Raw genomic sequence first — 60,948 nt, forward strand, 5'->3', positions numbered from 1 at the left:
GTCCGTCCGTCTGTCCGTCTGTCTGTGGAAATAACGCTAACTTCCGAACGAAACAAGCTATCGACTTGAAACTTGGCACAAGTAGTTGTTATTGATGTAGGTCGGATGGTATTGAAAATCGGCCATATCGGACCACGTTTACGTATAGCCCCCATATAAACCGATCCCCAAATTTGGCTTGGGGAGCCTCCCGGAGCAGCAAAATTCATCCGATCCGGTTGAAATTTGGTACCTGATGTTAGTATACGGCCTCTAACAACCATGCAAAAATTGGTCCATATCGGTCCATAATTATATATAGCTCCCATATAAACCGATCCCCAGATTTGACCTCCGGAGCCTCTTGGAGGAGCAAAATTCATCCGATCCGGTTGAAATTTAGTACGTGGTCTTAGTATACGGTCTCTAACACCCATGCAAAAATTGGTCCATGTCGGTTCATAATTATATATAGCCCCCATATAAACCGATCCCCAGATTTGACCTCCGGAGCCTCTTGGAGGGGAAAAATTCATCCGATCCGGTTGAAATGTGGTACCTGATGTTAGTATACGGTCTCTAACAACCATGCAAAAATTGGTCCATATCGGTCCATAATTATATATAGCCCCCATATAAACCGATCCCCAGATTTGACCTCCGGAGCCTCTTGGAGGGGCAAAATTCATCCGATCCTGTTGAAATTTGGTACCTGATGTTAGTATACGGCCTCTAACAACCATGCAAAAATTGGTCCATATCGGTTCATAATTATATATAGCTCCCATATAAACCGATCCCCAGATTTGAACTCCGGAGCCTCTTGGAGGAGCAAAATTCATCCGATCCAATTGAAATTTAGTACGTGGTGTTAGTATATAGTCTCTAACAACCATGGAAATATCGGTTCATAATTATATATAGCTCCCATATAAACCGATCCCCAGATTTGACCTCAGGAGCCTCTTGGAGGAGCGAAATTCATCCGATCCAGTTGAAATTTGGTACATGGTGTTTGGTATATGATATCTAACAACCATGCAAAAATTGGTCCATATCGGTCCATAATTATATATAGCAAAAGTCATCCGATGCGGTTGAAATTTGGTACATTTTGTCAATATATGGCCTCTAACAGCCATGTAAAAATTGGTCAATATCGGTCTTTAGTTATATATAGCCGATGACTTTTTACACAAAAATTGGTCCATATCGCCAAAAATAATCTACCAAAACTTTATTTCCATAGAAAATTTTGTCAAATTTTATTACTATAGAAAGTTGTGTCAAAATTTCATTTCTATAGAAAGTTTTGTCAAACGTTTATTTCAATAGAAAATTTTGTCAAGTTTTTATTTCTATAGAAAATTTTGTCAAAAAATTTTTTTTTTGTCAAACTATATTATATACGTATTTAATCGGCCTTTTTTTGTTTAATATATACCCCGTATGGGCTAACTTACAATTTAGAAGACAGTGTTAAAAAGTTTTACGATAATTTGCCATCGGCAAGTGTTATCGCAACCCAAGTAATTCGATTGTGGATGACAGCCTTTAGTAGAAGTTCCTACGCAATCCATGGTGGAGGGTACATAAGATTCGGCCTGGCCGAACTTACGGCCGTATATACTTGTTCAATTTTTAATTTTTTTTTTTTTTTGGAACAATAACAAAAATTATTTTAGTAATTTATTTACAAATATAGTGCTCTCTTAATTGGAAAGAATTTGGTGGCGTTGCCCTCCCCAGTCGACAAATGTTTTCGTCCATCTAATGCCTGTTTTAGTTTTAAAACAAAGAAAGTTATCACGGGGACAAATCTGGAAGATACGGTGGAAGTGGTACAAGTTCGCTCTCCAATTCAATCAATTTGTTGGCACTCTGTGAAAAGAGCAGCTTTCACTACGACCATCCCTCTTTCCACACACGCGACACTTTCTCATTTTATTTTACTTATTTTCACAAAACAAAATATTTAATTGAAATCATGGCAGAATAAATATGCCTTGATTGAAATTTTAATTTTAACTGTCACTGTTGTCAGTTAAAATAAACACATTGTTTTGTTTGTAAACACACTTGGTAAACACAATAGTAAATCTAAGTTCTGCTCAAATGAAAAAATTGTAATCACCTGATAGCTTGAAAATACCTTCCTAATTCTGCCATGGACGTATGCTTCGAAATATGAGGAAATATGTTACGCTTCGCAAGAATAATTGAAGTAATTCATAAATACCATCAATTATGAAGTCCATTTATTTCGATACTTTTAAATTTAAAATAAATTCAATATTTTAAAATTGTTGATATAACATAATTTTATTTTGAGTTTCTATTTGTCACAATTTTCAATTAAACATTGGAGAAGCTAGCAACATTTTCGTAAGGGGCAAAAGCTACACTGTGTGCTAATTGTGAAGATACCTAAAAAAGAGAAGAAATAAATTCTTGTAGATGGAAAGAAACTAGAATATTTAATTCAATGATATATAACATAATCATAGTTTGAAGAAATACTGCATGGTATTTGATAGGGGGAGATGACAAACCCATAAATCCTCTTTAGCTACGCCTATGCTATTAAGAAAATACCGGCAATCAAATTTCTGCTCAAACGAAAAAATTTAAATCATCTGATAGTAAGAAACTACTTTCCTAAATATGAGTTTAGGTTTCCGTTTTTAAAAAAACAAATTTTTCCAAAAATGTTTACGTTTGATATAAAATCATCGCAGCCATCTTGGGAGATAGTTTCCGAGGCTCCAACATATTTAAGAATGTCAAAGTCTGCAGACAATAACGACTACGCCATGGCGTTTATGCAAATTTAACACGTGATAAAATATGGGCAACTATTTTGGAAAAATGTGACTGTTTTGGCTGGATTTCTGCAACCACCATCTGGCAAAATTACGTTTTTGATTTGACAGAAATTAATTTACATTTCGTTTTTACTAACTTTGTCAGTGATATCTGACGTCTTGATTTTGTCAAAATGTTATTTCTATAGAAAATTTTATCAAAATTTTATTTCTATAGAAAATTTTGTCAACATTTTATCTTTATAGAAAATTTTGTCAAAATTGAGATATTAAAGTTCGTTACAATACATATTAGCCACATTGTAGTTCCGATGGAGTATGTAAGGTAATTTTCCGTTTTGCTAATTCATCCGCATTGTTGTTTCCTGATTTGTTCGTGTAGCAAGGATCCATAGCAGGTGAATATTGTACTGCCCAGCCATCTCGTTGACAGATTTACTGCAATCTATGACCATTTTCGATTTAACTGAGTATATTTTATTATGGCACTATCTGTTGAAACAGTACTTCATAGAGAGTGGAAAAAAATCGAATAAATTATATTTAAAAATTAATTTTTTTTTTTACAAAAAATACAAAAAGAAATTTACTAGACCATAATATTATACCCTGCCGACTATATTATACCCTGCACCACTTTGAAGATCTAAATTTTCGATACCATATCACATCCGTCAAATGTGTTGGGTGCTATATACAAAGGTTTGTCCCAAATATATACATTTAAATATCACTCGATTTGGACAGAATTTGATAGACTTTTAGTGTGGGGTTTAAGTTTAGATGGCGTGGTGACGCCTTCTCACGCAACATGAACTTGAAATATGTAAGGAAGATCCTGGCTTTGCTAACCCATCCGCGTCGCAGTTCTCTGGTATGTTATTTAGCCAGGTACCCATATTAACTGAATATTGTTCTCCTCTGACATCTCGTTGAGAGATTTACGGCAGTCTATGGACGTTTTCGAGTTATATTTTATGGTTATGTTATTGGAATACATCTAAACCAATGTTCTATCTCTCGTACTGCTAATATTTCAACCTGAAAAAACACTACAGTGATTATGTAATATTTTTGCGACTTCATGTTCCAGGCCCTTTTGATAAACTCCAAAACTAACTTGTCCATCCAATTTTGAGCCATCGGTATAGAAATCTATATAAACTTTATTCCGTGGGATCTGTGTGCACCACGTTGGGAAGTACTCTTTCAAATTACTTCTTCTTGCTTTTTACATGTCCTTCGCTCCAAATGACACGCTATGTAAAGAGAGTACATATGTTGGCTTTATGTCTTTAGGAAGCATTACACGACTTATGTATGCCCTTTTGCGCTACTGGGAGGATTATCTAAATCACAGCTAAATCTATGAATGTGTGTGAGGCTATTTATATATTCAAACCTATTGCTGAGCTTAGCAATATTACGCCATTCTTTAAAACTGACCAAGGACACATAAATCCTTTTGCTGTGTACTATTACATTTATAGAGATGTTCTCATTATTATACCCTCCATCATAGGATGGGGGTATATTAACTTTGTCATTCCGTTTGTAACACATCGAAACATTGCTCTAAGACCCCATAAAGTATATAAATTCTGGGTCGTGGTGAAATTCTGAGTCGATCTAAGCATGTCCGTCCGTCCGTCCGTCCGTCTGTTGAAATCACGCTAACTTCCGAACGAAACAAGCTATCGACTTGAAACTTGGCACAAGTTGTTGTTATCGATGTAGGTCGGATGGTATTGAAAATGGGCCATATCGGTCCACTTTTACGTATAGCCCCCATATAAAGGGACCCTCAGATTTGGTTTGTGGAGCCTCTAACAGAAACATATTTCATCCGATCCGCCTGAAATTTGGTACATGGTGTTGGTATATGGTCTCTAACAACCATGCAAAAATTGGTCCACATCGGTCCATAATTATATATAGCCCCCATATAAACCGATCCCCAGCTTTGGCTTGCGGAGCCTAAAAGAGAAGCAAATTTCATCCGATCCGGCTGAAATTTGGTACATGATGTTGGTATATGGTCTCTAACAACCATGCAAAAATTGGTCCATATCGGTCCTTAATTATATATAGCCCCTATATAAACCGATTCCCAGATTTGGCTTACGGAGCCTCTAAGAGAAGCATATTTCATCCGATCCGGCTGAAATTTGGTACATGGTGATGGTATATAGTCTCTAACAATCATGCAAAAATTGGTCCACATCGGTCTATAATTATATATAGCCCCCATATAAACCGATCCCCAGATTTGGCTTGCGGAGCCTCAAATAGAAGCAAATTTCATCCGATCCGCCTGAAATTTGGTACATGATATTGTTATATGGTCTCTAATAACCATGCAAAAATTGGTCCACATCGGTTCATAATTACAATTATATATAGCCCGCATATAAAACGTTCTCCAGATTTGACCTCCGGAGCCTCTTGGAGGAGCAAAATTCATCCGATCCGGTTCAAATTAGGAACGTGGTGTTAGTATATGGTCGCTAACAACCATACCAAAATTGGTCCAATCACACACAAATTAGTCCATATCGGTTCATAATCTACCAAAATTTTATTTATATAGAAAATTTTGTCAAAATTTTATTTCTATAGAAAATTTTGTCAAAATTTTATTTCTAGAGAAAATTTTGTTAAAATTTTATTCGGCTCATAATAAAATTTTCATCATTGTCAAAATTTTATTTCTATAGAAAATTTTGTCAAAATTTTATTTCTATAGAAAATTTTGTTCAAATTTTATTTCTGTAGAAATTTTTCTCAAAATTTTCTTTCTATAGAAAATTTTGTCAAAATTTTTATTTCTATAGAAAATTTTGTGAAAATTTTATTTCTATAGAAAATTTTGTTAAAATTTTATTTCTGTAGAAAATTTTGTCAAAATTTTATGTCTACATTGTCAAACTGAATTATATACGTATTGGATCGATCTTTTTTGATTTAATATATACCACGTATGGACTTACATACAATTTAGAAGATGGTGTTAGGGGGTTTTAAGATACCTTGCCATCGGCAAGCGTTACCGCAACTTAAGTAATTCGATTGTGGATGGCAGTGTTTAGAAGAAGTTTCTACGCAATACATAAGCTTCGGCCTGGCCGAACTTACGGTCGTATATACTTGTTTTTTACTTAACCTGGAGTATGTTGAAGGATTTTCACAATTACTATTACAATTTTATTATATGTCAATATTCATGTTTTATACTTTTCTCTTTTTCAATGAAATTGAGGTAAATTTATTGTTCACAAATTCCACAGCCAATACAAAGCGAAAATGGACAAGTACGAGTATATGGCGAATATTGCCTTCCATTTTGGGTCATCTTGATATCCATAAAATTCAGAATGCAAAGTAATCCATTACAATGGAATACATTTGATATTACATGCGTCTTGGATGATGCCATAATATAAAGATTTTTGCGAAAATTATTACTTTCTTTTATATGCTACAAATTGTACAAAAATAAGAATTCTCTGAATGTATTTTGTAACGTTGTTTTTTTGCTTGGCTAAGGGATTTCAGGAATCCTTCATCATTTGTCTGAAATTTCGTTAACAATATGTACAATATTGTTTCTTTTTTATGTACATAGTTGTTCGTTGTTTAAAAATATGGCTTTGTACAAAAGCTTACGAGTATTTTTCTAACAAATTTACTCACATATTAAATGTACCAGACGAATGGCAGATGATGAACTTTTGCCACATTTAAAAAGATTTCGTGAATGGAGATGAGAAAATTTTCTTTTATGTAAAGATAGATATTGTTAGGTTGAATCGCTTAACTATACTCGTAAGAACAAAATGCCTTCAATAGAAAGTTTAGAGATTCTAGTGTTTTGATTAAAATACAAATGACACGGTTCGGAAATTTTATCTATATGGGGCCTATACATGAACCTTCACATTCACATATTTGTTAACCTACACTGAAAAAACAGTGAACCCTTTTCGATTGCAAAATGAACTAAACTGTAGTAATATTGACCATGATTTAGCCCTTAAGATTTTTTTTCAACTTGTCTAGTTTATAATTCTCTTAAATTTTAGTTCAACTATAACATTGTATTTTAGTTCATTCTTACAACACCATAAGATTTATATACCCCTACCAAGATAAAAAGTCAGTATTTTTTTGGTTTACTTGCTTATTTTGTGGGAAACCCGATAATAAAAATTGGTTAACAGTCTCTTTAAAATGTCGACGACTAAACTATTTTTAAATCAGTCATTCCACAGTACAGAAAAATTAAATAATTAAAGGAACAATAAACCGTTTTACTATTATGAAAATTTTCATACATTAAAATTAAACTGTCTTTAAGCAAAAGTACTTTATTATAAAAACTTATGATGAAAGTTCTTAATACAATGTTTTTTTGTGAATAAAAATTATTATGACCACGTGGAACAGAGAGTAGTTCATTTGAACTCGCTTTTTGGACATTTTGACTTATCCTTTTTTTATTCATCGTAGGTATTTTTTTAACATATCTTGCTGGAAAAAAATGGAAGCGATAATGAAAATTGTTAAAAATTAACACCATGCAATGAAATATAATTTTTTTAGTTGAAAGAAAGCCAAAGTTTTAATATAAAACTTACCAATTGTCTATTAAATTGTACGCTGAGGGGAATTAAAAAAGTTGTCCAAATTTACTCTGAAATTAAATATTTACTTTTCACATTAAATAAAATTATTAAATAGGTTTCCAAAAAATCTAATGAAAAAAATAATAATATGCATAAAAAACCAAATATTCTGGTAAACCCTAGACAGTCATCATTTGTCAAAATGACGACACGTAATTTCATTTTCGATTTAAAATGCAATTTAGTCTATTGGGGAAAAGGTACATTTAAGTTATACTAATTCGACCTTTTTATGAATTTTTGTTTTATACTAATTAAAACCAAATTAAATAAGAAAATAAATTCAAGTTTGGTTCACTTTTTCGCTCACGATGACAATTATAACATCTTCAAATGCCCACGCCAACGCCAACTATACAACTGAAGCATGCCAAACAAAACCAAGCAAAGCCAAAACATTCCTACAACAACAAAAACACATGTGCCTTTATTGAAAACAACACCTCATCCCAGTGTTGCCAGGTAATTTTTGATTCTTCCCCCCCAAATCGTAAGAAAAAAGCCCCTAAATTGGTCTATACTTTTTTCAAAAACCCCCAAAAATTTTAAGTATGTAAATAGTATAAAAAGAGACCCAAAATTTCGTTAAAAATCCTGTTGTGATACACTTTAAAAATTAAATTTAACACAAATATATAAATGAAAGAAGATTTTTTCTGAGGAACACAATTATAGACAAAATAAGTTTTTTTATGCTAAAAATTTTCTTTTGAAGTAAATAAAAATTATTAGATAAAGTAATTACACCACTTGTCACAAATTCGGGTTCGATTCCTGCTTCGACCGAACACCAAAAAAATTTCAGCGGTGGATTATCCCACCTCAGTAATGCTGGTGACATTTCTGAGTGTTTCAAAGCTTCTCTGTTTAAGTGGTTTCACTGCAATGTGGAACGCCGTTCGGACTCGGCTATAAAAAGGAGGTACCCGTGCATTGAGCTTAACATGGAATCGGGCAGTGATAAGAGAGAAGTTAACCAATGTGGTATCACAACGGACTGAATAGTCTATGTGAGCCTGATACATCGGGCTGCCACCTATCCTAACCTTGTTTTTAATTGTATCAAATATTAAAAATGCCCCTTCAACAGATGCGTTTAAAAAAGAATGTCATTGCATACTTGCTTGTATTTAGGAACATGGGTTGACTTACCTTATTTTTTGTTCTCAAAATTCATGCCAGAATTGTTCCAAATCTTGTTGAGAATTGCTCCACTTTATAAGATCTAAGATATTTTTTTACCCCCAAAAATCCCCCCAAATAAATGTTACCCCCAAAAATCCCCCTAAACGTGTAAAAAAACCCCTAAATTTGGGGGAAACCCCCAACCTGGTAACACTGCCTCATCCAGCCAAATAAACCATCCGCGAATAACAAACACACACACAAACCACTAAATGAACAAAATAAAAACAACCCCACGCTCATGTATACACAACAAAACTCAAGTAACTTCATCTTTATCACATTCCACTATGCCGATAAAGATCTCTGTACTACGCATCAGGGATGGAAGATGCAGTACTTTGGTACTTTTTTCAATACTTTTTCACACCGGTCAGTACCGTAGTACCCCCAAGAATGATTTAATACCTTTTGTGCAGATATTTTCAAGCCGATATCAGATTTATGGTACAATAGTTTTGACAAAATATTTTAATATTTTGAAAAAATCTTTAACAAACTTATTTGCTAATAGTCTTTTGCAAATTTGGCAAAACAGACAAGTTCATTCGGGTAGAAAATCTCGAATTTCAAGAATGTTGTCATGTGTTTCTATATTTCGCTTGCACACGAACACTTTCTACATAAGAAGTTATGGATCGCGTACTAAAATAATGCGTACCATTACAGTCACGATCGAAACTTGAGATAAAAATAATGTACCAATGTTTGGAGAAAATCTTACCAAAAAAATATTATTTTGCAAAAATTTATTTCTTCAGAAAGTTTTTGAGAAAATTTTTTGTTAACATTTTATTTCTATACAAAATTTTTTCAATATTTTATTTCTATAGAAAAATTTTTATAGAGAATGTCAAAATTTATATTGCTAGAAAATTTTGTCAAAATTTTATTTCGGTAGAAAAATTTTATTTCTATAGAATATTTTGTCAAACTTTTATTTCTATAGAAAATTTTGTCAAAATTTTATTTCTATAGAAAATGTTGTCAAATTTTTATTTCCATTGAAAATTTTGTCTAAATTTTATTTCTATAGAAAAGTTTGCCAAAAATGCATTTTTATTTATCAACAGAAAATTTAGGAGGTACCATGAAGTACAACTGTGGCTACATTGATTACAATACTACTGCCATCTTTGGAATACGTAGTCTAAAGGATCTGTTGACAATATCTTCCAATGGAATTTTTGTTGAAATTTAGTGAAAAGTACTTTTTCGCTCAAAAAATACCTTTCTTGTACTTTCTTAAAAATTGTCTTTTCCATCCCTGCTATGCATTAGTTCATTGCATCTGCTGACAATTTACTCTAAGAATAATATTCGTAAAGGCACACCAGTTTATGAACGATAAAACGTTTAACTTAAAATTTGCAAAATTTTCAAGAAATGTTATCTACCATTTTTGACGAAAATGTCTATAAATTTAATTACATGTGAACTAAAAATATTTCATTGGGTAATTTTCTACCAACAATTATTAACTATAGGAATTATCAGTAAGAAATTGCTATGCACTTTCAAGTTTATTTTTCGTAAAAAAAATATTTTCTCATACAAAAAAATCTTATAGTAAATTGCACTTATGATTTAGAAAGTACTTTACTTTTCACAAGTAGTTTTATAGCATGACAAACGAATTTTTAAGAAATTTTTTAAAGAAATTTCCATTGCCAAACGATTGCTACTTAGAATTTATAAAATTTCCTTTCGAGTAGTTAATTTTCGTTGAAGATACGAAAACTGAACTAAAATTCTGGAAAATTCTTGTAATAAATTATTGTAAAAATCTTCTTAATTTTACGAGACACTTTTTTTCTGTGTAAAATACGTTTAGATTTCGAATTTGAATTAAATCGGATAAGAATTGTGGCGTCTAGGTGCTCAATAATCAAATCTGGGGGGTCGGTTCATATCAGGGATGGAAAATGCAGTACTATAGTATTTTTTCAATATTTTTTCTAGCACTGTAGTACCCCCGCAAATGATTTAGTAACATTTAAGTATACAGTTTAGAACCGATATCAGTTTTCATGGTACACTTATTTTAAAAAATATTTTAAAATTTTGAGAAAACCTTTGACAAACTTATTTGCTAAAGATCTTTTGCACATCCTTACATGATTCTATGGAAATCATTCTATGTTACGCTTCCACACGAACACTTTCTAAAAAAGAAGTTATCGATCGCGTACTAGAATAATCAGTTACAATTCTGCGGCAATCTAACAAAGACTCTATATGAACTAACTTACTATTTAGAAGTCAATATGCAATCAATATCTAGAATTCAATACGCATTCAATAACATTTGGCCTGACGGAACTTTTGGACGTATATACTTGTTTTATGTAGACTCTATACGAACAATTTAGAGGTTAAAAAGTTTTAAGATATCTTGCCATCTGCAGCAGTTACCACAACACAAATAGTTGGATTGTGGGTGACTATCATTAGTAGAACTTTGCACGCAATTCAAAATGGAGAATACATAAAATTCGGTTTAAAAAGTTTAACTTTCGGCCATATAAAGCTATTTATTTTTATCTTTCGAAGATATTGAATAATATTTCATTTAATTTAAAGAGGAAATCCTAAGTTAAATGAGAATTATTTTTTAAATAAAGGTACATAACCTTCTTTCAATTGATTATCTTCATTTCAAAGAAATTTCTGTATATTGCATAACCTTTTATATTATGTCAATATATGCTTCAGCACATTGAAATGACACATGGATCTTTTGTTTTTTATCTTAGGACTAAATAACAATTCATCACTCATCAATACAAGAAGAGACTTGTTATTTTTGGGGTTACTAGACACCATGAAAGACTAAAGGCAATCATAAATATTTATTGATAATAGATGCTTTCCTATTTTGGTATTGCATGGGCCAATCATGAACCAAGCCACAATAAAGTGCCCTAGTTCATAACACATTTATCATCTAAATATGAAAACGAATCAAGAGCATATGTTTAACTAAACTGAAAGGATAATATTATCCTTATTCTCACGGCCATGTTTAGTTTATAGACAATACATTTTTGAATTTCACTTTAAGCAAAAACCGAGGAAGCCAACACGTTTCAGTCATTTTGTTATCTTTTGCAAAAAAAAAAAACGTTACCGACCTTTTTCTGATATTTTCCAACAAAATACAGATACATATCTAAATGTATTTAAAGTGGAAACAAATTTCCTCGAGTCATGTATTCTACATCAAAAACAATAGAAAACATTTATACACCATGAAAATTCACCATCACAGATTACGTACGCTGGAAAAAAGCTGTCGTTAACAGAAAGGCTTCAGGTCCTTAAAATACTAATGTCGTTTTTCCGTAGCATAGAGAGTTAGGTGACTTGATTTTAAAATGGGCATCTTTACATGAATTGAGAAAAATTCTTAAAAATCAATGAAATCTCGTTTTTATCTTGAATACAAACCCAATAAACAACAAGTATATACAGCAGTATGTTCGGCCGGGCCGAATCTTAAATACCCACCACCATGAATCAAATATAATATTTTCCTTTGAAAAATCTTCGTCGTAACGAGTTACTTGATAATATATTGAATTTCTGGGGGGTTTGATGATAGATATTCTTCTATGCAGATCAGTTCAACCAGTACGTTTCCCGAAGATAAATTTAAAGATTCTACCTATGAAGACTAGACCAGATTCTGGATTCAAAAGAACCAATTTTGTTTCAGTTTTAGAGGAATCATAGACATCTCGCGTAATTGTGCAAAAAAATATTAAGCAAAAACGCCTTGATTTGAAATCTAAAATCTCATTATTCAAATGATTAGAAGAAGTAAAATCTGGAAATTTTACTTTCAGTTTAAAGCAATTTATATAAGTCGAAGGAGTTAAATTTGAGAAATCAATCAATCTTGACCCAAATCGGAGGGGTTTATAAGGGGGATATATCAAAATCAGTACCGATACACAATATATTCGTAACACCTATTGATGGTCCTAAAAACTTCTAGATTTCAACTATCAGGTAAATTGGATAAAAAATACGTTTTCTAGAAGCCCAAGAATAAACTCGGATGATCGGTCTATATGGGGCCTATACCAAAACATGGACCGATACTCACTATTTTTGGCACACCTCTTTATGGTCCTAAAATATCTCTAGATTTCCAATTTGATGCAAATTGCATAAAACTATGGTTTTTATAAGCCCAAGGTTGGGGGACTATATAAAAATCTGGACCGATATAGCCCACCTTCGAACTTGACCTGCCTGCAGATTGTGCAAAATTTCAGCACGATTGCTTCATTATTGAAGTCTGCAGCGTGAGTACAACAGACAGACGGTTATACCTTAGAATTTCTCCCTGATCAAAAAAATATATATATATATATATATATATATATATATATATATATATATATATATATATATATATATATATATATATATATATATATATATATATATATATATATATATATATATATATATATATATATATATATATATATATATATATATATATATATATATATATATATATATATATATATATATATATATATATATATATATATATATATATATATATACTTTATATAAAGGGTGATGGGGTCAAAATTTGGTCAATATAAACTTGACGTATTTCTTTCAATTTTGCATTTAAAAAACCTGAACACCCCTCATTTTAAAGGTGTGTGTGTGTAGAATGTTGCTCCTATTTTGATTTTGGAATTCACTTCAGTTGTCAAAATGCCGTCCAAGCAAGAAGAGCAGCGTATCAAAATTTTGCTCGCGCATCGCGAAAATTCGAGCTACTCGCACGCAAAGCTGGCAAAATCGCTAAAAGTTGCCAAATCAACCATTACAAATGTAATTAAAGTGTTTGGGGAACGTTTGTCGACAGCCAGGAAGTCTGGATCGGGGGGAAATCGAAAACCGGAAGCCGCTGAGACGACAAAGAGAGTTGCCGGTAGTTTCAAGCGAAACCCTAACCTCTCTCTCCGAGATGCCGCAAATAAGCTGGGTGAATCGTCTACAACCGTGCATCGAGCCAAAAAACGAGCCGGACTATCGACTTACTAGAAGGTAGTGACTCCAAATCGCGATTATAAACAAAATACGACGGCCAAAGCGCGATCCCGGAGGCTGTACACGACGATGCTGACGAAGTTTGACTGCGTGGTAATGGACGACGAAACCTACGTCAAAGCCAACTACAAGCAGCTTCCGGAACAGGAGTTTTATACGGCAAAACGAAGGGGAAAGGTAGCAGATATTTTCAAGCACATAAAACTGTCAAAGTTCGCAAAGAAATATCTGGTTTGGCAAGCCATCTGTACCTGTGGCTTGAAAAGCAGCATTTTCATAGCTTCCGGGACTGTCAGCCAAGAAATTTACGTGAAAAAGTGTTTGAATAAACGTCTGCTGTCTTTCCTGAAGAAACACGGTTGTTCCGTACTGTTTTGGCCGGATTTGGCATCTTGCCATTACGGTAAAAAGGCCATGGAGTGGTACGCCGCCAACAACGTGCAGGTGGTTCCCAAGGACAAGAACCCTCCCAACACGCCAGAGCTCCGCCCAATTGAGAAATACTGGGCTATTGTCAAGCGGAACCTAAAGAAGACCAAAAAACTGCTAAGGACGAGCAGCAGTTCAAGGCAAACTAGCTTTCTGCGGCGAAGAAGGTGGACAAGGTGGCTGTACAAAATCTGATGGCAGGTGTCAAGCGTGAGGCCCAGCAAATCGGATTTGGAAAAGCGAAAGCCTAACTGAATATTTTTCCTGAATTTTATATTAATTGAACTTGAAAAAGAAATTTAATTTGATTTTTTAAATAAACGATTTCACCGATTTACATGCGTTTTCCCTTGACCAAATTTTGACCGTATCACCCTTTAGTCGGAAATCGATATTTCGATGTGTTACACACGGAATGACAAACTTATTATATGGTGGTGGGTATAAAAATATTGGAAATATTTAAATAAATTTAAATAAAATTTCGCAAATCTGCATTTATGATTTATAGGTCGATATATACGAATTGGAGTATAGGATTTTACAAGGAACATGTGGGTATTTTTGGCCATATTTGCTAAAATCGGAAGAACATATATATGGGGACTTTGTCTAATTCTGATCCGATTTTGATAAAATTTGGCACACATTGCTAAAATTTTAATTGAACTCTCAGTGCAAAACTTAAATGATTTTGACCAAATTTGGCATGTGTATGATGTTAATTTTACTGTCTGTGTAACACTTTAAGTAGACCGGAGTGAAATTTTAACCTCTGGGGCCATATAAGTGTGTATATCGGACGAAAAATATATTTGGCATCTAAATACATTTAAATCTGAATCAATTTCAACTAAATTTGGCATGCATAGTACAAATGTTATTTCCATTCCCTGTGCACAATTTTAAGTAAACCGGAAGGAAATTTTTATGTAAGGTGGTTATATGTCGGATGACAGATATATATGACAGCTATATATAAATCAAAAACGATTTCATTCAAATTCTTTGGCCTCTGGGGCCTAGGAGTGCAAAACGAGCGAAAGCTATATATGGGAGCTATAGCTAAATCTGAACCGATTTCAACGAAATTCGGTGTGAATATTTATAATGTTAATTCTACTCCCTGTACAAAATTTCACGTAAATCGGAACAAAATATTGGCCTCTGGGGCCATAGGAGTGTAAATTCGGCGAAAGCTATATATGGGAGCTATTACTGAATTTGAACCGATTTGACTGATATTCTGCAAAATGTACGAGACTCACAAAATATTCGATTATATATGGTAGCTAAATCTGAACCGATTTTTTTTTCGAAAATCAATAGGGATCGTCTTTGGGCCGAAAAAGGACCCTATGCCAAATTTGAGGACGATCGGACTTAAACTGCGAGCTGGACTTTGCACACGAAAATACATCAACAGACAGACAGACGGACATTACTAAATCGACTCAGAATTTAATTCTAAGCCGATCGGCATACTAAAAGGTGGGTTTATGACTACTCTTTCTCGGCGTTACATACAAATGCACAAACTTATTATACAAATGCACAAACTTATTATTATTATTAACTTTGTCATTCAGTTTGTAACACATCGAAATATTGCTCTAAGACCCCATAAAGTATATAAGTTTGGCTGATAAGTCCCCGGTCTGACACACAGATGGCGTCGCTAGTATTAAATTCATATTACTTTTGTATAGTACCAACCTTCAAATGATTCGTGTCAAAATTTGACGTCTGTGAGTCAATTAGTTTGTGAGATAGAGCGTCTTTTGTGAAGCAACTTTTGTTATTGTGAAAAAAATGGAAAAAAGGAATTTCGTGTTTTGATAAAATACTGTTTTCTGAAGGGTAAAATACGGTGGAAGCAAAAACTTGGCTTGATAATGAGTTTCCGGACTCTGCCCCAGGGAAATCAACAATAATTGATTGGTATGCAAAATTCAAGCGTGGTGAAATGAGCACGGAGGACGGTGGACGCCCGAAAGAGGTGGTTACCGACGAAAACATCAAATAATCAACAAAATGATTTAGAATGACCTTAAAATGAAGTTGATTGAGATAGCAGAGGCCTTAAAGATATCAAAGGAACGTGTTGGTCATATCATTCATCAATATTTGGATATGCGGAAGCTCTGTGCAAAATGGGTGCCGCGCGAGCTCACATTTGACAAAAAGCAACAACGTGTTAATGATTCTGAGCGGTGTTTGCAGCTGTTAACTCGTAATACACCCGAGTTTTTCCATCGATATGTGACAATAGATGAAACATGGCTCCATCACTACACTCCTGAGTCAAATCGACAGTCGGCTGACTGGACAGCGACTGGTGAACCGTCTCCGAAGCGTGGAAAGACTCAAAAGTCCGCTGGCAAAATAATGGCCTCTGTTTTTGGATGAGCATTGAATAATTTTTATCGATTATCTTAAGAAGGGAAAAACCATCAACAGTGACTATAATATGGCGTTATTGGAGCGTTTGAAGGTCGAAATCGCGGCAAAACGGTCTCATATGAAGAAGAAAAAAGTGTTGTTCCCCCAAGACAACGCACCGTGCCACAAGTCATTGAGAATGATGGCAAAAATTGAATTGAGCTTCGAATTGCTTCCCCACCCACCCTATTCTCCAGATCTGGCCCCAGCGACTTTTTCTTGTTCTCAGACCTCAAAAGGATGCTCGCAGGGAAAAATTTGGCTGCAATGAAGAAGTGATCGCCGAAACTGAGGCCTATTTTAAGGCAAAACCGAAGTAGTACTACCAAAATGGTATCACAAAATTGGAAGGTCGTTATAATCGTTGTATCGCTCTTGAAGGGAACTATGTTGAATAATAAAAATGAATTTTGACAACAAAAAATGTGTTTTTCTTTGTTAGACCGGGGACTTATCAGCCAACCTGTTATACTCTTGATCAGGGACAATTTCTATATAACGATGTCCTTCTCTCTGTCTATTGTAATCGTCCCTGCATTCACAGCATATGCAACTCTGCTTTTTTAAGATAATCGCAGTACTCCCGTTTATCGACAGTGCTAGAAATGCTCTCAATTTGCCACTATACGTAGCATAGTTTTCACTACAGAAATCGAAACCTTTTTGAACTGCTGCGTTTTTTTATACCCGCCACCATAGAATGGTGACGGGGGTATAATAAGTTTGCCATTCCGTTTGTAACACATCGAAATATCGATTTCCGAGTATATATATTCTTGATAAATTCTTGTGAAAATTTGCTTTGGGCTTTTCCCCATCGAGTTATAATAAAATTTGCAGCAAATACGTATAATTTCATGCATATTTCTTACTGATTTAGTTTTCACTTTAGCGATTTTAGCGGCTAAACTCGAACTTAATACTCACCTTAAGGGAGAAATTCTAAGACGATATAACCATGTCCGTCTGCCTGTCTGTTGTAATCACGCTACAGCTTTCAATAATGGAGTGTAGTCTTGCAATTTGGCACAAATGTTTGTTTTGTTTGCAGGCAGGTCAAGTTCGAGGGTGGACTATATCGATCCAGGTTTTGATATAGCCCCCCTATAAACCGACCCCCCGATTTGAGGTCTTGGACTTCAAAAAACCGTATTTTCAATCCGATTTGCCCGAAATTGGGTATCTGGAGGTATTTGAGGACCACAAATAAGTGTGCCGAAAATGGTGTCTATCGGTCCATGTTTTGGTATAGCGCCCATATAGACCGATCTCCCGATTTTACTTCTTGGAATTTTAGAAACCGTATTTTCAATTCGATTTGCCTGAAATTGGAAATCTAGGGGTATTTTATGACCAAAAATAGGTTTGCTGAAAATAGGGTCTATCGATCCATGTTTTGGTATAGCCCCCATATAGACCGATCTCCCGATTTTCCTTCTTGGGCTCATAGAAACCATAGTTTTTATCCAATTTGCCTGAAATTTGAAATCTAGAGGGTTTTTAGGGCCATAAATAGGTGTTACGAATATCGGTAGGGATTTTAATATATCCCCCTTATAAACCCGCCCTCCGATTTGGGACCTAGATTCTGTATGGTTTAGGTTTGTATCCGTGCATGTTTGTGGCATAGCACCCATAAAGACTGATCTCCCGACAGTAGTTGTTATCAAATTTGCGAGAAATTTTGACGGGTTTAGTTTTTATGGGTCCATTTGATAAGGCCTCCATATAGACCGATGCCACTATTTGAGGTATTGGAGGTGCATCATGAAAATTGCATGAAACTGAAAGCACAATTTCCAGATTTATTTCTTGTAATCATTTGAATAATGCGGGTAAAAATATACAGATTTTGAATTTCAAATCAAGACGTTAGTTCATCATTTTCTGGCACACCCACACGAGGTGTTTGTGGTTCGTCTAAAACTCATACAAAAATGGTTGTTCTAAATCCAGAATCTGATCTAGTCTTCCGAGGTAGAATCTTTAAATTTATCTTCGGGAAGCGTACTGGTTGAACTAGACTGCTTAGGAGAATATTTGGCATCAAACCCCCTGAAATTCTACATAGAAGCAAATTTCATCCGATCCGGATGAAATTTGGTACATGGTGTTGGTATATGGTCTCTAACAACCATGCAAAAATTGGTCCACATCGGTCAATAATTATATATAGCCCCCATATAGACCGATCCCCCGATTTGGCTTGCAGAACCTCTAAGAGAAGCAAATTTCATCCGATCCGACTGAAATTTGGTACATGGTATTGGTATATGGTCTCTAACAACCATGCAAAAATTGGTCCACATCGGTCAATAATTATATATAGCCCCCATATAGACCGCTCCCCCGATTTGGCTTGCAGAGCCTCTAAGAGAAGCAAATTTCGTCCGATCTGGCTGAAATTTGGTACATGGTGTTGGTATATGGTGTCTAACAACTATGCAAAAATTGGTCTATATCGGTCAATAATTATATATAGCCCCCATATAGACTGATCCCCCGATTTGGCTTGCGGAGCGTCTAAGAGAAGCAAATTTCATCCGATCCGCTGAAATTTGGTACATGGTGTTCATATATGGCCTCAAACACCCATGCAGAAATTTGTCGAAATCGGTCCATAATTATATATAGCCCCCATATAAACCGATCCCCAGATTTGACCTCCGGTGCCTTTTCGAGAAGCAAAATTCATCCGATCTGGGTGAAATTTGGTACGTGGTGGTAGTATATGATATTTAACAACCATGCCAAAAGTGGTCCATATCAGTCCATAATCACATATAAACCGATCCCGAATTTGGTTTTGGAGCCTCTGGGTGGAGCAAATTTCATCCGAGTCAGTTGAAATTTGGTACATTGTGCTAGTATATGGCCGTTAATAACCATGCCTAACTAGGTCCATATCGGTCTATAGTTATATATAGCCCTCAGTTAAATCGATCCCCAATCACACAAAAATTGGTCCATATCAAGTTCATAATTGTATATAGCCCCCATATAAGCGACCCCCATATTTCAATTCTGGCTCTCTACCACGTATGGACTAAGTCACAATTTAGAAAACGATCTTAAGAAGTTTTAAGATACCACAACCCACTTAATTCGATTGTGGATGACTGTCTTTCGTAGAAGTTTCTACGCAATCCATGGTGGAGGGTACATAAGATTCGGCCTGGCCGAACTTACGGCCGTATACACTTGTTTTTTTTTGATTTATAACTTGATGCCAACAATATTTATTGGAATTTTCCATTTATTTTTTTAATTTTCACACTCGTAAATTTAAATTTTATGTACCATATACCACAAAACATACATTCAGGCATAAGATCCATTTAATTACAATAACATTGAAAATGATAGGGAAATGATGGGGAAATGCATTTAAAAACTAGCGTATTACATTTTTTTATAGGTTTATTGTATTAAGTTTTATTTGTTTTAGCACCTAAAAGTATGCTCTAATGGTAAAATATAATCTTTGAGGATTTCTTTTTTGCAAAACAAACCACGAACTCTTAAGTCTAACCTGAATCCATGTTAATTAAAGCTAAACATATTTTACCAAATGACAAGAGTGACATCTAAAAGAGAAATATAATCCAGGATATTGCTTTTGTTTGAAAGTGCTATGTTATTTGCTCTGTGTCCTTTTAATATCCGATTAGAATTTTATGGTGTTCTCTTTTTGCTTAATCTATGTAGCGAATTTGCTACTCTCACTCATAGCTGTGGCAGAAATTCCTTCATGAGCACAAATCATCAACAGAATCGGCTTGAAGTAACACTCGATGCTCTCCTTTTTTCTTTGATGACTGCTTTGTTTTGCCTCCCCTATTGACCACTCCATTCTCTTCATCCATCATACGCAGTATGGTAGTCTGAAAAACAAGAACGAAACATGAAACAAGGACACAGCATAATAATAATGTGCATTTAGTTCTTAGTCACTTTCGGGAAAGTAAATAATCAATATTTATGATGGCAATGGACAAAATGAAATAACTGGTAACATTAGCTTTGGAAAACTTAATGTGGTATTTTTCAAAATATATTTAGCAGCAGTTAGAGAGAACATAAAATATCATAATTACGAATTAAGTTATGTGTATAGCATGGAATTACAATTAGTCAGAGTTTTGAATTTTTTAAATATCGTTGTTGCAATTTCCAAGATTAACAATTAACCGAAGGAGACAAAAATCACCAAAACCTGTACCAATTATCTCAAGTGACAAATTTCCATTTGGGTATAGATTTAGGTTAGGTTAGGTTAGGTGGCAGCCCGATGTATCAGGCTCACTTAGACTATTCAGTCCATTGTGATACCACATTGGTGAACTTCTCTCTTATCACTGAGTGCTGCCCGATTCCATGACAAGGGACCTCTTTTTTATAGCCACATTGCATTTAGAGAGGTTTTGAAACCCTCAGAAATGTCACCAGCATTACTGAGGTGGCATAATCCACCGCTGAAAAGCTTTTTGATGTTCGGTCGAAGCAGGAATCGAACCCACGACCTTGTGTATGCAAGTCGGGCATGCTAACCATTGCACCACGGTGGCTCCCGTGGTGCAATGGTAAATAAATAACTTGATGAAAAACTGCAATATTAAGAAATTCGAGAGATCGGTGTATATGGGGGACATACCATAACATGGACCGATACACACCACGCTCAGCACATCTATTTGTAGAGCTAAAATGCCAAATTCGAAAGATCGGTGTATATGGGGGACATACCATAACATGGACCGATACACACCACGTTCAGCACATCTATTTGTAGAGCTAAAATGCCAAATACCATAACATGGACGGATACACATAGAGTGATCAAAACCGGTGGACTGGTTTATCTTCACACACTGATTGCCATTTTCGGTGGACCGGTAGAACCGGAGTTCTCAAGCCTGAACAAATGGTTTTTGTTTTTTATATTTTCACAGTAAAATTGCCAAATTTAGACAAACACATACAGGGCATTTTAATACACAGCAATAAAAACGCTTCCAAATAGATTCAACGTAAATTTGAATCTATTGTATCCAACTTTTAAAAAATTCTCGAACTATTCTTTTCGTTGATTTCTTGTGACTATAAAATTAGATTTTTATTTTTTTATGAAAACCCGTTGAACCGGCTGTGCCGATTATTTGTTTCAAAAATACAGTTTACCGGTTTTGGAAAAATAGTCCGGTTTTTTAAAATCGACTTTAAAACTTCCGCGTTTTTGATCAATCTATATATACACCACGTTCAGCACACCTATTTGTGGTGTCAAAATTGCCTAGATTTCCAATTTTAAACAAATTGCATAAAGCCAATAAAGAAGCCCAAGAAGTGAAATCAGTAATCAGCCTATATGGGTGTTATATCAAAACAGAGACCGATAGATTTCCAATATCCGGTTTGCCACTCAATACAAAAATATTCTACCAAAATTTGAAAAATTATACCAAAAATTACCAAATTGTACCATATCTTATTTTGCAGTTTTGGTCAAATTTTTTTATACCCTCCACCATAGGATGGGGGTATATTAACTTTGTCATTCCGTTTGTAATACATCGAAATATTGCTCTAAGACCCCATAAAGTATATATATTCTGGGTCGTGGTGAAATTCTGAGTCGATCTGAGCATGTCCGTCGGTCCGTCCGTCTGTTGAAATCACGCTAACTTCCGAACGAAACAAGCTATCGACTTGAAACTTGGCACAAGTAGTTGTTATCGATGTAGGTCGGATGGTATTGAAAATGGGCCATATCGGTCCACTTTTACGTATAGCCCCCATATAAACGGACCCCCAAATTTGGCTTGCGGGGACTCTAAGAGGAGCAAATTTCGTCCGATCCGGCTGAAATTTGGTACGTGGTGTAAGTATATGGTCTCTAACAACTATGCAAACTTGGTCCACATCGGTCAATAATTATATATAGACCCCATATAAACGCACCCCCAAATTTGGCTTGCGGGGACTCTAAGAGAAGCAAATTTCATCCGATCCGGCTGAAATTTGGTAAGCGGTGTTAGTTTATGGTCTCTAACAACCATGCAGGAATTGGTCCACAACGGTCCATAATTATATGTAGCCCCCATATAAACCGATCACCAGATTTGAATTCCGGGGCCTCTTGGAAGACCAAAATTCATCTGATTCAGTTGAAATTTGGTACGTGGTGTTAATATATGGCCTCAAACACCCATGCAAAAATTGGTCGAAATCGGTCCATAATTATATATAGCCCCCATATAAACCGATCCCCAGATTTGACCTCCTGTGCTTTTTGGAGAAGCAAAATTCATCCGATCTGGTTGAAATTTGGTACGTGGTGGTAGTGTATGATATTTAACAGCCATGCCAAAAGTGGTCCATATCAGTCCCGAGATTTGGTTTTGGAAGAGCAAATTTCATCCGAGTCAGTTGAAATTTGGTACATTGTGCTATTATATGGCTATATAGTTATATATAGCCCTATAGTTATATATAGCTGAGGGACCCTCAGATTTGGCTTGTGGAGCCTCTAACGGAAGCATATTTCATCCGATCCGGCTGAAATTTGATACATGGTATTGGTATATGGTCTCTAACAACCGTGCAAAAATTGGTCCACATCGGTCCATAATTATATATAGCGCCCATATAAACCGATCCCCAGATTTGGGTTGCGGAGCCTCAAAGAGAAGCAAATTTCATCCAATCCGGTTGTAATTATATATAGGCCCCATATAAAACGTTCTCCAGATTTGACCTCCGAAGCCTCTTGGAGGAGCAAAATTCATCCGATCCGGTTCAAATTAGGAACGTGGTGTTAGTATATGGTCGCTAAGGACCATACCAAAATTGGTCCAATCACACAAAAATTGGTCCATATGGGTTCATAATCATGGTTGCCACTAGAGCCAAAAATAATCTACCAAAATTTTATTTCTATAGAAAATTTTGTAAAAATTTTATTTCTATAGAAAATTTTGTTCAAATTTTATTCGGTTCATAATCATGGTTGCCACTCGAGCCAAAAATAATCTACCAAGATTTTATTTCTATAGAAAATTTTGTCAAAAGTTTATTTCTATAGAAAATTTTGTTAAAATTTTATTTCTGTAAAAATTTTTGTCAAAATTTTCTTTCTATAGAAAATTTTGTCAAAATTATTATTTCTATAGAAAATTTTGTGAAAATTTTATTTCTATAGAAAATTTTATTAAAATTTTATTTCTGTAGAAAATTTTGTCAAACTGTCAAACTGAATTATATACGTATTGGATCGATCTGTTTTGATTTAATATATACAACGTATGGACTTACATACAATTTAGAAGATGGTGTTAGGAGGTTTTAAGATACCTTGCCATCGGCAAACGTTACCGCAACTTAAGTAATTCGATTGTGGAATGCAGTGTTTAGAAGAAGTTTCTACGCAATTCATGATGGAGGATACATAAGCTTCAGCCTGGCCGAACTTACGGCCGTATATACTTGTTTTTTTTTTTGGTTTTTGATAGGATTTTCAATTTCTTGGCGTAATCACGATTTAACCTGCTTTTCGATCTATAACCTGATTTCTTTGTACTGAAATTCTTGACAAATTTTATACATAGGTTTTATAGAAGAGTTATTGAAGTACTTCTTAGATGGAGGGGACAATTTTGCAATATCTACCAAAACACCAAGAATTCTACCAATCTACCAAAGTGTAAAAAAATCTACCACGTTTGGTAGAATTCTATAAACTGTGGCAACCGTGGTTGTGGATAAAAATTTTGATCCTAAAAATTCGATTTCATAATCTTATAACATATATATTTTCTTAATTATAGCGTATCATAGAATATATGGCTAATTTAACGTCTTTATTTCTTTCTCATTTGTTTTCGTATAGAATTCAAATTTAAATATTAATGAATAAATACCAAAAATAGCCATCATACTTTTATGAACTGTGAACACAAATACATACCTACATATATACACACATAGATATATAATTGAGATAGACATACAAGCACAGATTCCTTTTTATTTACATACCTGGTCTGAGCAATCCATGGGAGCCACTGAAATATCACGCACAGCACGAAATTTTCCACAATTGTTTATGTGTTCATTCTCCAGTCGAAAATAATTCCAAATGAAACGCCGGAACACTTCCAATGGACTAAGCAATGTTACCATGACATCTCCCTCCATGTATCCGGCCTCAATTAAGCTCATTGACACCGTCCAAGCGAACCGCAATATTAAATCTTCAATTATGCCAAAGTAATAGAACCACTGGTTGGTTGTTTGGTGGAACAGGCAATTTACCACAACGGCACGACAGCAGGACATTTTGAGAGCGAAAGAAAGAAATTAAATATATTTATTTTTTTTTGTTTTTTAGTGGCAGACGTGTTTTTGCCGAGACCAAAACAAGAAGATGATGGCAATAAAAAGGACAATGCTTCACCATATTAGAAAAGCAAAAAAATGTTTTCCATTAGAGACATTTTGTTAATGCATGGATTTGAGAGACACTCCAGCTTTACTTGGGTCTGGTTGGGGAAAATAGCATTTAAGTTTTATTGCTTCTTTAAGACAAATAAATTAATTTTATGTAATTTAAATGATTTTGTCATATAATCCCAAGGAAGTAGAATGATTTCAAAAGCTTACAAATTAAAATCAGGGAAAAGTTTTCAAAACAAATAGAAACATAGCCTAAAGTGTTTGTAGCACATCGAAATATTGGTCTTAGACCTCAAAATGTCTATAACATATATTCTTAACACACCCAGAAAAAAGTACCTTCGGAAATAATGGAAAAAATCACCAATTTAGTTTTTATACCCACCACCATAGGATGGGGGGTATATTAACTTTGTCATTCCGTTTGTAATACATCGAAATATTGCTCTAAGACCCCATAAAGTATATATATTCTGGGTCGTGGTCAAATTCTGAGTCGATCTGAGCATGTCCGTCCGTCCGTCCGTCTGTTGAAATCACGCTAACTTCCGAACGAAACAAGCTATCAACTTGAAACTTGGCACAAGTAGTTGCTATTGATATAGGTCGGATGGTATTGCAAATGGGCCATATCGGTCCACTTTTACGTATAGCCCCCATATAAACGGACCCCAAAATTTGGCTTGCGAGGCCTCTAAGAGAAGCAAATTTCATCCGATCCGGCTGAAATTTGGTACATGGTGTTAGTATATGGTCTCTAACAACCATGCAAAAATTGGTCCACATCGGTGCATAATTATATATAGCCCCCATATAAAACGATCCCCCGATTTGGCTTGCGAGGCCCCTAAGAGAAGCAAATTGCATCCGATCCGGCTGAAATTTGGTACATGGTGTCAATATATGGTCTCTAACAACCATGCAAAAATTGGTCCACATCGCTCCATAATTATATATAGCCCCCATATAAACCGATCCCCCGATTTGGCTTGCGAGGCCTCTAAGATCCGATCCGGCTGAAATTTGGTACATGGTGTTAGTATATGATCTCTAACAACCATGCAAAAATTGGTCCACATCGGTCCATAATTGTATATAGCCCCCATATAAACCGATCCCCCGATTTGGCTTGCGAGGCCGCTAAGAGAAGCAAATTTCATCCGATCCGGCTGAAATTTTGTACGTGATGTTAGTATATGGTCTATAACAACCATGCAAATATTGGTCCACATCGGTTTATAATTATATATAGCCCCCATATAAACCGATCACCAGATTTGACCTCCGGAACCTCTTGGAAGACCAAAATTCATCTGATTCAGTTGAAATTTGGTACGTGGTGTTATTATATGGCCTCAAACTCCCATGCAAAAATTGGTCGATATCGGTCCATAATTATATATAGGCCCCATATAAACCGATCCCCAGATTTGACCTCCAGAGCCCCTTGGAAGAGCAAAATTCTTGCCATTCGGTTGAAATTTGGTACGTGATGTTAGTATATGGTATCCAACAACCATGTAGGAATTGGTTCCTATCAGTCCATAATTATAGCTCCCATATAAACCGATCCCCAGATTTGACCTCCGGTGCCTTTTGGAGAAGCAAAATTCATCCGATCTGCTTGAAATTTGGTACGTGGTGGTAGTATATGATATTTAACAACCATGCCAAAAGTGGTCCATATCAGTCCATAATCGTACATAGCCCCATATAAACCGATCCCGAGATTTGGTTTTGGAACCTCTTGGAGGAGCAAATTTCATCCGAGTGAGTTGAAATTTGGTACATTGTGCTAGTATATGGTCGTTAACAACCATGCCTAACTAGGTCCATATCGGTCTATAGTTATATATGGCCCTCAGATAAATCGATCCCCAATCACACAAAGATTGGTCCATATCAAGTTCATAATTGTATATAGCCCCCATATAAGCGACCCCCATATTTCAATTCTGGCTCTCAACGTACAAAAAGTCCATATCGATTCGTAATTATTTGTAGACTTAACTATACATAACTTTTTTGTCTAATATATACCATGTATGGACTAAATCACAGTCTTTCGTAGAAGTTTCTACGCAATCCATGGTGGTGGGTACATAAGATTCGGCCTGGCCGAACTTGCGGCCATATGTACTTGTTTTCATTTCATTTAAGTTACACTGAAAAAAATATTGTCGTGAGGCCAAGGTTAGGTTAGGTTAAAGTGGCAGCCCGATTAAGATTCAGGCTCACTTAGACTATTCAGTCCATTGTGAGGCCAAAGATTTCATGTCCTTAAAATACGAATGCAAATTTTGCTTAGCATAGAAGACCCATTTCTCTAATATAAAGTTTATTTCCTCGTCCAGAAGTCGATAAACTTTTCAGTGAAGTCGTATTGTCCTTATAATTAAGTAATTTTACTTCAAAATGGTTATCATAACATGAAAGAAAATTTTTAGCTTTTCTTTCAAGTTTAATAATTCAGAAAAATTCTTTAATATTCATGAAATTGTCTTTCAATTTGTTGTCTTTTTGCATCTTGACTACAAAGCAAAAAATCATTCAAAAATAGGACATGTTGTTCAACACTTTATTTTAAAGACGTTTTTACTTGAAACAACAGCATAAATTCTACCTGAAGTCTAGTCTGAGTTTGGAAAATAAAGTTGTCGTTAACACGTTTTTAAGGGAAAAAAACGAAAAAATAAAATTTTCTTCCTAGAAGAAAGTACACAAAACCCAAATTTAAAAGAGAATTGGGTCTTAAAAGTATCCTTACTTGTATTCTCCGCTTATTAGGCTCGGAATCAATACCAAAATTGTTAAAGTAAAGACAAAATCTTTGGAACCGGTCATCCATTTTTTTCAGTGTAAGTTTTGGTTTAAAATAAAAAAATTTACTTGATTCCCTAAAACTGGAAATACCCTACGGGAAATTACTAGAGGACTGGTAACGATGCTCCAGTTTATCGCAATTTTTAAATTTTCATATCATTTATTAATTTTTCTACTCTATTGAGGCTCCGCGAGCCCCAAAGAAATATGGCACCAAAATGGAAAAGAAATATTGCCCAAAGTTTTGAGGTTTTGTTTCATATAAAGCCTCGTTTTGAGTATGCAATGAAACACCCCTTCGGCAAATTGGATGTAAATTGCCAGTTGCGGACCTATTACAGGACTGGTACCATTGTTTCAGTTAGTACCCTACGGGAAATGGATAAACCACAGGACCGGTACAGGACTAGTCCCTGGTGTGCATGGACCAGTCCTAGTTCTGGTCAAGACGTATGGAAGGGACCGGTCCCTTTAACATGGGTTTGTCATTGACGGGGTAAATTTGCACTTTAGGACACGTCTTGGACTCGTTCCTTAGGACACGTCCTGGGACATTTTAGTAGTAGCACTCCATAGACCGGTCCTTATGAACCAGTCTCTAACAAACTCTTAGGAATCTGTTTCAGTTTGGTTATCCGAATCGCACCAGAAATGAAAAACCTTTGAAATAAATTGAACAATAGATTATTCTGATAATTCTACTTCACTAAATGTGTAGATCCAATAAGATTTTTATATCAAGCGAGTATGAAAATCATTAAATTATGACTATTTAAAAACTTCGACAAACTGGTTCACCGGTACCAGTCCTGTGATAGGTCCATCAGTAGCAATTTCCACCAATTTCCCATAGGGTCGCAATTTTTAAAATGTCATATAATTTATTTATATTTATATTGGATCTTCACATTTATTCAAATACAATTATTAAACTAATCTATTGTTCGACATATTCCAAAAGTTCTTCCTTTCTGGTGCCAGAGTTCCGCAGAGTTAATGATAATCTGTCTACGACGTAATCTTACACTGGAAAAAAAGCATGCCCGGTTCCAAAGATTTTGTCTTTACTTTAAAAAATTTGGTATTGATTCCGAGCCAAAGAAGCGAAGAATACAAGTAAGGATACTTTTAAGACACAATTCTCTTTTAAATTTGGGTTTTGTGTACTTGCTTCTAGGAAGCAAATTTTAATTTTTCGCTTTCTCATCTTTTTTTCTTCATACGCTATCAAATTCCTTTAAAAACGAGTTAACAACAACTTTATTTTCCAAATTCAGACGAGCCTTCCAGTAGAAATTATGCTATGTTTCAAGTAAAAAACTTCTTTAAAATAAAGTTTTGAAAAACATGTCCTATATTTGAACGATTTTTTGCTTTGTAGTCAAGATACAAAAAGACAACTAATTTAAAGACAATTTCATTAAATTTAAAGAATATTTCTGAATTGTTAAAGTCAGGTTGACCTTAGCCCAAATATGTTTTCTTTCATGTTATGATACCCATTTTTAATTCAAATCACATAATTATAAAGACAATACGACTTCATTGAAAAGTTTATCGACTTTTGGACAAGGGAAAAAACTTTATATTAGAGAAATGCGTCTTCTATGCTAAGCAAAATTTGCATTCGTATTTTAAAGACACGAAATCTTTGACATCACGACAATATTTTTTTCAGTGTAGAAAGTTGTGCCACGATGGATCCTTTGGAATGAGTCCAAATCATTATTTTATTTTATTTCCAGCAAAATCGTTTTTTATTTCGCAATTGAAACAAGTATATACGGCCGTAAGTTCGGCCAGGCCGAAGCTTATGTACCCTCCATCATGGATTGCGTAGAAACTTCATCTAAACACTGCCATCCACAATCGAATTACATAAGTTGCGGTAACGCTTGCCGATGGCAAGGTATCTTAAAACCTCCTAACACCATCTTCTAAATTGAATGTAAGTCCATACGTGGTATATATTTAATCAAAAAAGATCGATCCAATATGTATATAATTCAGTTTGACAAAGTAGACATAAAATTTTGACAAAATTATCTACAGAAATAAAATTTTAACAAAATTTTCTATAGAAATAAAATTTTCACAAAATTTTCTATAGAAATACAAATTTTGACAAAATTTTCTATAGAAAGGAATTTTTGACAAAAATTTCCACAGAAATAAAATTTTAACAAAATTTTCTATAGAAATAAACTTTTGACAAAATTTTCTATAGAAATAAAATCTTGGTAGATTATTTTTGGCTCGAGTGGCAACCATGATTATGAACCGAATAAAATTTGAACAAAATTTTCTATAGAAATAAAATTTTGACAAAATTTTCTATAGAAATAAAATGTTGACAATGATGAAAATTTTATTATGAACCTAATAAAATTTTAACAAAATTTTCTCTAGAAATAAAATTTTGACAAAATTTTCTATAGAAATAAAATTTTGACAATTTGAACCGGATCGGATGAATTTTGCTCCTCCAAGAGGCTCCGGAGGTCAAATCTGGAGAATGTTTTATATGGGGGCTATATATAATTATGGACCGGTATGGACCAATTCTGGCACGGTTGTTAAAGATCATATACTAACACCATGTTCCAAATTACAACCGGATTGGATGAAATTTGCTTCTCTTGGAGACTTCGCAAGCCAAATCTGGGGATCGGTTTATATGGGGGCTATATATAATTATGAACCGATGTGAACCAATTTTTGCATGGTTTTTAGAGACCATATACCAATACCATGTACCAAATTTCAGGCGGATCGGATGAAATTTGCTTCTCTTGGAGACTTCGCAAGCCAAATCTGAGGATCGGTTTATATGGGGGCTATATATAATTATGAACCGATGTGGACCAATTTTTGCACGGTTGTTAAAGACCATATACCAATACCATGTACCAAATTTCAGCCGGATCGGATGCAATTTGCTCCTCTTTGAGGCTTCGCAAGCCAAATCTGGAGATCGGTTTATATGGGGTCTATATATAATTATGGACCGATGTGGACCACTTTTTGCATCATTGTTAGAGACCATATACCAACACCATGTACCAAATTTCAGCCGGATCGGATGAAATATGCTTCTCTTAGGGGCTCCACAAGCCAAATCTGGGGATCGGTTTATATGGGGGCTATATATAATTATGGACCGATGTGGACCACTTTTTGCATGATTGTTAGAGACCATATACCAACACCATGTACCAAATTTCAGCCGGATCGGATGAAATATGCTTCTCTTAGGGGCTCCACAAGCCAAATCTGGGGATCGGTTTATATGGGGGCTATATATAATTAAGCACCGATATGGACCAATTTTTGCATGGTTGTTAGAGACCATATACCAACACCATGTACCAAATTTCAGCCGGATCGGATGAAATATGCTTCTCTTAGAGGCTCCACAAGCCAAATCTGAGGGACCCTTTATATGGGGGCTATACGTAAAAGTGGACCGATATGGCCCATTTTCAATACCATCCGACCTACATCGATAACAACTGCTTGTGCCAAGTTTCAAGTCGATAGCTTGTTTCGTTCGGAAGTTAGCGTGATTTCAACAGACGGACGGACGGACGGACGGACGGACATGCTTAGATCGACTCAGAATTTCACCACGACCCAGAATATATATACTTTATGGGGTCTTAGAGCAATATTTCGATGTGTTACAAACGGAATGACAAAGTTAATATACCCCCATCCTATGATGGAGGGTATAAAAATAGATTTTGTTCGAATGAAAAGGTTCTAAAAAATTCGCGCTAATTTTTAATTAATTTTTTTTTCAATTCGGATGCTCAAAAAGAGACATGTTCTTAAGAGGTTGCCCAAGACAGGGTCATGAGGATCTGTGTTTGGGGTGGTTCTACTTATCTGTCTCAGGACTTGTCTTATGGAATCACGTCAAGTTATATTCCTCTGAAGTGTAAACTTATAAAAGCTAAATAAATAAACATTTGCTAATAACTCAAATTTAAAAGATAATTAAGCTGTAATTCAATTCTCCGCTTCTTTGGATCGGAACCAATACCAAAATCATTAGTGTAAAGACAAAATCTATGCAACCGGGCATACTTTTTTTCAGTGTGTATAAACTACTTTATTTCTTATTCGGTTTGTAGTCTAATTATGAACTGATAAGGACCAATTTTCGCATGGTAATTGCAAGGCATATTCTGAAAAAATTCCAACCGGATCCCATGAAATTTTTACCTCCATGAGAATCACGAAGTAAATATGGAACAATACACATTGGCCTTCCTAATTCAAAAACAAAAAATTCAATGTTTCTTCTTACCGTCGATGAGTATACGATTTCTTCACGCAAGAATGTATTGTCGCCAGCTTTAGCATCAAAAAGTCCCCAATCAAATTTGATATCCCATGTGTATGCGTAGCACGAAGACAAAATGGCAGCACAAATCCAGCAATAAAACCAAGGATTATCCCTTGAAGACGCATATTCAGCTGGAAATAAACCAAAAGAAATTATGCTTGTTAACAAAGTATTACTTAATTGTTTACAGAGGCGTAACCACACGCAAAGAAAAAAAACGTTTGGAAAACGTGTACCGAAAACGTTTTTCTTTTGTTAGAGTTTTTTGAATTGCTTCGAAAATTTTAAACTTTTATCACCAAAAAAATTCGTTTGTTACAAAATTTTTATTTTTTCAATAAAAAAAGTTATTTTTGAAATAACAACACAGTCCATTTCGTTTATATCAAACACTGTTCTTTTCTGACTTTAGGTCTTTAATAAGACACATTTTACAGTTCAAAATTTAATATAGTACAATGTAATGTTGAACATTTTTTCGGAATCTTCCGAATATATCTGGAATATATGTAAAAAAAAACAAAAGCAAAAAAAAACTTTGGCCGAAGCAGGGATCGAACCCACGACCCTTGGCATGAGAGTCGGACGTAGCTACCACTGCTCCACGGTGCCAAACTAAATGTTTGTTTCTGTTAAATAAACTTTGTTTATTCGGTTCGTGGGCGCCGCAAGCTATGCTATATAAATATAACTTATATGGATATTTATCTATTAATGACCATAACAGGTACATAGCTCAGTGGTTAGTGTGTTGGCTTACAATGTGGATGGTCCGCGGTTCGATTCTCCGTCCAGGAGAAAGGTAAAAAAAATTTTAAAAATTTATAAAATCGTATAATTTCTTCTACATTGTTGGTATTACAGGAAAAGGTGTTAAGACCTAAAAATCCTCGTGGATGTGAGAAAGATGTGAGGGACAATGCAATTAGCAAGAAAATAATGTTTTTCTTTGTTGAGCTAGTCTTTATGAAATTGTTTTTACATCCTGGAAAAGAATAAACGTTTATCACAAAGTATATACTTTTCTTCCAAATACACTTCCTTACAGCGAAAAGCAAATGAGAAACGAACTTTGTTTGTCTAAAATTTCGTTTGGGAGGAAAGAATTATTTTTTTGCGTGCATCAGGGCCTTAGAGTAACAAAAGAATGATTTTGGAAAATGTCCTGTATTGATTTTTTTTATTTTTGATGATAAAAGTAGTACCTTAGGGATTGTAATGAGAATCAAAATAAACCAACGCTGAAAAATTTTTTGGTGTTCGTTCTAAACTGGGAATGAACCCAGGACTTGTTTGCAAAGCGGGCAAGCTAACCAAGCCACCACGATGGCACCCTAGAATATGTTCTAAATATAGTTGTGTTTCATTATACCCACCACCATAGAATGGTGACGGGGGTATAATAAGTTTGTCATTCCGTTTATAACACATCGTAATATCGATTTCCGACCATATAAAGTATATATATTCTTGATCAGGGAGAAATTCTAAGACGATATAACCATGTCCGTCTGTCTGACTGTCTGTCTGTTGTAATCACGCTACAGTCTTCAATAATGAAGCAATCGTGAAGCATTTTACACAAACTCTTCTTTTGTCTGCAGGCAGGTCAAGTTCGAAGATGAGCTATATCGGTCCAGGTTTTGATATAGTCCCCATATAAACCGACCTCCCGATTTGAAGTCTTGGGCTTATACAAACCGTAGTTTTTATCCAAATTGCCTGAAATTGGAAATCTAGAGGTGTTTTAGGACCACAAAGAGGTGTGCCAAAAATGATGAGTATCGGTCCATGTTTTGGTATAGCCCCCATATAGACCGATCTCCCGATTTTACTTCTTGGGCTTATAGAAACCGCAGTTTTTATTCAATTTACCTGAAATTGGAAATCTAGAGGTATTTTAGGACCATAAAGAGGTGTGCCGAAAATGGTGAGTATCGGTCCATGTTTTAATATAGCCCCCATATAGACCGATCTCCCGATTTTACTTCATGGGCTTATAGAAACCGTATTTTTTATCCAATTTGCCTGAAATTGGATATCTAGAGGTATTTTAGGACCGTAAAGGGGTGTTCCAAAAATGGTATGTATCGGTCCATGTTTTAATATAGCCCCCATATAGACCGATCTCCTGATTTTACTTCTTGGACTTAGAGAATTCGTAGTTTTTATCCAATTTGCCTGAAATTAAAAATCTAGAAGTATTTTAGGACCAACAAGTGTATACAGTAGTAAATTCGGCCGGGCCGAATCTTAAATACCCACCACCATGAATCAAATATTATAGTTTCCTGTGAAAATTTCTGGGGGGTTTGATGACAAGCAGATCAGTTCAACCAGTGCACTTCCCGAAGTTAACTTCAAAGATTTTATCCGATTCTGGATTTGTAAGAACCATATTTGTTTGGGTTTTAGAGGAATCATAAACATCGTTTGGAAGTGTGCAATGGTTAGCATGCCCGCCTTGCATACACAAGGTCGTGGGTTCGATTCCTGCTTCGCCCGAACACCAAAAAGTTGTTCAGCGGTGGATTATCCCACCTCAGTAATGCTGGTGACATTTCTGAGGGTTTCAAATCTTCTCTAAGTGGTTTCACTGCAATGTGGAACGCCGTTCGGACTCGGCTATAAAAAGGAGGTCCCTTGTCATTGAGCTTAACATGGAATCGGGCAGCACTCAGTGATAAGAGAGAAGTTCACCAATGTGGTATCACAATGGACTGAATAGTCTAAGTGAGCCTGATACATCGGGCTGCCACCTAACCTAACCAAACCTACCCCCATTGTTTAAATGATTACCAGAAGTAAAATCTGGAATTTTCGGCGCACCTCTTCATGGTCCTAGAATATACATATCTAGATTTCAAATTTCATGCAAATTGTATAAAAACTGTGGACCTAAATGTCCAAGAAATAAAATCGAGAGGTCGGTCCATTTGGGAGATATACCAAACATGGACCAATACACGCCATTTTCGGCACTTGTATTTGTGGTCCTAAAATACCTCTCTATTTCTCATTTCAGGCAAATTGGACAAAAACTACGGATTCTAGAACCCAAAAAAAAAAAAAAACTTTTCTTACACATCTACACGCAGAGAAGGAATATGATCACCTCAAACATGTTTCAAGAGCAAAATGTTATTTTTGTATGGTGAACATGTAACATGTTTGTCACTAAAATGTTATTTTCTCGTCAAATATAACCTGCTTGCCGAAATCAGATACATGATTTCCGAGAAAATAACATGGTTGCGAAAACCATATTACATGGTCACAACCCAAAAATAACATTTTGCTCTTAAAACATGTTTGAGGTGATCATATTCCTTCTCTGGGTGTACTTAAAACCTCCATATTTTCGATTTCAGGCAAACTGGCCAACGACTTAGGTTTCTAGAAGCCCACATAGTAATATCGAGAGATCGGTCTATATGGGGGTTATACTAAAACATTGACCAAAACTCTCCATTTTCGCCGCACCTCTTTATGTACTAATATAACTCTAGATTTCCAATTTCAGGCAAATTGGATAAAAACTATGGATTCTAGAAGCCCAAGAAGTAAAATCAGGAAATCGGTCTATATGGGAGCTATACTAAAACATGGACCGATACTCACCATTTTCGACACACCTCTTAATGGTTCTAAAATACCTCTAGATTTCAAATTTGAGGCAAATAGGATAAAAACTACGGCTTCTAAACCCCATGAAATAAAATCGGGTGATCGGTCTATGTTTTGGTATAGCCCCCGTGGCTATACCAAAACATGGACCGATAGTCACCATTTTTGACACTCCTATTTTTGGTCCAAAAATACCTCTAGATTTCAAATTTCAGGCAAATTGGATAAAAACTACGGCTTCTAAAACCCAAGAAATAAAATCGGGAGATCGGTCTATATGGGGGCTTTACCAAAACATGGACCGATAGTCATCATTTTTGACACACCTCTTTTTGGTCCAAAAATACCTTTAGATTTCAAATTTTAGGCAAATTTGATAAAAACTACGGTTTCTATAACCCCAAGAAGTAAAATTGGGAGATCGGTCTATATGGGGGCTATACCAAAACATGAACCGATACTCACCATCTTTGACACACCTCTTTATGGTTTTAAAATACCTCTAGATTTCCAATTTCAGGCAAATTGTATTGAAACTTGGTATAGCCCCCATATAGAAACCGTAGTTTTTATCCAATTTGCCTCAAATTGGTGGTATTTTAGGACCATAAAAAGGTATTCTGAAAATGATGTTTTGGTATAGTCCCGTATAGATCGATCTCCCGATTTTATTTCTTGGGCTTATAGAAACCGTAGTTTTTACCCAATTTGCTTGAAATTTTAAATTTAGAAGTATTTTAGGACCATTAAGAGATGTGCCGAAAACGCTGAGTATCGGTCCATATTTTAGTATAGCCCCCATAAGACCGATCTCCCGATTTAACTCCTTGGGTTTCTAGAAACCGTAGTTTTTATCCGATTTGTCTGAAATTGTAAATATACTGGTATTTTAGACTCACAAAAACGTGCATCGGATTTAAATTTTATTAGTCCATTTGATAAGGTCTCCATATAGACCGATTTCACTTCTTGAAAATGGCTTGAAACTGTATGTAAAATTTTCAGATTTTACTTCTCGTAATCATTTAAATAATGGGGGGGTGAAAATCTACAGATTTTAGATTTCAAATCAAGGCGTTATTTCATCAATTCCTTGTTCACTCATAACAGATGGTAATTATTCCTCTAAAACTCAAACAAAAATGGTTCTTATAAATCCAGAATCTGATATAGTCTTCATCTTCAATCTTTAAATTGATTTCGGGAAGTGTACTGGTTGAACTGCTCTGCTTGGGAGAATATCTGTCATCAAACCCCCCTGAAAATTGTTTCCTTTCAATTTTTAATATTTTATTCATGGTGGTGGGTATTTTATGATTCGGCCCGGTCGAACTTACTGCTGCATATACGAGTACTTGTTTTCATGATAAAAATATCTATTGGGGATTGTAGATGAGAATCTATGAGTCAACTTTAAGACTTTTCCAAAATTGTATTTCTCTAGAAAATTTTGTCAAAATTTTATTTCTATACAAAATTTTTAAAAAATTTATTTCTATAGAAAATGTTGTCAAAGTTTTATTTATATAAAAAATTTTGTCAAAATTTTATTTCTATTGAAAATTTTGTCTTAATTTTATTTCTATAGAAATTTATTTCAAAATTTTATTTCTATAGAAAATTTTCTCAAAATTTTATTTGTATAGAAAATTTGGTTACCATTTCCTTATTAAAATGTCTCTTAGGTGGAGAGGAATGATTTATAAATCCTACCAAAACATTCAAAATTCTACCACTCTACCAAACAGTAAACAATCTACCATTTTCGGTAGAATTCTAAGAACTGTGGCAACCGTGCTCAGCACGCGTCAACCAAGAATGGCTTAAAAAGGGTTTTTCTTGCCTCATTTCTACCGATTTCAAATTCTCCGGATCTGAAGCCTTTGGACATTTGGAAATTTTGAACAGGAAAGTTAAAACAAAAAAAAAATCAAAGAGTCCATCATTTCCAGACTGCGCTTCGCCAGGAGTGAACCAAAATACCGCAGAGCCTCTTTCAGGCGGCATATGATGGCTTTGTCGGCCGTTTTAAGGCCATAATTTGTGACAAAGATAGCAAATACGAACAAATCTAAACTGATTCTAAAATTCATTTGCGACATATTTTGCTTTTCAAAAAGACGAAGAATTTATAGAACTTTGCATTTCATATCAGCCACCCTATATTTATTCAAACTAAGTTTTTACGTATATAAAAATTTGTTGTTTTTTAGCGTTAAGCTATTCTGCCTTTCAACGCATCCAATATTCCAATTACCATGAGATACTCACACAAGTGAATGGTTAACAATTTCATAACAAATGGGTAATACGTACACATAAAAGTCCATGTCAGTTCTCTAGGGGTATTTACGGGAATCCGTATGGACACAAAAGTAATTCCAAGCAATACAATGCCAAAGTAGTTCCTTACAATACTTGAGAAATAAATACGCAAAAAATGTATGTTAATATATTCAATTATTTCATATTTTGCCATTAAATTCGGATTAAATAAATTTTCTCGTTTAATGTACCATTATGATAGTACTAACCTGGTTGTTTTCGGAAATATGCTTGTTGGAGTTTTTGAAGCTCGATGTTAATGATTTAAGAATGACTTAACCAATAGGGTCTTATTATTCGAATCACAAATTTGCTCAATGAAGATTATGGGTGTGATTGGAATGTAGAAATCTCGACGAGCTGCTTAGCGCCATTTTGGATTAGGTTTTTACTTTATTCCATAAAATCATCTATAACAGTAATACTTATAATACTAAATAATAAAATATACTAAAAACTAAGACATGTAGAAAGGAATCCACCAGCGAAAGGAAGGGAAGGTCACATGAGTTCAAACCAGTTTCCGCCAACCCCAAAAAGGTTTTCAGTGCTTGCATATCTCTCTTATGAAATTTCTGAGTGCACTGACAAAAATATTGCCCGAATTTTGCTTAGCATACACCCAGAAAAAAGTGACCCCTTCTTTAAGTTAAAATGAACTAATTATGAAGAAAGTTGAACTTCGTATAGCGCCAAAGACATTTATATTTTTTTGAACGATGTGATTTTCGTTGAAATTAGGTGGAATGTATTCCATATATTAGTTAACATTTTCCTATATTTATGTACCCTTATACTACAGAATGAAACAAGTATATACGGCCGTAAGTTCGGCCAGGCCGAAGATTATGTACCCTCCACCATGGACTGCGTAGAAACTTCTACTGAAGACTGTCATCCACAATCGAATTACTTGGGTTGCGGTAACACTTGCCGATGGCAAGGTATCTTAAAACTTCCTAACACCGTAATATATACCACATAGTCCATACGTGGTACATATTAAACTAAAAAAGGCCGATTAAATACGTATATAATTAAGTTTAAAGATTCTATAGAAATAAAATTTTGACAAAATAAAATGTTGACAACATTTTCTATAGAAGTAAAATTTTGAAAAAATTTATAGAAATAAAATTTGGAAAAAATTTTCTATAGAAATAAAATTTGGAAAAAAATTTCTATAGAAATAAAATGTTGGCAAAATTTTGTATAGAAATAAAATTTTGACAAAATTTTGTATAGAAATAAAATTTTGACAAAATTTTGTATAGAAATAAAATTTTGACAAAACTTTCTATAGAAATAAAATTTTGACAAAATTTTCTATAGAAATAAAATTTTGACAATATTTTCTATAAAAATACAATTTTGGTAGATTATTTATGGCTCGAATGGCAACCATGATTATGAACCGATATCATATGCTGACACCATGTACCAAATTTCAACCGGATCGAATGAAATTTGCTTCTCTTAGAGGCTCCGCAAGCCAAATCTGGGGATCGATTTATATGGGGGCTATATATAATTATGGACCGATATGGACCAATTCCTGCATGGTTGTTGGATACCATATACTAACACCACGTACCAAATTTCAACCGGATCGTATGAATTTTGCTCCTCTAAGAGGCTCCGGAGGTCAAATCTGGGGATCGGCTTATATGGGGGTTATATATAATTATGGACCGATATGGACCAATTTTGGCATGGTTGTTAGAGACCATGCACAAAATTTCAGCCGGATCGGATGAAATTTGTTTCTCTTAGAGGCTCCGTAAGCCAAATCTGGGGATCGGTTTATATGGGGGCTATATATAATTATGGACCGATGTGGATCAATTTTTGCATGGTTATTTGAGACCATAGACCAACACCATGTACTAAATTTCAGCCGGATCGGATGAAATTTGCTTCTCTTAGAGGCTCCGTAAGCCAAATCTGGGGATCGGTTTATATGGGGGCTATATATAATTATGGAACGATATCGACCAATTTTTGCATGGTTGTTAGAGAGCATATACTTACACCATGTACCAAATTTCAGCCGGATCGGATGAAATTTGCTTCTCTTAGAGGCCTCGCAAGCCAAATTTGGGGGTCCGTTTATATGTGGGCTATACGTAAAAGTGGACCGATATGGCCCATTTGCAATACCATCCGACCTACATCAATAACAACTACTTGTGCCAAGTTTCAAGTCGATAGCTTGTTTCGTTCGGAAGTTAGCGTGATTTCAACAGACGGACGGACGGACATGCTCAGATCGACTCAGAATTTCACCACGACCCAGAATATATATACTTTATGGGGTCTTAGAGCAATTTTTCTATGTGTTACAAACGGAATGACAAAGTTAATATACCCCCCATCCTATGGTGGAGGGTATAAAAATTGTGCCCATAATGTGCCACACATAAAATGGTGCTCTCAAGGCAAAAACACATGCTATTTTTTTCAAATGTCTTTTCTCTTGGTTCCGAATACTCATTTTAATATTCAAATTAAATAATATTTAGACTTAACCCTCTAATGCCCCAATTTTTTTTCCAGCTGCACGGATGAAAAAGACTGTTTTTCATATGTTTGGCTATAAACATTATATGTTTGGAACACAAATTTTTAAACACAATATTTTTGAGTGCAAGCATATAATGTTCATAAACTAGCATAACATGTTTGGGACATATATGTTAATATGTTAGAACATATTATGTTTGGGACATAAAATGTTTGTAAATATAATATGCTTGGATGCAAACATATATTAATTTAGAAATAGCCTATAAACATGTATGTGTTTAGTAGCTTGGAGCGCTATTTAACAGGGAGCGATATTGAATTAAGTTGGTGGCTGTTGCTTGTTATTACAAAATTAACATTTTATTTTTCCTTGGGCAATTGATCAGCTACTTCTTTGATCCTTACAAACTGTGTGGTCCGCTGTTCGAATCCCCGTCCGGCAAAAGGTAAAATTAAAATAAAACAAGTATATACAGCAGTAAGTTCGGCCGGGCCGAATCTTAAATACCCACCACCATGAACCAAATATTAGGGTTTCCTTTGAAATGTCAGGAGGGCTTGAGGACGTGAGGACACTCCCCGAAGATAAATTTAAGGATTTCACCTATGAGGACTATATCAGATTCTGGATTTATAAGAACCATTTTTGTTCGAGTTTTAGAGGAATCATTAACATTTCTTGTAAGTGTGCAAGAAAATTATAAAATAACGTCTTGATTTGAAATCTTAAATCTGTAGAAGTAAATTTTACATTGAGTTTCAAGCAATTTTCATGATCAGTGCGCCTTCTACACCCTCAAGAAGTGAAGTCGGTCTATATGGAGGCATTACCAAATGGACCGATAAAAACTTAATCCGATACACGTTTTTATGAGCCTAAAATACCAGAATATTTACAATTTCAGGCAAACCAGATAAAAACTACGGTTTCTAGAAACCCAAGGAGTTAAATTGGGAGATCGTTCTTATGGGGGCTATACTAAAATATGGACCGATACTCACCGTTTTCGGCACACCTCTTTATGACCCGAAAATACCTCTTGATTTCCAATTTCAGGCAAATAGGATAAAAACTTCGGATTCTAGAAGCTCAAGAAGTAAAATCGGGAAATCGGTCTATATGGGGGCTATACCAAAATATGGACCGATACTCACCATTTTCGGCACACCTCTTTATGGTCTTAAAATACCTCTAGATTTCCAATTTCAGACAAATTGGATAAAAGCTACGGTTTCTATAAGCCCAAGACCCCAAATCGGGACGTCTTTTTATATGGGGACCATACCAAAACATGGACCGATACTAACAATTTTTGGCACACATATTTGTGGTCCTACAATACCTCTAGATTTCCAATTTCAGGTAAATTGAATAAAAACTGCGGTTTCTATAAGCCCATGAAGTAAAATCGGGAGATGGGTCTATATGGGGGCTATACCAAAATATCGACCGATACTCACAATTTTTGGCACACGTATTTGTGGTCCTACAGTACCTCTAGATTTCCAATTTCAGGTAAATTGAATAAAAACTGCGGTTTTTATAAGCCCAAGAAGTAAAATCGGGAGATGGGTCTATATGAGGGCTATACCAAAATATGGACCGATACTCACAATTTTTGGCACACGTATTTGTGATCCTACAGTACCTCTAGATTTCCAATTTCAGGTAAATTGAATAAAAATTGCGGTTTCTATAAGCCCAAGAAATAAAATCGGAAGATCGGTCTATATGGGGGCTATACCAAAACATGGACCGATACTCACCATTTTTGGCACACCTCTTTATGGTCATAAAATACCTCTAGATTTCAAATTTCAGGCAAATTGGATAAAAACTACGATTTCTATAAGCCCAAGACCCCAAATCGGGAGGTCGGTTTATATGGGGACTATATCAAAACCTGGACCGATATAGCCCATCTTCGAACTTGACCTGCCTGCAGACAAAAGACGAGTTTGTGCAAAATTTCAGCACGATTGCTTCATTATTGAAGACTGTAGCGTGATTACAACAGACAGACAGACAGACAGACAGACAGACGGACATCGTTATATCGTCTTAGAATTTCTCCCTGATCAAGAATATATATACTTTATATAGTCGGGAATCGATATTTCGATGTGTTACACCATTCTATGGTGGTGGGTATAAAAATCATACAATTGAATAATTTCTTCTACAATGTTTGTATTACAGAAAAAGGTGCTAAGAACTAAAAAATCTCGTGGAAGTGAGAAAGATGTGGGGGAATATACAATTGGGCAGAAACAAAATTTTGAGCATTCAGGTCGAAAACCTTTGTTGTTAGCACCTATATTACCTGTTTATTTTCATAATTCATTATGATTGTAAATATATAAATAAATAAATAAAATTTTGAGCACAATATTGTTTGGGAGAATTTTTTTAAGCATATAATATTTTTGGGTGCAAAATGCTTCCAAACATATTATATGTTCACATAATAACATATTGTTTTTTAGAAGACAACATTATTGAATTTGGATGCAAAAATACAAAATGTTTGGAACTTAGACTACCCAAACATATATTGTTTAGACCAATATGCTTTCAAACATATTATATATTGGAAGAGATCAAACATATAAATGTTTGGGCAATACCCAAAAATGTATATGCTTGAAGCAAAATATGTTTGGGAGTATATATTACAGAAGCGATTTTTTGTGAGCGTGTGATTAAATTTTTTATGTTTACGACACAAAAGCAAGAGAACTAAGCAAGAAAAATGTATACGGTAAAATTCAGCATATGCTGCAAAGCCTCTTGAATAGTTTCAAATAAGTTTTCTTTTTATTTTGCTCATTTTTGTTGTCTTAAGGTGTGTTTTACTAAAAGCTTCCTTATTAAATGCTTTTAGTAAGAGGGTTAAGCATATCAAATTTTAGGCGAAGCCTTATTAACATGCCAAACCAACAAACTCATAAAACAATTTTCCGAAACAACATACAAGCTGTTTCACAGAAATGTCTCTCTTTTAATTCTCTCACTGTGTTATGTTGATATCTTTCGTCAACTCTCCCGGTCTCCATCTGTATTATTTTCTCTACACGCTCACAAAAAATCGCTTCTGTAACATATACTCCCAAACATATTTTGCTTCAAGCATATACATTTTTGGGTATTGCCCAAACATTTATATGTTTGATCTATTCCAATATATAATATGTTTGAAAGCATATTGGTCTAAACAATATATGTTTGGGTAGTCTAAGTTCCAAACATTTTGTATTTTTGCATCCAAATTCAATAATGTTGTCTTCCAAAAAACAATATGTTAATATGTGAACATATAATATGTTTGGAAGCATTTAAACAGGTAATATAGGTGCTAACAACATGGGTTATCGACCTGAATGCTCAAAATTTTGTTTCTGCCCAATTGTATATTCCCCCACATCTTTCTCACTTCCACGAGAATTTTTAGTTCTTAGCACCTTTTTCTGTAATACAAACATTGTAGAAGAAATTATTCAATTTTATGATTTTTTTATTTTAATTTTACCTTTTGCCGGACGGGGATTCGAACAGCGGACCACACAGTTTGTAAGGATCAAAGAAGTAGCTGATCAATTGCCCAAGGAAAAATAAAATGTTAATTTTGTAATAACAAGCAACAACCACCAACTTAATTCAATATCGCTCCCTGTTAAATAGCGCTCCAAGCTACTAAACACATATATGTTTATAGGCTATTTCTAAATTAATATATGTGTGCATCCAAGCATATTATATTTACAAACATTTTATGTCCCAAACATAATATGTTCTAACATATTAACATATATGTCCCAAACATGTTATGCTAGTTTATGAACATTATATGCTTGCACTCAAAAATATTGTGTTTAAAAATTTGTGTTCCAAACATATAATGTTTATAGCCAAACATATGACAAACAGTCTTTTTCATCCGTGTATATGCTCTCTGAATAAAATATCACAGCATATATATGTTTACTCGAAATATGTAAATTTATATATGTTTACATTCACACATATTATTTTTAGGAAACATTCATGTCCCAAACATAATATATTCTAACACATTAACTTATGTGTCCCACACATTTATTGCTAGTTTAGGAACATAACATTTTTGCACTTATATTGTGTTTAAAAAATTATGCCCGAAACACATTTTGTTTATATCGGAACATATGAAAAACATATTTTCTAGTGTATGTAGAGAGATTATAGGAGTATTGTTTTTTCCCCCTTTTGAATATGACATGTCATAATTTTTTTAAAGAAAAAATCCTACTAAAATCTCTAATTCAAATACACCTTCTTCCGTTTCCCTTAAAAACAAACAAACTGGTCTTAGATTACAAATCATGCCTGACCCTAGACCTTACTCATATGTGATTCAAATGGACTTTAATATGTCCGTTAACCGTTAGGATGGCATAAAAGAGTCAAATCACCATCCATTCTTCCAAGTTTAAGAGCACCAGCCAGCCAATGCCAATGTCATGTTCATGTTTTCAATGGACATAAATAACCATAAATCTTAGCCTATTGAACAACAACATAAACAAGAAATCCATGGACATCCAGGACTAATGGCATCTTTCCGGTCAATATTCAATATAAAATATTTACAATCTCTGCACACAAGCCAATTAATCAATCAAAGTCAAAGGTTTGGAATTGAGATAACCACCATACTCATCATCAACTTAACCCCAATTGGTTATTTGTACAGTATACATTGTTGATCCCTAATTCACCCCACTCCGAGTGACTATGATTCGAATGTAAGATTTTTACGGCAATTTTCATGTAGCTTCATTAGGCCAGTTAACAGAAAGTAAATTGCAAATATCTTCTCTCCGGTTAACTTTAACTGAACATCAGCTGTTAAATTCCTAATTGACATATGGGATATATAGGTAAGATGTCAGATATGTCCATAGTACGGTTTGAAAATTAGTTAGCTGAAGTAGCCCTAACGGAGCTTCATAAAAATGGGGGTTATTTTATTAAGAATGACCTCCATCACTTTGTTAGCTATAGCTTAATCATCATCACTATTGCCATTATTGAAATAGCCTCAAAATATTTTTCCATCTCAACGCTACAAAAACTTATTGGCCTAATATGAAAAATTGTTTATACTAAATTGAATAATAAAAAAAAATACAAGTATATATGGCCGTAAGTTCGGCCAGACCGATTTTATGTACCCTCCACCATGGATTGCGTAGAAACTTCTACGAAAGACTGTCATCCACAATCAAATTAAATGGTTTGTGGTATCTTAAAACTTCTTAAAATCGTTTTCTAAATTGTTAGTTAGTCCATACGTGGCATATATTAGACAAAAAAGGTATGTATAGGTAAGTCTACAAATAATTACGAATCGATATGGACTTTTGCACGGTACGTAGAGAACCAGAATTGAAATATGGGGGGTCGCTTATATGTGGGCTATATACAATTATGAACTTGATATGGACCAATTTTTGTGTGATTGGGGATCGACTTATCTGAGGGCTGTATATAACTATAGACCAATATGGACCTAGTTAGGCATGGTTGTTAACGGTCATATACTAGCACAATGTACCAAATTTCAACTGACTCGGATGAAATTTGCTCCTCCAAGTGGCTCCAAGTGGGGGCTATATATGATTATGGACTGATATGTACCACTTTTGGCATGGTTGTTAAATATCATATACTACCACCACGTACCAAATTTCAACCAGATCGGATGAATTTTGCTTCTCCAAAAGACACCGGAGGTCAAATCTGGGGATCGGTTTATATGGGGGCTATATATAATTATGGACTGATATGAACCAATTCCTGCATGGTTGTTGGATACCATATATTAACATCACGTACCAAATATCAATCGAATCGGATGAATTTTGCTCTTCCAAGGTGCTCCGCAGGTCAAATCTGGGGATCGGTTTATATGGGGGCTATATATAATTATGGACCGATTTCGACCACTTTTTGCATTGGTGTTTGAGGCCATATATTAACACCACGTACCAAATTTCAACAGAATCGGATGAATTTTGGTCTTCCAAGAAGCTCCGGAGGTCAAATCTGGTGATCGGTTTATATGGGGGCTGTATATATTTATGGACCGATGTGGGCCAATTTTTGCATGGTTGTTAGAGATCATATGCTGACACCATGTACCAAATTTTAACCGGATCGGATAAAATTTGCTTCTGTTAGAGGCTCCGCAAGCCAAATCGGGGGATCGGTTTATATGGGGGTAATATATATTTATGGACCGATGTGGACCAATTTTTGCATGGTTGTTAGAAGTCATATGCTGACACCATGTACCAAATTTCAACCAGATCGGATGAAATTTGCTTCTCTTAGAGGCTCCGCAAGCGAAATCTGGAGATCGGTTTATATGAGGGCTATATATAATTATGGACCGATGTGGACCAATTTTTGCATGGTTGTTAGAGACCATATACCAACACCATGTACCAAATAACAGCCAGATCGGATAAAATTTGCTTCTCTTAGAGGCTCCGCAAGCCAAATCGGGGGATCGGTTTATATGGGGGCTATATATAATCATGGACCGATGTGGACCAATTTTTGATGGTAGTTAGAGACCATATACTAACATCACGTACCAAATTTCAACCGAATCGGATGAAATTTGCTTCTCTTAGAGGATCGGCAAGCCAAATTTGGGGGTCCGTTTATATGGGGACCATACGTAAAAGTGGACCGATACGGCCCATTTGCAATACCATCCGACCTACATCAATAATCGTATGCGATCATATGCTGACACCATGCGATCATATGCTGACACCATGAAAATTTCATCCAATCGGGATAAAATTTGGTAAGAGTTGTTAGAATATTCTCTCCAATAATTATGCACAAATGTGCCCATATCGGAGCCAGAGAATGAAGCCGCCGAGTCGCGCCGCCGATTTTAGCCACCGCCCACCAGTTTTTGCCAGTCGAAACCGCCGCCGAATATGTCGACTCATCTCGACTCAAAATTAGACGCGAATTAATCAAAAATATTGATATAAATCCGAAAATGTATTAATACATATTGTAGTTTTTGCAAAATGTTTAATTTTCCACACAAAATCCGTCCGTACCAAATTGCTATAATAATTTTACAAAAAATTTAGTTCAAGCCGCCGCCAACAAAAATCACATTCATTTTCTGATCGAAGCCCCAATATTAACCGACCCTCAGATTTGACTTCTGTAGGCTCCCGTATGAGCTTAGTTAATCCAATCCAGTTGAAGTTTGGTATGAGATATTATTATATGCTCTCCAACAACCATGCAAAAATCTATCCATATCGATCTATAATTACATAGAGCTCCCACAAAAAAACCGATCTCCAGAATTGAATTCCGAAGTCTCTTGCAGGTGTAAATTTCATCCGACTCGATTGATATTTGGTAATCCTTACATGTAATCCATGGCGGAGGGTATATAAGATTCGACCTGGTCCAACTTTACTTGATTTCTCTACTTACCATTTGTGGTCTGATATTTGTAGGAAAAAATCACAACAAAAAATGATGTGGCATATTTGGCAGCATTCACCAAATGGGGGAAACTTTCTCGGGTATCTCGGAAACGGCGAATACATTGGGCAAAACGGAAATAAGCTGGCAAAATTGCGACTATGGGCCGTACAATGGACATATCCTCAATGCAATAACGACCACCATCTAAAATCGGAAGAGAGGAGAATTACTAACTCTGGCAAACATTTAACTATCTTACGCACTTACCCTTGCCCATTTTGTGCCATGTGGGATTCTGACCAAAGAAGCATATCACAAATGGTATATCCAAAAAGGCCGGCACAATACTGTTCATTTGATCTGCCAACCAGAAATCAGCAAAATTCACAAAACAGAAGGGAGCCATAACGACACGACTCAATACACGTATAGACCAATATCGGGCCTCGTGATAAAATGTCTTGGTGGGATTTAAAAGAAAGGCTGCCATAATGGTATACAAAAATATGGGTGAGGCATATTGGGGTATACTCAGTAAATCACAGTAGATATAGAAGAGTACAGATATGGCCCACAATACACCAAAGACTGAAGCGATTTCCATGATATTTTGTTCGGATAAATGATTACGGGGATCCAATTCGAAGATTAGCACATGATTAACACCCGAAGAACGCCATCCATAGACATTGACACCCCACAAAAAGAGACATTCTATTACCAAAAAGGGTCCTCGGAACATTCGCACTCCCACCCGCCAATCTTCACCAAATCCATAGAAGGTGCCCGAGAGTATTACCGTTACCAGTAAAACGACAAATGCTCCAGAGAAAAGGCCAACTTTGAAGGTTGTCCAAGGACTCTGAGCCTCTCCCAACGGTGGTACCCGTAGACGCTTCATAGCCTTCTGGCGATCACCACCTTCAATGTCATGTGTGAATGCGGTTTCCGTTTCCTGTATCAGACGATCAATATCCTTGTTCACATAGAAATGCGCTATCTCCACATGATTTTTTCGCCAAGTGGCTCCCAACTCCACATTCAGTAGCTTATCGTGTTTCTTTAGGATCTTTCGGAAACCTGTGAAATTCAAATTCTGATAATTCTGCAATAGAATCAAGCCCAAATAGAATTCACTAAATGCCAATTTAAGATCTTGTAGTTTACGGGCCGGTACATTCCGCTTGCCCAATGGCGTCTTCGATTTCCAAGCTGGTTGTTTTTTCACCGTACCCATTTCAAGAGTTTCTGTGAGTTCACTTCGTAGATTTCCATATTTACGAGTTGCCTCGGCCATTTTCTCCGAATAGAAGGTATTGATTTTAGCCAATTCTTTGTCACAGTAATGAAAGAATTGCTCATCGAATTTGGCAAAGTATCGCGACAGAACTTCCGGATCAACCAGTTCTGCCGAAGGTGCTTGCTCTACGGCAGCATATAGCATTGCCTTCATTTCCTGAAAATAAAAATGTAAGAAACATTAAAAAATTGAATAAAGAACGACAGCATTAGAACGATATTTATACCCTGCGCCACACTGTGGAACAGGGTATTATAAATTAGTACATATGTTTGCAACACCCAGAAGGAGACGAGATAGATACATGGTGTCTTTGACAAAAATATTCAGGGTCTCCCGAGTCGATCTTGTATTTTTGTACAGGGAGTAGAATTAACATTTTTACTGTGCCTGCCAAATTGGGAATTAACATTCTTGCTGTGCCTGCCAAATTTGGTTTAAATCGGTTCAGATTTAGATATAGCTCCCATATATATCTTCGCCCGATTTACACTCTTATGACCACTGAGGCCATAGTTTTGCTCCGATTTACGTGAAATTTTGCACAGGGAGTAGAAGTAAGGTTCCGTATATGCATACCAATTTAGGTTGAAATCGGATCAGATTTACTTATAGTTCCCATGTATATCTTTCGCCCGACTTTCACTCATATAACCACAGAGGTCAAAGTTGTAATCCGATTTACGTGCTTTTTCTTGAACCCACCCGATTATTTTCTTCTATTGAGTCCTCCTAATTTTTCCAAAACTATTAGCAGACTGCTTAAGTTAATATTTGGCATGTCCGCCTGAAATCTATAGCTATATGCTCTTAAAATTCGCTTACGCCTCACACAAAATTCGCTCAAGAGGTGTTTAATTGATTCCTTTTACTCCGCATCACGACATCTCATGCACTAGTCATAATTCTTCACGCCAATATTTTTCGCAAACTCGCCTATCAGACAGTGAACTTTTATTGCATATATCAGGAGTGATAATTGACGTATCGGAAAAAAAACTTAGAATGCGACTTAAATTTGATGGGGCCATATTTGCTTGGTGTCCCGTGCACTGCTCCCATAGGACGTTTACCATCCAAATAGCCTCCTCCCTACAGGTAGCCAGGTAGTTCCTTTTCGCGATTATTTATACTCGAAGGGAGCCACCGTGGTGCGATGGTTAGCATGTCCACCTTGCATATACAGGGTCGTGGGTTCAAACCCCAGTTTCAACCAAACACCATAAAGTTTTTCAGCTGTGGATTATCACCCCTCAGTAATGGTGGTAACATTTCTGATTTCAAAGCTTCTTTAAGTGGTTTCACAGCAATATGGACACCGTTCGTAAGCGGCCATAAATAGGAGGTCCCTTGGCATTGAGCTTATCATAGAATCGGACAGCTCACGGTGATAGTAGAGAAATTCACCACGGTGGTATCACAATGGACTGGAAGTGAGCCTCAAATATCGAACTGCCGCTTTAACTAACCTAATCTATACTCCAAAGTTCTTTTGGATATGCCCCAAACCCCACCTGTCCAACCAATTTGGAGCCATCCGTGTGAACCACGCCTCATTATTGAGAATTAGTGATTAAAATATCATGTCTGAAAGCTGTTCCGCCAGAGTGTAACCCACTACACACATCTGGCATTATTTTAAGGACCAAACAGTGCCTTTGCTTTAACGGCCGATAAAAGCTATAACCCGCGCAACTGTACCTCCGTTGTTGCAGCTGACTCTCTGGTCAAATTGTTTACTGAATACGGCTGAGATATAACAGGTTGGCTGATAAGTCCCCGGTGTGACACATAGATGGCGTCGCTAGTATTAAATGCAAATTATTTTTATATAGTACCAACCTTCAAATGATTCGTTTCAAAATTTGACGTCTGTAAGTCAATTAGTTTGTGAGATAGAGCGTCTTTTGTGAAGCAACTTTTGTTATTGTGAAAAAAATGGAAACAAGTATATACGGTCGTAAGTTCGGCCAGGCCGAATCTTATGTACCCTCCACCATGGATGCCGTAGAAACTTCTACGAAAGACTGTCATCCACAAATTTCAACTCACTCGGATGAAATTTGCTACTACAAGAGGCTCCAAAACCAAATCTCGGGATCGGTTTATATGGGGGCTATAAATGATTATGGACTGATATGGACCACTTTTGGCATGATTGTTAAATATCATATACTACCACCACGTACCAAATTTCAACCAGATCGGATGAATTTTGCTTCTCCAAAGGCACCGGAGGTCAAATCTGGCGATCGGCTTATATGGGAGCTATATATAATTATGGACTGATAGGAACCAATTCCTGCACCAAATTTCAACCGAATGGGAAGAATTTTGCTCTTCCAAGATGCTCCGGAGGTCAAATCTGGCGATCGGTTTATGTGGGGCCTACATATAATTATGGACCAATTTCGACCAATTTTTGCATGGGTGTTTGAGGACATATATTAACATCACGTACCAAATCAGATGAATTTTGGTCTTCCAAGAGGCTCCGGAGGTCAAATCTGGTGATCGGTTTATAAGGGGGCTATATATAATTATGGACCGATATGGACCAATTTTTGCATGGTCATTAGAGACCATATACTAACATCATGTACCAAATTTCAGCCGGATCGGATGAAATTTGTTTCTCTTAGAGGCTCTGCAAGCCAAATCGGGGGATCGGTTTATATGGGGGCTATATATAATTATGGACCTATGTTAACCAATTTTTGCATGGTTGTTAGAGACCATATACTAACACCATGTACCAAATTTCAGCCGGATCGGATAAAAATTTGCTTCTCTTAGAGGCTCTGCAAGCCAAATCGGGGGATCGGTTTATATGGGGGCTATATATAATTATGGACCGATATGGCCCATTTGCAATACCATCCGACCTACATCAATAACAACTACTTGTGCCAAGTTTCAAGTCAATAGCTTGTTTCGTTCGGAAGTTAGCGTGATTTCAACAGACGGACGGACATGCTCAGATCGACTCAGAATTTCACCACGAACCAGAATATATATACTTTATGGGGTCTTAGATCAATATTTCGATGTGTTACAAACGGAATGACAAAGTTAATATACCCCCCATCCTATGGTGGAGGGTATAAAAAAAAGGAATTTCGTGTTGTGATAAAACACTGTTTTCTGAAGGGAAAAAATACGGTGGAAGCAAAGACTTGGCTTGATAATGAGTTTCCGGACTCTGCCCCAGGGAAATCAACAATAATTGATTGGTATGCAAAATTCAAGCGTGGTGAAATGAGCACGGAGGACGGTGAATGCAGTGGACGCCCGAAAGAGGTGGTTACCGATGTTTTTCTTAGTTAGACCGGGGACTTATCAGCCAACCTGTTAATAGTCACTGTTGATGTTTTTACCTTGGGAGCCATCGTGGTGCAATGGTTAGCATGCCCGCCTTACATACACAAGGTCGTGGGTTCGATTCCTGCTTCGACCGAAAACCAAAAAGTTTTTCAGCGGTGGATTATCCCACCTCAGTAATGCTGGTGACATTTCTGAGGGTTTCAAAGCTTCTCTAAGTGGTTTCACTGTAATGTGGAACGCCGTTCGGACTCGGCTATAAAAAGGAGGTCCCTTGTCATTGAACTTAACATGGAATCGGGCAGCACTCAGTGATAAGAGAGAAGTTCACCAATGCCATAGAAAAAGTACCCGAGTAAGATAGGAGCACAGAAATTAGACCTACGTCCGCGCATAACATGGTATCACAATGGACTGAATAGTCTAAGTGAGCTTGATACATCGGGTTGCCACCTAACCTAACCTAACCTAACCTATGGTTTTTCCCTTCTCAAGATAATCGATAAAAATTATTCCATGCGCATCCCAAAAAACAGAGGCCATTACTTTGCCAGCGGACTTTTGAGTCTTTCCACGCATCGGAGACGGTTCACCGGTCGCTGTCCACTCAGCCGACTGTCGATTGGACTCAGGAGTGTAGTGATGGAGCCATGTTTCATCCATTGTCACATATCGACGGAAAAACTCGGGTGTATTACGAGTTAACAGCTGCAAACACCGCTCAGAATCATCAACACGTTGTTGTTTTTGGTCAAATGTGAGCTCGCGCGGCACCCATTTTGCACCGCACATCCAAATATTGATTAATGATATGACCAACACGTTCCTTTGATATCTTTAGGGCCTCTGATATCTCGATCAACTTCATTTTACGGTCATTCAAAATCATTTTGTAGATTTTTTTGATGTTTTCGTCGGTAACCACCTCTTTCGGGCGTCCACTGCATTCACCGTCCTCCGTGCTCATTTCACCACGCTTGAATTTTGCATACCAATCAATTATTGTTGATTTCCCTGGGACAGAGTCCGGAAACTCATTATCAAGCCAAGTTTTTGCTTCCACCGTATTTTTTCCCTTCAGAAAACAGTATTTTATCACAACACGAAATTCCTTTTTTTCCATTTTTTTCACAATAACAAAAGTTGCTTCACAAAAGACGCTCTATCTCACAAACTAATTGACGTCAAATTTTGACACGAATCATTTGAAGGTTGGTACTATATAAAAACAATATGCATTTAATACTAGCGACGCCATCTATGTGTCAGACCGGGGACTTATCAGCCAACCTGTTATATGGCGTTATTGGAGCGTTTGAAGGTCGAAATCGCGGCAAAACGGCCCCATATGAAGAAGAAAAATGTGTTGTTCCACCAAGACAACGCACCGTGCCACAAGTCATTGAGAACGATGGCAAAAATTCATGAGTTGGGCTTCGAATTGCTTCCCCACCCACCGTATTCTCCAGATCTGCCCCCACCGACTTTTTCTTGTTCACCCAGAGAAGGAATATGATCACCTCAAACATGTTTTAAGAGCAAAATTTTGTTTTTGGGTGGTGACCATGTAACATGGTTTTCGCAACCATGTTATTTTCTCGGAAATCATGTATCTGATTTCGGCAAGCAGGTTATATTTGACGAGAAATTAATATTTTAGTGACAAACATGTTACATGGTCACCATACAAAAATAACATTTTGCTCTTGCAACATGTTTTAGGTGATCATATTCCTTCTCTGCGTGTTCTCAGACCTCAAAAGGATGCTCGCAGGGAAAAAATTTGGCTGCAATGAAGAGGTGATCACCGAAACTGAGGCCTATTTTGAGGCAAAACCGAAGGAGTACTACCAAAATGGTATCAAAAAATTGAAAGGTCGTTATAATCGTTGTATCGCTCTTGAAGGGAACTATGTTGAATAATAAAAACGAATGTTGACAAAAAATGTGTTTGTCTTTGTTAGACCGGGGACTTATCAGCCAACCTGATATTTATATAGGCAATTTTTTCTTCAATAAAATACACGTTTTATTAATATTTTAAATATCTTTATTAAGAATCAACAGCATCGACTGGCCTTGAAATATTAGTTTATTATTCCACTATTTCCAATTTCCAAGTAATGTCGTCAACTGTAAAACGCCTTTTTTCTTCTTCTTTTAATAAGTTGCTGCGTAACGATTTTGTCCTCCTTTATATTTTATTTGTTATATTTTATATATTTTTATATATTTTATTTGTTATTTATTATATTATTTTACTATATTATTTTTTAACAATCCCTCAGTATACCATAACAACGCGATTCCAACTAAAAAACAACCCACGCGCAAACATATCGATTACATCGATGACAGGTATCGATTACAGGTACACGGACGAAACAGACTGTTTTTCATATGTTTGGGTATAAACATTATATGTCTGGAACTCAAATTTTTAAACACAATATTTTTGAGTGCAAACATATAATGTTCATAAACTAGCATAATGGGACATAAAATGTTTGTAAATATAATATGCTTGGATGCAAACATATATTAATTAAGAAATAGCCCATAAACATATATGTGTTTACAAAGAGAGACAAAGTGTATGCTGGAAGTAAAATAATGAAAGTAACCAATTGGCGCATTACAAATATATATACACAAAGAAAATTTCATTAAATATAGGAAAAATACTACGTGTGAATATAAACAAGTATAAATTTACATATTATGAGTAAACATATATATGTTGTGATATAAGACTTCGCCAAAAATTGTATATGCTTAAGTAAAATATTAAAATGAGTATTCGGAGAGAAAATTCATTCGGAACCAAGATAAAATATATTTGAAAAAAGGAGCATGAGTTTTGTTTATCATTTTCGCATTACGGGCACAATTTTTTTGTTTCGTCAAAACAAATCGGAACGTAGGACGAGTAAGTCAAAATATTCAAACAAAGGTAATTAAAGGGATCTTCATAAAAACTAATGAACAAAAAGCATGCCCGGTTCCAAAGATTGAGTCTCCACTTTAACAATTTTGATATTGATTCTGAACCAAAGAAGCTGAGAATACAAATAAGGATGCTTTTAAGACACAATTCTCTTTTAAATGGGGTTTGTGTACTTGACTCTACGAAGCACATTTCAATTTTTCGCTTTTTCAGCTTTTTTTCATATGCTATAAAATGTCCGTTAAAAACAAGACTTCCAGTAGAAATTATGCTATGTTTCAAGTAAAAAATGTCTTTAAAATAAAGTATTGAAAAACATATCCTATTTTTGAAAGATTTTTGCCTTGTAGTCAAGATGCAAAAATGCAACAAATTTAAAGACAGTTTCATTAATTTTAAAGAATTTTTCTGAATTATTAAAGTCAAGTTGACCTTAGTCCAAAATTTGTTCTTTCATGTTATGATACCCATTTTTAAGCCAAATCACTTAATTGTACCAACAACACGACTTCATTGAAAGTATCGACTTTTGAAGATCTATAAAAAATAAAGATTAGTTCCTCTTTATTAATGAGTAGTCCAAGAGGAGTTGACGGATTTTTTCGAAAATGCAAGCGGGCATTGAGTTCGAGTTTTGCTGCTAAAATTATTTCTCATTTTAGCGGCAAAACCAGAATAACATTACAACTTTTTCCGGTAAATTGTATTATAACATGGTGGGGAAAGATCCAAAGCAACAATTGAATAAGTTTATTTTCTTTAAAAGAAATTATTAAAGAAAAGTAAAAGGGTAAACATGGCCATAATGCCAATTTATACCGGCCTTAGGAATTAAATTAAGTACAAAATTATTCGTTAATAAAAATGCATATTTATTTGTATTTCTAAATTAATGGTGTTACATGCTAGCAAACAATTGTTTACACCAAAATAAATTTATGTGCTGTTTTAAAATTACTGTTTAGAATTTAAATATAATGTGCTTTTGAATGGTTATCGTTAACCTTAGGATTCGATGGAAAAATATTTATATATCGTCGAATTCACGTTCTTCTTTTGCAAGAGTTTTTGAATTTCTTCGAAAATTTTAAACTTGTATACAAAAACCTTTATTTGTTACACAATTTTTATTGTTGCAATAAAAAAATAATATTTGATTTGAACTCAGTCCATTTCGTTTATATCAAGCACTTTTCTTTTCTGACACTAAGTCTTTTATAAAATACACTTTACAATTTCGTAGTAAAAATTTAATATAATAGTATGTAATGCTGAACACCTTTTCGTGAACTTCCGAACGTATCTGGAATATATGTTAAAAAATATATTAAAAAAAAAAAATAAATAAAAAAATAGTGTTGGTCGAAGCAGGGATCGAACCCAGGTCCCCTGTCACGCAAGGCGGACGACCAACCACTGCTCCACGCTGCCAACAAATGTATGTTTAACAATATTATGTTGTTAAACAATGTTATGTTTGCATCGGCTCGTGGGCGCCGCAAGCTATGCTATATAAATATAACTTATAACGATAATTATCTCTTGATGACCATAACAGTTACGTAGGCCAGTGGTTAGTGTGCTGGCTTACAAACTGTGTGGTCCGCTGTTCGAATCCCCGTCCGGCAAAAGGTAAAATTAAAAAAAATTATAAAATATAATAATTTCTTCTAAAATGTATGTATTACAGAAAAAGGTGCTAAAAACTAAAAAACTCGTGGAAGTGAGAAAAATGTGAGGGAATATACAATTAGGCAGAAAAAAAAATTTGAGCACAATCTTCTTTGGGAGAAAATTCTTCTAAGCATATAATATTTTTGGGTTCAAAATGTTTCCAAACATATTATATGTTCACATAAGAACATATAGTTTTTTGGAAGACAACATTATTGAATTTGGATGGAAAAATACAAAATGTTTGGAACTTAGACTACCCAAACATATTATATTCTTTAAACCAATATGCTTTCAAACATATTATATATTGGAAGAAATCAAACATATAAATGTTTGGGCAATACCCAAAAATATATATGCTTGAAGCAAAATATGTTTGGGAGTATATGTTACAGAAGCGATTTTTTTTGAGGGTGTAGCTAAAAGAAATATAGGAAAATTTCCTATATTCTAACAAGTGTGTCTCCTTAAGTTTTAAAAGGATTGAATACTTCTTAGTACGAATGAATTAAAATATTTTTCTATGCTAAATGTTATTCGTATTTTTGATAAGCTTTCTATAATAAAGGAAGTCAGAATTATCATTTTATAAGAAACTTTACTAAATTTGAGGAAACTTGGTTTTAGTTCATATTTTGTTTATTTTTACGAATGCTTTGTTATCAGTGAATAAAATTTTCTTGTTCAGTAGTAAATTCTTATACCCAGTGAAGAAATCAGTATTAGTAAAATTCCATGCCTTATTCTAGTTAATGAACTATTCCTAACTGCTTTCGGTTTAGGATTTTTTACTGAAGCAAGTAAATTTTATTATTTTAAACAAAAATTTAACTTAATGAAAATAAAATAAAATTAACTTAATGAAAATAAATTTATGAACATTTTTTCCTTTAGTTCCGAAGACACTTTTTCTGGGTGTATTAAATTTCGTTCCAAAGAAAACTACACATAATGAATGTAATTTGCACAAGTTCATAAATTGTTATCAAATTAAATTTTTCAGATTTGCAAATTCGTAAACCAGTATAGCCATTTTTTTTCACTTTACTGGCAACTCTTTGCAATGCCGCAATTTAATGTTATCCCTCTCACCCCCGAAACAATGACGTATTGTTTTGGCTGTCCACATATGTAGAACACCCATAGCAACATGTTGCAACAAAGCTATTGTTGACTGCCACACACACACAAACAACACCTGTTGATGCCATTGTTTTTAAACAACGCTAGCATTACAGCACGTGGCCATAACATTTTCATTTGTTTACATTTTGCACCCATTCATATCACTCATACTACACAGCGTGCAGGGCAAACAGCTGTTTTTCCTTGCGTATGCGCAATAAAATATCCCAAATATCCACATGTTTTTAATGTCTCTCGTAATGACGTCATCGTTTTATTTGTAATCTTTATTTTCAGATGATGGCTTTTATGAACGGTTGGATGTTCTTCTTTGTATATACACACATGAAAATTTTTTCACTTTCACTTTTCAAATAAAACAAGGATATTGAAAAAGAAATCACTTTAATATCTGCGAATTCATAAACGAACCGAGTTGCTATCAATTCATACCTCATAATTGATGTACTGTTTACGCCATTCTGGCGTGATATGAGCCGTTAAATGCTCAGCAAATTTCATTATTTTCTATTTAGATTATATTGGCACCACACGAATATTTCCACATTCGTTTATAGTTATCTTTTAATTTTGGAGGCATAAATAAAGTTCCACCAACGCTCGCACGTACTGACAAAATGCACTAAATATAATTTTTATTTCGAAAAATTTCTTTTAAGCGTTTGTTTAGACCAACGCATTGTTGTCGACTGAATATTTCCCAAAACATTGAATTTCTTCGTGAAGACTGTGACCGTGAAAATTCTTCTATAGCTTTTCTTATGGGAAATTTTCACATAAAATTAACTTAAAGCTTTGAACTTTTTGATAGGTCCAGCGAGCTTTCTGTTTTTTTAATTGAAGAGTTGACTGTGGCGTTACTTTAAAATGGATATTTTCCATTTATTAATAATGCGTACAAGATGATTACGGGCATCGAAATAATTTAATAATTATTGAGGGCTTCAGGAAAAAAAAACTCAATATATTACTACTTTTCATAAAAAAATATAATGTTCCGGTATTCGGAATCGCAAAATTTTCGTTTGGCTTTAATTTCTTAATCCTGAAACTTATAAACTTGAATCTTGGATTGGAGTCCCAAAATTCTATGGCTATCAGTACTAGATCAGTTATTTGCGTCGTCTACATAATGAAGTATGTCTACATCCAAAGCTATGTTGAGCCTCGTACTAAAATACCCAACTTTTATGGAACTACTTATTGTTATTTCTAATTTTTAATGAAAAATTGACCTCACTTCTATAGAATTTTGTTCTACGTTAAGATACACATTTTTAAGTCGAATCTCTTCTAACTCTAAGAAAAAAACCTTTTCATTCGAAAGATTATCAGCTTTTATTTATTGTATTTTATTTATTGTATTATTGTTAATTTATTTATAATTATTTATCCTTTAGATAAAGAAAATCTTGTAATTTTACAGCAGTCTTCATAATTTTATGAATATTGTGATTATAATTTTAGTTGATTTTTTCTTTAGATTTGAGTCAAAATTTAACGAACAGAACATATGTAGAAAAAAAATTAAATTAATTTTTTAATTGGAAATACTTTTTTATTTGATTAAAATTTTATTTGGGATAATTATTTTTTATACCCTAAACCACATAGTGGTCAGGGTATAATAAGTTTGATCGGCCAAAAAATGGGCCTACCAGAAATATTGATTTTAGACCCCATAAAATATATACCGATCGACTCAGAATCACCTCCTGAGTCGATCTAGCGCTTGGTGTCCGTCCGTCCGTCTGTCCATATATTTGTTGTTCACAGGATTCCGGTCGCAATTATTAACCGATTTTGATGAAATTTGGTACAGGGAGCTTTTTGGGCACAAGGATGAACGCTATTGAATTTGGAAGAAATCGGATCAAATTTAGATATAGCTCCCATATATATGTATCGCCCGATTTCGATAAATGGGGTCACGGTGCGCTTTTTTTTCAAACGGATAGTCACCAAATTTGGCAAAAGGTAATCTTTTCCATCGCCCTTCAAGTCTGCAAAATTTCATCAAAATCGGTTCAGATTTAGATATAGCTCTCACATATATGTATCGCCCGATTTTCCCAAATTTGGCCACAAAACCTTTATTTATCAACCGATCTTACTCAAAGTTGGCTAAATATAATCTTCTATAGCACTAACTATATGTGCAAAAAATCATCGAAATCGGTTCAGATTTAGCTATAGCTCCCATATATATGTATAGCCCGATTTTCCCAAATTTGGCCATAGAACCCTTATTTATTAACCGATCTTACTAAAAGATCCAGTCCTCTATAGTACTAACTATATGTTCAAAATT

General features: G+C 35.1%; 1 protein-coding gene across 1 annotated transcript; it reads right to left on the reverse strand.

Annotated features, from left to right (window-relative positions):
- Positions 1-20,029: 20,029 nt before the first annotated feature.
- PXo (P[[i]]-sensitive XPR1 orthologue) lies at positions 20,030-59,323 on the reverse strand. Its single transcript, XM_075306129.1, has 6 exons — positions 59,070-59,323; positions 48,514-49,702; positions 48,253-48,450; positions 32,217-32,386; positions 24,665-24,907; positions 20,030-20,511 (listed from the first exon to the last, which is right to left on the reverse strand). Exons 1-6 carry the CDS (start codon positions 59,136-59,138, stop codon positions 20,377-20,379), a joined length of 2,004 nt encoding a protein of 667 aa, XP_075162244.1. The 5' UTR covers positions 59,139-59,323; the 3' UTR covers positions 20,030-20,376.
- Positions 59,324-60,948: the final 1,625 nt, after the last annotated feature.

Source organism: Haematobia irritans, chromosome 4, assembly GCF_050003625.1.
Source record: "Haematobia irritans isolate KBUSLIRL chromosome 4, ASM5000362v1, whole genome shotgun sequence".
NCBI classification, from domain to species: domain Eukaryota; kingdom Metazoa; phylum Arthropoda; class Insecta; order Diptera; family Muscidae; genus Haematobia; species Haematobia irritans.

Excerpts from the sequence above, each read along its gene's own strand:
- PXo (XM_075306129.1), bottom strand. The coding sequence starts at position 59,138 with ATGAAATTTGCTGAGCATTTAACGGCTCATATCACGCCAGAATGGCGT. Across the intron at positions 48,451-48,513 it reads ATGGCACAAAATGGGCAAGG|ATGGTGGTCGTTATTGCATT; the intron begins GTAAGTGCGTAA and ends TTCCGATTTTAG. Across the intron at positions 20,512-24,664 it reads CCATGGATTGCTCAGACCAG|ACTACCATACTGCGTATGAT; the intron begins GTATGTAAATAA and ends CTTGTTTTTCAG.